We start from the raw sequence: 60,948 nt of genomic DNA, 5'->3' as shown, positions 1-60,948 counted from the left end.
AAGCAAGTCATATAGCCAAGCCCAGAGTCGACAGGGGAGGGAACACACAAGGGCCCGGATATTGGAGGCCTGGTTCGTTGAGCCTGGCAGTGTAACAGTTTAGCATACTCCTCTGGGACTGTAGTCTGAAGAAATGGGTGAACTTCAAAGGTAGAGGGGAGAGGGCAGGGTTTGCTGGAGGTTGTGGGAGGGTGGTTCTGTGTCCTACTCCAGGACCTTCCAAGTGAGACACTGAGGAAGACAGCGGGCTTGGGAGAGCCAGCAGCAGTAGAGACACAAAGTCCCTGGCAAGTTTGGTGAGGCAGGAGTGGGGAAAGGGACGGGGTAGGAATCATGGCAGAGAAACTGAAAAGTCTCCAGGCCATTCTCTCACTCACCTGGCATCACTGTGACTCTACTCTGTGCCTCATCCTGGTTTGAGCTGCAGACCCAGAGAGGAATAAGCCTTGGCATGTGACCTTGGGGAACTCACGGTGTGCACGGGAGACAGACCATACCCACAGGTACCAACACAGGGTGAGAGGTGACAGTGTAGTGCTGCAGTGGAAGGCTGTCCAGGGCCCTTTGGCATCCCAGGGGAGGGATTCCAGGAGTGGTCCCCAATGGAGGAGTACAGAAAAATAAATAGTTGGTCAGACAAGACGGAGGAGCTGGAGCAGGTAGCGGCCAGCCTGGGCCCCAGCCTGGGCCGGCTGCCTTCCCGCCCTAGCAGTGAAGGGGTAAAAGCAGACCCACAAGTGGCTCTGGGAAGACCATCTGCAGACATTATTCTTCCCATTTTATGGATGGTCAAACTGAAGCTCAGAGTGGGGAAGTCATTCTATCCAGATCTGGCTCCTCACATCCTGGGCTTCTTTCCACTCTGTTCAGTTCTTGCCAAAATCTAAGGGAAGGCAGGGGAGGGGAGGGCTCTCTCCTGGGCTCGCAGGGCTGCACCTAGAGCCTGGGGTGGGAGCTGCTGTGAGGTGCCCCTCCCTATGTCCTGGATTGGTGCCACCTCCCTTAAGGAAGGCAGAGCCCTGTGAAGAGACATAAAGGGAGGTGGTAACATGGACTGGGGATGGGCCATGACCCAGACTTGGAGCCCCAAGTCTGAGCACTGAACAGAGAACCCCAAACTTGCCCTCAGGCCCCCTCTATGGAGTCCAGCCCTCTTGACTGAGGGACCCCCCTACCTGAGGGAGTCAGGGGAACATAGGTGTGAGGGATGAAGGATGGAGGGGAACTGTGTAGAGGTCAGAGGTCAAGGCCAAGGGAGAACATGAGGTACCTCTGGCTAGATCTGGGCCAAGTTTCCTGTCAAGTGGGGAAGGGTGAGGGGTTGCCAGATTTAGCTCTGGGGGCTCAGGTGGGGGCATGGGAGGGAGGCTGGGAGCTTAGACCCTGGCCCAGTTCAGCCTCAGCCTATGTGACCTGGAGTTTGTCCCACTTTTCTAGGCCTGTGCTGAGGGTCCCCAGAACTCTGCCAAATGGAGCCACCAGCACAAGAGCTCAATAATCCATGAGCCAGCTGAGCTCTGGCCTCCCCTGGGAAGGAAGGGCAGCCCCACATCTGACCCAGCCAGAGCCCTCTGTTCCCTCCTCCCAGCTTGTCTGGGGGTGGGCTTGGGGACGGCTGCTGAGTCCAGGCCTCTAGGTCTCGGAGGGAGGGCGAAATGGAGGGAGGGGGAAGGGAGGTTCTGGCATCTGATGAACTCGCAGCAAAAGCCTCTTTTCCTTGGAACTACAGTGCTCTGTAGCAGGGCTGGAAGCCAGCTGGAGAGAGACTGGGGGCGGCGAGGGGGAGGGAGGTTGGGAGGAAGGGAAGGCAGAATCGGAGAAAGACTTGGAGAGGGAGGTGGAGTCAGACTTAGAGAGTCCGAAAGAGACAGAGGGGAGAAAAAAGCAGAAGCAGGTGTAGTGGGTATGAATATGGGTGCACACATTCAGGTAGGGAAGAAATAGGCTATTTTAAAAAATTCACTCAAGAGCCCTCATTCCATCTGTCTGGTGGGAAATCCAGTCTCCATTGTTATTTGGCTTTCTCAACCCATGACAGCCCTTAGAGTTGGGCCAAGGCCCAAAGGTGTTACAGAACCAGACACAGACAAGGTCCTTCAGTCTGGTCACCAAGCCTCCCTGGTCACCCCACCAGCATGATCCCATCAGGTCAGGAACCATGCCATTCAGTGCCAGCCATGCTTGGGGCATGGAATTTCTGATGACCTGGGAGCCACTCGATGTGGGGTCTAGTCTTCTGAATGCCACTTGTCCCCTTGAACCCAGGGCCTAGATCCATCCATTCTCTGGGATTGGGGAGTCTGAGCTACCACCCCTACCCTGCATCTAAGAGGTTGGGGAAGAGCCTCCCACTCTGGTCCTTAGAAGTCCCATGCAGTTGTCTGTCCCACAGCTATACCCCTGTGTCCCTCTGGCCCCAGGCTGGGGATCTATACCTTAGCAGATTCCCTGTTCCTCAGCATCTTACAGTCGAGTAGCTAGAACCAGCCCAGCAGTCCCCCTGGGATCTGGAGTCTTCAGACCCAGCTAGAGAGCCCCAGGGAGGATCTCCAGAACCCCTACCAGGCACCCCCGTGGTGGTGGGGGGATGGCAGACAGCCAGAGCATCCTGAGTGAGCAGGAGGGACTTGATCCAGAGCCAGACAGTCATTAAATTAGTCAATGAACATTTACGGTGTGCCTGCAGTGGGCCAGGCCCTACCCTGGTCTACATGACCGGTCCTTACACATTTTATTGTAAAAATCTTATTATGAAATATCTCATACATGTAGAAGAATATGCGTGTATACAAACATATAAAATATTTATACATATATCAAAGAGTAAAGATAAAATGAACACCCAGGCATCTAGTTTAATGGGACATTTCAGTCCCTTTGAAGCCCTCTGTATGGCTCTCCTCTGTTGCCTCCCCTTTCTTCATCCTCCCAGAGAAGAACACCATCCTGAAAATGGTGTTAATCCTTCCCTTAATGTTGTTAATCATTTAGGCTAATTTATCTGTTGGGCACAGAAAGCACAGCACCTAAAACCTACAATACTTTTAGGGGCCCACAAAAATGTTTTAATTTCTTTTTAAAATCAGAGATGATAGAATAAATAAACAGGAGAGAAGAGAGCAATTTTCCTTGCAGAATTCCAAATATATGTAGATACTCCCCCTTCCAGGAGGGGGCGCTTTATCAGGTTAATGGTGCTTTTTACCTAGTTTGCTAAGAATTTTTAACATAAAAGATTATTGAATTATCAAGATACATTTTCTGTCTAAATTGAAATGTCCACTTGGCTTTTCTCCTCTAGCATATTAATATGATTAATTATACTAGTAGATTTTCCCAATGTTGAATCAACCTTAAATCAACTCAAGTTGGTCCGTGAATTATTTTTTAAATACATTGCTAAATTTGCTTGCTAATATTTTGTTTAGGGCATTTACATCTATGTTCTTTTTTTTTTTTGGTGAGGAAAATTTGCCTGAGCTAATATCTGTGCCAATCTCCCTCTATTTTTTTTTTTTTTTTGTATGTGGGACGCTGCCACAACATGGCTCGATGAGCGGTATGTTTGTCCACACCTAGGCGTCAAACCTGCGAACCCAGGGCCACCAATGCAGAGTGTATGAACTTAACCACTCTGCCACCAGGCCAGCCCCTACATCTATGTTCTTAAGTAATATTGTTCTGTAATTTTTCTTTCTCATACAGTCCTTGAGTGTTTTTGATATAAATTTTTATCCTTCCAGAAATTTGTCTATTTTACCTTTAAGTTTTTTGTCATAAAATTGTTTATAATTTTCTCCTATTATCTTTTAAATCTCTGCTACAACTGTAGTTTGGTAGTGCAGTTCTCCAAACGTAACATTGTTTATTTGTGCCACCTCCCTTGTTTTTTTTCGTGGTCAGTCTTGCGAGGAGTTTCTCAATTTCGTTCCCGTGTCATTGAGGAATTAGATTCAGCTGGAAGTAAGAGACTCCACGCAGCAGCTCACTGCTCTGCCAACCCCAGAGTGAGGCCCTTGTCTTAAGGTCCTTGATGGCATCCACCACATCCACGTTTCTGACAGCAGCATAGAGAAAAGGAGAAAGAAAAGGGCAAAGGTTGTGGACCACTTCTCCCTGGCTGCTTAACATCGGAGTGCCCCAGCCTCACTTCTTGTTTCTCTCCTCTCCTCTGCCTTCTCTCATCCTATGGTCACCTCATCCACTTAAATACTGCATATGTGCTGAAAATTCCAAATTCACATCTGCAGCCTCGTCCTCTCTCCTGAGCTCCAGACACATAAATTCAACTGGCACTTAAAATTTCTGCTTGAATGTCTACTTAATAGGCATTTCAAAATCAACATGGCCAAAATTTAACTCCCTAGAAAAGATAAATCCAACAAAATGCTGGAGCCCCAAATAGTCCCTTTCTTCTGAATGCTCCATGATTGCAGCTTGCAATTTGATTGCAGCTTGGCTTCCCCTCCCCAAATAGAACAGTCTGCGACTCCTAGCACTCCATCCTTTAATGGATCTCAACCAGCATTTTAAAAAGAAGAAAATCAAATAGCATAGAATAGATTAGACCAGGAAATATCAATGTGCCACACCTGTAATTAGGATGAATATTGCTTGTGAAACTTTTATCTGTGTACTGGGTCCTGTTGTAAAATGTCTTATCATAGGTTGAAGTTAAAACATTTTGACTGGTCTATGTCTTGGTTTTCAACAGGTGCTTCAGGGCAAACACTGGCTCCAAGGCTCATTTCCTCCCAAGGAATTGCCCTTTCTTGTCATTTCTGGCCTCTCTTATTTCTCTTACTTTGTAGAAGCTCATTGATGCCTTACAAAAGATAATTTTTAAAATTTAACCATCTTTTTAGTTGTATATTTTATTTGTGGGTCCTTCTAGTTGTGGCATGTGGGATGCCGCCTCAACATGGCTTGATGAGTGGCGCCATGTCCGTGCCCAGGATCTGAACCAGTGAAACCCTGGGCCGCCAAAGCAGAGCGCAAGTGCCAAACCACTTGGCCACAGGGCGGCCCCCTAACCATCAGGGTTTCTTTCTTTTTTTTTTTTTTTTTGAGAAAGATTAGCCCTGAGCTAACATCTGCTGCCAATCCTCCTCTTTTTGCTGAGGAAGACTGGCCCTGAGCTAACATCCGTGCCCATGTTCCTCTACTTTATATGTGGGATGCCTACCACAGCATGGCTTGCCAAGTGGTGCCGTGTCCGCACTGGGATTCGAACAGGTAAACCCCGGGCTGCCGAAGTGGAACGTGCAAACTTAACCTCTGCGCCACAGGGCGGGCCCCCAAACCATCGGTTTTAAAATGCTATATATGGAGAAGTGTTTCTCTGCTCTCCTCTTCTGCCATTTTGCTGGAAATGGAACTCTCTTCCTGTGGTTCTGTCCCATCTCATTCCATCACCACAGACATTATATTCCAGCTTCACTTGCCTCCCTTGTGTTCCCCAAATGCGCCAAACTCTCTTCTGCAAAGAATCTTTGTGCTTCCTGTTCCTTCCTGGATTGCTTTTCTCTGGCATTTCTAAGCCTGGTTCCTTTGCATCCTTCACGCCTTTTTCCTCAATCAGGATTTGTTCAGTTATAAGTGAAAGAAAACCCAGCTCAAAATAGCTTAAGGTAGGGCCAGCCTGGTGGCTGAGTGGTCAAGTTCATGCGCTCCGCTTCAGTGGCCCAGGGTTTCATGACTTCCACTCCTGGGTGCGGACATGGCACGGCTCATTAAGCCATGCTGAGGCAGCATCCCACGTGCCACAACTAGAAGGACCCACAACTAAAAATACACAACTATGTACCGGGGGAGCTTTGGGAGAAAAAAGAAAGATAAAATCTTAAAAAAAAATAGCTTAAGGAAAAACAGGAGAATTTATTGGCTCACTTAACTGAAAAATCCAAGGGTAGCACTACCTTCAGATAGAGCAGGAGTCAGATGCTCAAGTGATTTCCTCACACATCAGGTCTCTGTTTCTGGGCTATCCTGCCAGGTAGCAGGCAGGCACTTCTTTTGTTTATAATCTACGTGGTCAACAATTCCTGGGCAAAGAAAGTTTCTCTTTCCTGCTAGTTCTAGCAAACGTCCTAGTATTGAGTTTCATTGGTCAGGCCAGGATCACAAGCCCAGTCCTGGAAATGGACTGGGGTCAGCCCCACAAAAACCATGCATTGAGCACGTAGGAGAAGTGGTTCCCCCTAAAATGTAAAGGCATTGTTATCAAAAGTAGGACAAATGGATGATGCCCATTCCGTCATCCTGGACTTCTCTAAAGTACATCCCCTCGGTTACTCCCTATCGCATCACCCTGTTCACTTCCTTCACAGCACGCACGTGACCCGATCTGAAACGATCCCGTTGTGTTGATTTTTTATGGCCTTCCTCTCTGCCTCTGGATGGAGAGTGCTTGGGGGCAGGGACCTTGCCTGTCTTGATCCCCACAAGTGCTGTGTCCCCAGCACTTAGAACAGCATCTGGCACACAGTAAGCACTTAATAAAGGCTTGTGGCAGGAAGGAGCTTGCTGGAGAGCCCGTCCTCTCTTGCCTTCTTGAGAATCTCCCATTTTAGGTGATGGCTCCGTGCCAGACAGCATAGTTCCCTCTCTGCTGGATCGCTCCCAGCAGCCTACAAAGGTGCTCCTCGGGGCTCCCATCTCACAGAGCCCCTGTCAATCCCACTTTCTTGCAAGATACCACCCCTTTATCTGCGTCTTTTCAAAACAAAACTTCACACAACAGTGGTCTACATTTGCCATGATTGCCTCCTTCCTCTCAATTTATGGTTCAGCCACTTCCTTGTTTTCCCCCTTTATCGCCAACCACCCATGTTCGGGTTCCTTGGCTGGTTCCTCCCCATCATCCTGACTTCTAAAAGTGGTGTCTCAGGCCTCTGTCCACTTCTCTTCTCTATTAACACTTTCTCCTGAGGCCATTCATCCTCAGGATAAAGTCCTGCGGCTTTAAGTACCATCTATACATTGATGACTCCCCAGATTTAAGTCTCCAGCCCTGACTCTCCAGTGCTGACTTCCAGAAGCATCTATATACCTGCCTACGTATCATGGATATCCAACTGGGGTGTTGTGAAATAATGGGAAATATGTGTATTAGTCTCTGCCCCCATCTCCTGTCTAATTTCCTAAATGATAGAAGCACTAGGAGCATCTTTTTTGGGGGGTGGGGTGAGGTGGAGATTAGCCCTGAGCTAACATCTGCTGCCAATCCTCCTCTTTTTGCTGAGGAAGACTGGCCCTGAGCTCACATCCATGCCCATCTTCCTCTACTTTATATGTGGGATGCCTGCCATAGAATCTAAGGAGGGGTCATGGGAACCTCTGATTTATAACCAAGCTGGACAGAAGTTGTGGGTAACCTGGAGACCTGCTACTTGCGATTGGGGTCTGAAGTGGGGAGCAGTCGTGTGGGAATGAACCCTTAACCTCTGTGGTCTGCGCTAGCTCCGGTTAGCGTCAGAATTGAACTGAATTGCAGGACACCCAGCTGGTGTCGGAGAATTGGTAGGTATGGGAAAAACACACACACATTTGGTGACCAGAAGTGTCAGAAGTGAAGTATTCTGTGAGTAGAGTATTCAAAATAGAGAAGAAAAACAGAAAATAGTTTCCAAAATCTGTCCAAACCAAAATTCTTTCCAAAAGTTTACCTATCCCCTATGCATGTAGACCTTTACTAGAAATATGTTTTTTCCTCTCTGTATCATATTTTTATTGAGTTTTGCCTTTCCATATAGACTGATACTCAATACACATGATTTTACGAGTTAGATATTCATTTTCCAGTGCACAGTAACTCCAACCATCTTATCTGAATGCTATGTAGATCCCAGTTATTTCAAATAATTTTTCCACCTTTAAAACTAAATGTACACCCTCTGTAAAGTATAATATTTCTTAGTTGGACTAAAAAATGGGGTGATATAATGGCCTATTACTGTAGATCCTTTTTGTTCTTATTTTTTTAATGAAGCGATTATCATTTAGGAAAAAAAACCTCCTGACCTTGATTTCTCCACTAAACCTGTGCCTCCCTTGGTCTTTCCCCTCTCAGTCAAGGGCACCCCAATCTGTCCTGCTGCTCCATCCGCAAACCCAGAGGGCATTCTCTCACCCCCACACTAATCCATCCACAAGTCCTCTCGGTTCACCACCAAATAAAAATCAAATCTATCCTCCCTCCCACCTCTTGCCATTACTCCTGGCCTAGCCACCGTCCTCTCTCAGCTGGATTACTGCAGTAATCTCCTAACTGCTCTCCCTCTTTCCCTCTTTCTCCCTTTCAGTTCATTCTCAACACAGCAAATAGCACGATCTTTTAAAAACAAATCAGATCACGTTGATCCCCTCTTAAACCTTTCAAATGCATCCCTTGCACTTAGAGTAAAATCCAAAATCCTCATCCTGGCCTCCAAGCCCAGCCTGCTCCTCTGACCTCAGGTCTCCCCATTTCCCTGCTGGCTTACCAGGCACCAAACACACTGATTTTTCTGTCTCGGGACCTTTGCACATACTATTTTTTCTGCTGGGAAATTTCTCTCTCCAATTCCACATGACTGACTCTTGCTCATCTTTCAGGTCTCAGCTTAAATGTCACCTCCTAAGGAGATGCCCTCCTCAGCTCCTCTTTCTATCATGTCACCAGTTTATTCCTTGCTCATGGTTTCTAAGAAAGCACTATGGCATTGTGGTTGAAAACTGGCTCTGGAGGCAGACTGCCTGAGTATTGAATCCCAGCTCAGTTACTCCTTGACTGTGTGACCTTGGCCACATTTACTTGACCACTCTGTCCTTCAGTGTCCTCATCTGTAAAATGGGTATGCTAATAATAGTACCTCATAGGATCAGTACCTGGTACAGAGTAAGCACTAAGTAAATAGTAGCAGGTATTTTATTATTCCTTCATGGCACATTTCTTAGGATTTAATTATTTTGATTTCTGAAATGTAAGCTTCGAGGGACAGGGCTTGTGCTGCTTTTATTTACTGCTGTGCCCCCTTGCTCCTGGCACAGTGGCTGGTACAGAGTAAGTGCTTAATTATGCTGTGGAATGAATGCATGAAAACAGACATGCTCTCACCCCTTTTGGAGCTTACAATCTAGAGATCACAGAGTCTTACCTTGTCCTACTTACCCTTTAACACCTGGCCACTTTAGACATGTCAAAACCGGGACCCATGAAGGTTGGGGTGATTTGAGCAAAGCTTCAAGGGGGAAGGGGCATTACTCTTTCCAACTTCCAGAGACAAGTAAAATTTCTACTTGTCAGAAATGTGATGAAGTGCTGAAAGCATGTGGAACCTGCTACATCCATTGTGAACACAAGTCACAGCCTTTTATTCCAGGAATGATAACCAGGGCAAAATTTTCATCACAAGAGAAATTAAAAACAAAGAAAACCTGTGGGCTCTCCAGATGGAGCAGCAGGATGGACTGCAGTGCTGCTGACTGAGATGACGCTGCCACTGCTGTTATGTCTTCCTAGGAAAGATATCTAGTCCCCTGGCCAAATAATTGCCACCCCCTAAACATTTTGTTCATGCCCATTTAGGAATCCAGAGACCTCGTTTTACAAATGTAGGAACAGAAGCTTAGAGAGAAGGAACTTGCTCAAGTCCACATAATGAATTAAACCCAAGTCTACTTGTAGCACAAGATTTCTTTAAGCTCTGATTAATATAAAAGCTTTTAATATGAGAATGGAGTTCTCATGGAGGTGAGGAGGAGAGGGGAGGAGGAGGAGAAAGACTAGAAGGAAGAGGAAGAGTGTTGAACCAGGTGCCCATTGGCAGCCAGGGGCACTGACAGGTGTATGGGGCGACCAGAGACCTTGGGGGAAGGGCAGGGCAGTCTGCTGGGGAAAGAGGAGATGGAGGCTGGGGCTTAGTTAGGTTATTTTCAGAGCTGCTATCTTTGTCTGCATCTGCTGAATTATTAAACAACATTGCATCCTAGAGGGTGCCAGGCCAGGGTGCCAGGAAGAGACTGAAAGGGAGGGGTTAGATCTCTTAGCAAGACCTTGAGCCTTCTAGGCTGGGATAGAAGTAGACCCCTCAGGCCTTGACCTCCTGTCCCACCCCACTCTCAGCTGATGGAGAGATCCTGCTTTGGGCCACAGCCACACACACCATTCCCTCTGTAAGGCTCTGTCTCCACTGGCTGCTGTCCTGGGAGGACAGGGCAGGTGATGGACAGGACTCTGGAACCACGGTCCCCCTGGGCTGCCTTTTCTTTTTCAGGGTCTCTGACTCAGACCACAGACAGATCTGACCAGTGTATGAGACGTTGGACAAATCCTTGCATCTTTCTGTGTCCTTGTGAATGCCACAGGTATTGGCAGTTCCATTTCTCAGACCCTGAAATTCACAGAGAAAAAGTGCGTTTCTCAGGGTTGCACAGCTAGGAAAGGACTGAGCTTCAATTCAGACTCATCTCTCTAATTCCAGATGTTTTCCTCTCTGTTTCCTTTTTTATATTTTAAATATTTCCTCTCTTTCCCATCTTTCCTACAAAAGGAATGTATAACTTTTATAAAGATCAGAGGGGCCGGCCCCATGGCCAAGTGGTTGAGTTCGTGCACTCTGCTTTGGCAGCCCAGGGTTTTGCTGGTTCAGATCCTGGGCGTGGACATGGCCACATCAGGCCATGCTGAGGCAGCATCCCACATGCCACAGCTCGAAGGACCCACAACTAAAATATACAACTATGTAATGGGGGGGTTTGGGGGAGAAAAAGCAGAAAAAAAAAGATTGGCAACAGTTGTTAGCTCAGGTTCCAATCTTAGGAAAAAAAAGTAAAGGTCAGAAAAAAACAATAATCATTATCATTTAAAAATGTATTCCCTAATTCCAAATGTTGTGCTTCATGGGTTGGCTGTGCCCTATGAGTTGTCCGTGGCCCCCGTCCACTCCCGGAGTGCGGAGCTCAGGCCAATTAAGGAAGCCTGGAAGGAAGCTGGCAGATGCTAAACTTCTCTCACCTCTGGTCCTGTGCACACGATGTTCCCATCCTGAATCCTTCTCCCTTCCTGTCCCCCGACCATCTGTGCACCCCTCACTTGGATTCATCCTTCAGGTCTCAGTTTAAATACCATCTCCTGCAAGGAAGTCTCCCCGATTGCCTCCCCACCCAGCTGGGCACAGTATCTGCTCTGTTCCCGTAGCCTCAGTGTTACCCCCATCCTTGGAGATACCTCACTGAACTGTCATTACTGTCTGTGTCCCCCTAGACTATGCGCTTCTCGAGGGCAGAGCCCCATCTGATCGTTGCTGTACCTCCAGCAGCCAGCCCAACAGAGGAGATAATGATCAAATTTGTTGAATGAGTGCAATAAAGAAAGAAGGAATAAATGAATGAATGGAGAAGGAGGCTTCTCCATTTGCATCAAGCTCTATCCTTGCATTATTTTTCCATTCAAACAAACGTTTATTGAGTGCCTCATGAGGCCAGGCACTCAACCACAGGAGATTCTAATGATAAGCAAAATCAATCAAGGGAGAGAGACTCTTAAATAACAATAAACAACTACATATATATCTGTAACTTGTGAGAAATGCCATCAAGGATAGAAACAGGGGACATACCAGAGAATAACAGGGAGCTGAGGGACGACTTTGGGATGGGTCAGATCTGTGTTTGAATTCTGCCTTGGCCACTTATCTGCTGTATGACCTTGGGCAAGCCTCTTCACTTCTGTGGGCTTTGGTTTCTCATCAGGAAAAGGCTGCTGATGCCCCTCTTTAGGTATTCTGTGAGGAAATAGAGAACATTCATCCATTCAGTGAAGATAGGTTGAGGGGCCGGTCCCGTGGATGAATGGTTAAGTTGGTGTACTCTGCTTCAGAGGCCCAGGGTTTCACGGGTTTGGATCCTGTGCGCGGACATGGTACCATTCATCAAGCTATGCTGAGGCGGGGTCCCAAATAGCAGAGCCAGAAGGACCCGCAACTAGAATATATAACTATGTACTGGGCGGCTTTGGGGAGAAGATGGAAAAAAAAAAAAAAAGATTGGCAACAGATGTTAGCTCAGGGCCAATCTTTAAAAACCTAAAAGAAAAAAGAAGATTGAGTATCTCCTCCTATTCACAGAAATGACTTGCCCAAGGTCATCCAGTGCGTGTAGGATTTGAACTCGGATCTGGCTGGTTCTCTGGAGCTGGCTGATTGGGGGCGGGGGGGGGGGGGGGGGGGGGGGGAAGTCCTGGTCTTGTTCCCCTTGATTCATCCCCCAGAAGCTGGGAGCAGTGATCTACCTGTTGCAGGCAAAACACCTGTCAGTCTCCCCACAGGAAAGGGAGGAGCTGGACTTCTGCACAGAGAAAGACACGAGGTTTGATGACACAAAGGAGACATTCAAAGGAATGACACCATTCAGCAGAGCTTCCTCCTTGTGGGGGGCAAGCTGGTAACTCCTGAGCCTCTGTCATCCCCATCGAGTCCCTCTGACTCCCTGAGTCCCCATCCCTCTCACTGAGCCTCCCTTCTCCCCCTGTGAGCCTCCTCTAGCACCAACGCGTCCACTAACCCCTCCCCCTCACTGAGCCCATCACGTTCCTTCAGTGAACCCCTCTTCTTGCCCTCACTGAGCCCGTCCTCTGACTGAGCCACTCCCCTTCCCCGCCACTGAGCCTCCACTACTGCTCACTGCTCACCCTCCCACTCACTCCCGCATTCTAATTCCTCCTCCCTTCCTCTGCGCTGAGGCTGGCGCCCCCTCATGGACCTCTCCCTCCTCTGAGTCTCTTCTGAGAGCTCCCTTCCAGGAGCCGAGCTGTCTCGCCCACGAGTCCCCATCACTCAATCTAAGGCACCTGAAAGCACTTAGAGCACCTGGGGGGAGGGACTCCATCGTCCTCCTCCTCCACATCAAGGGAGTGCAGCTCCTCCATCAGTCTCCTTTTCAGGCTAGTCGCACTGACCACACCTTTGGCAAGTCCCCCTGAGCCCAGGGTTTGCTGCAGTTCTTCCCAGTCGGTCTCAGAGCTGGTTTCTGACCCTCCAGCCCCTGCCCCCGCCCACCACAGAGACTTCCCAACTCTGATGGCACCTTCCGTGGGATGGAAACTGAGGCAGGGCCATGGCTGCTGGGCCAGTGTTTGGAGGGTATGGCAGCGTCACTTCTGCTTTGAAGAAAATGGGCAGGGCTCAGTCCTATCAGTTTGCCAGGATGACTAAAGTCCTGTTACGGAGGGCCTGTCAGTGACAGTGAGGAGACCCAGGTATCTGAGCTCCCAGGGGGCATGAATGGCTGAGTTGGTCCCACTCAATGGTCCAGATTCAGCAACCGACTGGCCATGTGACCTCGGGCAAGGCACCACTGCACCTTCTGGGTCTGCTTACCCCCCTGTGCAAAGGGTATGGGGACACCTACTGGGAGGAGAAAACAGGAGCAGGGGCGTGGAAAGAACTGCACACCGCCGGGTCCGGGGCCCCTTTTGGGGGCCACCAACGTTTGCGAAAGCCGCGCTAGGCTCAGCGGCAGCGCTGTGGTTTGTTCTGCAAGCGAAGGGCCTGCCTGGCGGGCAACCAACGCGGCCAGATCTCCGCCGGGACGCCAGTCGCCCTTCTGGGTTAACCCCTCCACTGAGTCAGGGAGGTTGGAGAAGAGGTCCTAGCGAGGCTTGTGGCCCAGGAGACTACGCAGAACCGATTCGGCCAAGGGGCAGCGTGCGGTACGGGAAGGAGCACCGCGCAAGGAGTCAAGTCTCCTGAGTTTCTAGTTCAGACTCTCAATGTCACATAGTTTGGCCTCAGGCAAAATCTTCCTCCACCGAGAGCCCATGATTTCTAAGTAGCAGCTACCAGAGCTTATGACTCAGCGATCAGACCAGAGAAGATGCAGTCGTCTTCCTACCCCAAATTTGGAGCAAGGGGGATGAGGACCTGATGGCCTAGCAGGGCAAAGTGGGACGAAAGACCAAGGACCTGAACGGTTTGGGCGAGTCCTGAACGGGCGGGGCAGGGGAGGCGGGTTCCAGCATACCAGTTTCTGATAGGCTGTGCTGTCCATCGCTCGGCCTCGTGTTCTATAAGACGCACCGGCGGAAGGCACCGCGCTGGCGTAGGGGCTGCGGTCGCATCTCTCTCCGGTGCGCGGCGTCCATCCTCCATCGTGCCCCGCGCGGGGGTAGCCGGCGAGACCCGCGGACTGACCGCTGCAGACCGCCGGGGGGCGGGGGATGCCGGGCTGCCGCATCAGCGCCTGCGGCCCGGGGGCCCAGGAAGGGACGGCAGAGCCGGGGTCCCCACCGCCGCCGCCCCGGGAGCCCTTGTCGTCCCCTCAGCCCCCGCCCCCAACTCTGACCTTGCCCCCGACCCTGGCTCAGGCCTCGCCGCTGCCGGAGGCGGCCCCGGCGTCGGCGGTCTCTGCCGAAGGGCAGGAGCTGCAGCGCTGGCGCCAGGGCGCTAGTGGGGGTGCGGGGGGCACCGGCGGCCCGGGCGCGGCGGCAGCCGGGGCTGCGGGGCGCGCCCTGGAGCTGGCCGAAGCGCGGCGGCGACTGCTGGAGGTGGAGGGCCGCCGGCGCCTGGTGTCGGAGCTGGAGAGCCGCGTGCTGCAGCTGCACCGCGTCTTCCTGGCGGCCGAGCTGCGCCTGGCGCACCGCGCCGAGAGCCTGGGCCGCCTGGGCGGCGGTGTGGCGCAGGCCGAGCTCTACCTGGCGGCGCACGGGTCGCGCCTCAAGAAGGGCCAGCGCCGCGGCCGCCGCGCCCGCCCGCCCGCGCTGCTCGCCTCGGCGCTCGGCCTGGGCGGCTGCGTGCCCTGGGGCGCCGGGCGCCTGCGGCGAGGCCACGGCCCCGAGCCCGACTCGCCCTTCCGCCGAAGCCCTCCCCGCGGCCCCGCTTCTCCCCAGCGCTGACCTAGCGCCGGGACTCCTGACCACCCCGACAGGCCATCGCCAAGGTGCTGACCGACGGATTGAGGACACTAGCTGGATGTCACCGACGCGGATGGACGGACTGACCGACCACAGGAAGAGACAGTCGGGGGGCCGGGGGCCCAGTAAAGGAGGTTGAGGTGCGGTCTTAGGGGCTGGTGCATCCGCGGGGCGGGGTGGTGCAGGGTCCGGGTCTCCCTTCGCTGGGGCTTCTGGAATCTGCTGGGTCCCTAATACAGCGGTCCACTTTCTGCTGCCGCCTCCCCTAGATCACCTGGGGAGTGAGGTGGTACCACCAAGCCCCCGTTATAGAGTTGGACAAATTGAGCGTGGATCACAGCGTGGGGTTGGCGGCGAACTTTTACGAGTCGGAGTCTGCTGTATTGACGCAGCACCCCTAGCTTCATCTCCACCTGCCATGCCTCTCCTGGACCCTTGGGGCTGTAAGAAGAATCTTGCCCTTGAGGCTGCTGCGTTCCGGCACCGCCCAGCTCCACACCTTGGGGAGGACAGAATAATGAGGCCCTGGCCTGGGATGGGGGCTGGCACAGCGATGTACCACTGAGTTTTCCTCTCCTAAGCCCCCGTGTCTCATTTCGGGAGATGGAGACCTAGAAAGATTGAGGATTTATTCCCATCACATTTATACTTAGGTCCTTCCGCTTCTAGGAGATGGATCTTTTCTCATACCCTCCTGTAGCTTGGCTAAGATAATCGGGGTGGGGTGTTTGGTAACTGCCTAAGGCCTCACCTGCTCTCCTAGGAGCCCCCCTCCCAGCCTGTGTCTAAGATGGCTCAGCAGGGATGGAGCCAGGTGACATTCTTTAACAGGCCCCAAGGGGGCAGGTATGTCGTGGGATGCTAGAAAGGGAGGCCTTAAAGGGCCAGACCTGTAATGAGATCAGCCTCTCTTCCGGCCACATGCCCTTCAGGCCCCCCATGCCCCTGCCCCCACTCAGCTGTGAGTGGCCTGGCTGCTGCTTTGCTGCTCACCAGCTGAGTTGACTGCAGCCTCACTTGTCAGTCTGTGAAGTGGGTGTCTTCACCTTCCGGAAGGGCTGTAGTGAGGTTAACACAGGGCAGAGCTCTGTCTTCTTCCCCTCTAAGTCATGGAATAATGTTTTACTCTCTTAAATCGCACCTCGAAACAGGCACTGCTTTTACTGGTGGAGCCGGGAGCTAATTTAAAGGCCTCACTTTATGGAGTGGCAAGGTCACATGTCAGCAAGGGGCAGAGCTAGGTCCAGGGCCTGTATGTGTCCTTCCCATTGTGTCTCTTCCTTGCCCAGAGGCAGGGGCTAGAGAGAGCTGGTGTGCCTGTCTGCTGTGTGACCTAGAACAACTCTGCCCCTTCTTTGCGCTGGTTTCCTCAGTCCCTCTCTGAACAGAGCTGTCCCTCCTCATGTCAGGGCTTGGGGATGGGGAGAAGAGCGTAGGATGAGAACGTCAGAGTTATGGGAATCTGGTTTAATCCTGGAGTCCTGAGGGTCAGGTGCTTTGCTCAAAGGCAGAGCCCCAGGGGCCCTCACCTGACCCTCTCCCACCAGCCCTTCCTCTCCCCAGGTAGGCCTTCGTGAACCCATTCTTCGCTGGGGAAGGGAGGTTCAAGAGGAGGTCTCAGGGGCTCTGAGAGAGCTTGGGGGCCAGGAGAGCAGTGAGGGGCCCTGGCATCCTCTGACCTGCCCAGAGAGGAGGTACTTCACTAAGCTACTTGGGTCATTTGGGGTCTAGAGGCCCAGAGAGGACAAAGACTTCCTGGAGGTGACACAGAGAGGAGCTCAGGCCACGGCGCTGGGCTGCAGCCAGGACTGTTTGCTTTCTGGATTACACGGGAGACGGCGCTTGGTCCAGAAAAGCTTTTAGCTAATGGTGTAAAGTGCTCTGTGCTGTCACAATTTTGTCTTTCCTTTCTCTGGGATTTATTGGTAATCAGCTTTGTCCTGATTTGGAGGGGGTGGGGGCGGTAGAGAATTAGAGATGGCTCTTGCTGGAGAAAGTGGCGATGTGTGTAGGAAATGGAGATTGGTCCCAGTGTCACAGGCAGCTCTGTCCCCTCCCTCCACTTCCATATGTCCCACTGCTTCTCACCAAGGGCCTTGGCCAGGGCACACAGCACTCAGTGACTTGAACTCCAGCTCTTGGTTCAGTGCTCTGCCCACTACCCCTCAGCCAACTAATAAAAGTCATCTTCTCACCTCTGCCTGGCCCACCCAGAGCCCCTTCTAGGAGGCTCCATTTTCTCAATGAATAAACTGATATCTACTCAGTGCAGGGCCTCCAGAAACGGCACTGAGTCAGAGGGTCTCTGCTTTTAAGACCTGGGCAGTTGATGTTGTTGGAGGGCTATTTTTAGGCCTTCACAAATAACTATAGCCCCTGGTCAGGAGACTGACCCCCCCCCCCCCCCCCCCCCATAACTTCCTGAACACTTTCTTGATGGCCCCCAGCCCTGGGGACTGGACAGAGTACAGGGGATCTTGAGGGACTTATGCACTGAGGACATTGATGGCCATCAGTGTGTGAATCTGGGATCTCAGCAAAGAGAAATGAAGAGAACAGGAGCCTTTCTCCAGGCCAGTGCCTGAGGCTGGGAGACCACTTTAGGCTTCTAATCTGGGACGTGCCCCTCCCCGGGAAAAACTCCTCTCTTTTGGCTGGCCCCAGCCAAGTGAGGGCGTCTCTGGGCGGCGCCACCAGAGGGCAGTGTGGGGCTGCATCCTGGGGTGTGGGGGCGTGGCCTGGAGCAGGCTTTGTCCCCGCCCCCAAACAGCTCCTTACCCGGGCCTTGAGCTTTGAGGGTCTGGCAGAGAGAGCGAGTAGTGGAGGTCACTTAGAGAGGGGACACAAAGGAAGCCCTGGGGTTGGGCCGGGCCCTGGACCTCAGGGGAAAAGTACATCAGGAAAGACCTTCCTGGAAAGAGAGGTGGCCCTGTTGGTGGTCACTGTCTCAGTAAAAGCCCGCAGTCATTTCGCCCCTTTGGGTGTATTATATCGATAATTGATCACAACACCCCGTCCCGCCGCCTCCTGGGGACCAAGGTGGCTTCCTAGAGATTAGACTGAAGCAACAGGTGGAGGCTAGGGCGTTCCAAGCCTGCAGTGGGCAGTCTCTAGGAGGCTCCCTTCCCCTGACAGCCATATCCCTCCAGAAGCATGCAGGGGTCCCAGGCTTCTCAGAGCTGAAGGAGAGGCTGCCTGTTTTACAGCCAGCGGGGAGGAGGTACCTAGGAAAGCAAGGAGATCCTCAGGCCTATTTCCTGCACCCTGGCCAGGAATGATGGGGGAAGGGAATATTTGGTTCAGGAATAATATATTAACTACCTCCTCTGCCAGGCATTGTGCTAAGCACTCAACCCATTATCTGTTTCAGCCTTTCCAGCTATGCAAAATCCTCATTTCTATGGTTGAGGAAACTAGGAGTCAGGAAGGGCAGGTGACTTGCCCAAGTACATAGAACCTTTAAGTGGAGGATCCCTTAAACATTAGGTTATATGGCTTTTCATTCATCAGGCTAATGAGGGCTCCATTTGGGGGGATTTCTGGGCTCTTTAAGTCTGGACACAGTGACCCCTGGTCCTTGGTTCTAGGGAAGGATGTGATGAGACACTGGAGGGATGGCAGAAGGTCCTCCCCACAAAGTCTGGGCACACCCCCAGAAGCTGGATCCCCATTCTGGTTGTCTGGGCTCCAGAGGGTGAGTGAGGCTGAGTCAGCACACTGGCTTCAGGCAAGGGCAGGCCAAGGATGCTCAGGGCCTGGACTTGCCTGGGAAGGCTCCCTCCTCTCCCTGCACACCTGGGCTGGAATGTTTGGTGCCAAGGAGAGCAAAGAGCATGGAATGGCAGAGGAGGAGGGTGACAGGCTCTGTGGTAGGGCAGAAAGTGCCCCTGACTTGGAATGAAACAGGCCTGGGATTCAGTCCTGGCCTGAAACTTCTCAGCTGGGTACCTTGGGCAAATGGCTTCCCTTCTCTGAGCCAGTTTCTTTTGTGTGTTTGTGTGTGTATGGGAGTTAGGGAAGAGATAACTTCTAAGTATTAAACGACAGGTCATACTAAGTGCCTAGCACATAGTGGAGATCTGTAAAGGTTTGATGGAGCCAATCTAGCTAGCCCAGGAGAGGCTGCCAGGACAGAGTCCACGGTAGTGTGGGCCTTTGCTTCTCCAGAGCATCGCCATATCAGGAATCCCTGGAACGGTCTCCCTTCTCCCCACTACGGTCCCTGGGGAACTCCATAAGGGGAGAGGTGGAGGAGGGGGCAGGCTTTTCATCCCAGGAACATTCCATTCCAGCTGCTCAGACCAGTGGGGATCCCAGCCAAGGACAAAGGCCCAAGGGAACCTCTGCTTGCCCCAGGAGCCCACACCCCTTCCAGGGCAGGAGTCAGTGGAGCCCTGTTCCGTAATACCGCCCTACACCTTCTCTCCACAATAGGCCTCTTAAGGAGGTAGATGTTGAAGGGTTTGGGTGGGACTGGGTGGCTGTGGGAAAGAGGTAATTAAAGCTCTTGAAATTATTCTTTCCAGCTCCTCCCAGCTCCTCTGAGCCTTCACTCTGTGGATCTGGACTCCTGGATTCTGCTCCTTCCCTGAGCACCCGCTGCCGGGAGACTTCTCCAGTCTACCGGATACAACCTCGGAGCCCTCCTCACTCCCAGGAGCCCTTCACGTTACAGTGGCAAGGGGCTGGATTCTGGGGAAGTGGCCTGTACCGTGAATTTCTTTATATATGCCACATTTGACTTTGGCTGACGCTGTACAACTGGAAAGGTTATGACAGGACCCTGGGATGCCATCAGATGATTTAAGAGTGGCACAAACATTCCCAATGTGAAAGTGAAAAGAATTTCTTTTGAAAATGTAGTCATCATTCTTAAACAAGTCACAGGGCAGCTGGGGTCTCCACCCTGGTGGATGCAACTCCTTCTCAGTCTAACAGCGCTGGGAGGCCTGTGTGTGGCAAGACATTGGTCTGAGAAATCCCTTAGTTTCCCGACGCCTCTCCATGTGGGAGTGTGCCTGTGGAGTGTGCCTGTGGAGTGGGAGTGTGCCTCACAAAGATGATCAGCTGCTGGTTCCTGGGGGGACACACGTTTCTCAGGAAGAGGTAGCGGCAACATAAAAATTCTAAGCAAAGTTTATATGAAAAAAGGAAGCATATTTATTCACATACCCTGATAGTAGAGGGAAGGGGGCCACATTTACTCACACACAACCCAGAACTTGTAGAATTATGCCAAATGAATGCACTCTGAATCAGTCCCCTGATTTACACATTCAGGAAGAATAAATTTCAATGTGAGACCAATGCATGTGGTTTTGAGGTTTACTTTGCAATGTCCCTGCCGCCTTTCCTTCGTGTGTCTGTCATGGCTCTTTAAGTTGGCAGTTGCTTGTTGTGTTTGGCAACCTGGGCCTGTTGCCTGATTTGCAGACTGCTCTCTCCCTGCATCTGGCTCAAAGCTGACCCTCTCCAGGAAGTCTTCTCCGATTAAGGATGTGATAAGGAAGCTGGGGGATGGGATTGCACGTGTGTGACTGTGTGACATGGAGAGAAGTTCTGTATGTTTGTGATAACATGGCAGCAGATGATCCATGGAGGATTGTGTGTGACTGTGCTGGTGACTGTATGGACCTGTTTTACAGTCAGGATCCCAGCAGGAGACAGGGAACACTCAAACTGGGAAGAGGTTTAAAAGGGGACTATTTCCAAAGATGGGGGCTGGGTTTAAGAAACTAACAAGGGGGCCTGTGCAGTGGCATATCGGTTACATTCACATGCTCCGCTTTGGTGGCCCGCGGTTTGCCGGTTCAGATCCCGGGCACAGACATATGCACCACTTATCAAGCCATGATGTGGCAGGCATCCCACATATTAAAAAATAGAGGAGAATGGGCACTGATGTTAGTTCAGGGCCACTGTTCCTCAGCAAAAAGAGGAGGATTGGAGGCAGATGTTAGCTCAGGGCTAATCTTCCTTGGAAAAAAAAAAGAAAGAAAGAAAAGAGACTAACAAGGGACCGTGCAGCTTTCTGGGGCTAGCAATAGTGGGAAGCCTTTACAACCACTGGGCCTGAAGGGAGGAGGGGAGGGGAGGTCACAGGGACCTAGAGAGTGCAGCTGTGTGGAGAGGACCCTTGACAGGTTGAGAAATATAGCCAACCATGGCAACTTGGTGTGGAGGGAGGAGGGGGAATAAATACCCCATTCTCTTCCTCCACTCCAGTCTCTGCTAGGGCCTCTCATTGGCTGAACCCAAAGGGAAGGCAGGGAACAAGGGAGCCATTGATGCATGGTCCATAGAGGTCAGCCTCCCCAGGGCACAGAGCATGGAGAAGGGCAGAGAGTGGGACTGAAGGAGCCACCACATCATGTAAATGTCTGGCGGTGTCTTCTGTTCCCCAAAGTTCACAACAATGTTTCTTCTCCCTCTGGAGCTCCCCCCACCCACTCTGGGTCCTAAGGGGTGGGTGGACTGCTGCTTGGAGAGCACTGTGGGGTTGGGGCCGAGGGGCCGGGGCTTTCCTCCCTCAGCCTTCCTCTCTCTGGCTCTGACTCCCACTTCTTGATTCCTGCCTGTCCTGGCGTCTTTGATGGCTGCAGGAATTGTCCATGAGAGAACAATGCCAGCCACTGAGTCAGTGTTTTTCTCACACCCGGAAACACTGCACCACTCCCAAACACACCCACAGACACACCTGCTGCCACCACAGGCCTCTGACATAGTCACCACAAGCCACGGCTGGTGTCAGATGTACATCAATAAAATGCACATCTTGGCACGCTGCTACACTCTGCCATGGTCATACCTAAAATGGCACATGTCACAGTAATACACACTCTTTCACTCTGTCACATACCAAACATGCCCTGTCACATATATGTACAGCAGACATACTGTCATACTCACCCATGTGAAATCAGAGTGTAGAGGTGGGCTGGTGCAGGGGTTACAGCAATGGCTGTGGAGTCAAACTGACTTCTTTGACTTCTCTGGCGTCAGTTTTCTTGTCCATAAAATGGAAATAATACTTGCTCTTCTCTCCGGGAGTTGTTGTGAGGATGAAATGAGAGGTAATGATCAGGAGGACCTTAGCAGAGTGCCTGGTCTGGAATAAAGCGCTCCAGAACTGGTAGCTGTCTTTGGGAGCTCCTGTCTCACACTCTCCCACTTCTCACACTCAGCACATGCGCCTGCACAAGGCCAGACACCCTCAGGCGCACGTGCCCTCCCGCAAACATGCCTGCCAGGAGCACGTGTACGCTAAAAGACAAGTTCCTTCTGCCCAGAAAGCTCTTTCCCCAGACGTCTGCATGGCTTGCTTCCCACTGCCTTTGTCTTTGTTTAATCAAAATTACCCTTTCAATGAGGTCCACCCTGATTTCTTCTTAAAGTTGCAAATCCCAGCACTTCCAATCTCTTAGCCTGTTCATATATTTTTAAGTATTGCTGACCTTCTAAGACAATATAATTTTCTGTCTGACCCATTAGGACATAATCTTCACGAGGATGGGCATCTTGGTCTTTTGTTTGCTGATGTGTTCCCAACCCCTAAAGGGATAGCTGGCACACGGAAGGCTGAATGCAGTGTATGCACACACATACCATGAGTTTCTGGCTTTCTCATCCTCTGAAACAAGCACATCCAGGTGAACCCGCTCCCCACCCCAAGCCTGTGTGCTTACACTGTGAGCATCTCCTTCATGCCCGAATCAGCAGCTGGGACAAACTGAGTTCCTCCTAGGACCCTAGTCGGGTGGGCATGGCCAGGGTGGGGATGGGGGACTATTTTCAGTCACCAAGCAAAGAATGCCTTTCCACTTGCCCTTCCAGCCATTTTGAGCCCAGCAAGGACCCAGTGAGCAGGCAAGGTGGCTGGACTCACCCAGGTGACTTGGGGCTTCCTCTGAGGCCTTGTTTTTTCCACCCTGGCTAGAACCATCAAAGCCAACACTTCAGAGGCCACTAATGAAGCTGCATATGTTAAGAGCTTTGCAATTCCTGGATCAAAGAGGCTGGGTAAACAGTGGGCAGCGTCCAGGCCTGTGACTGGCTGATGCCCGGAGGGAACAGCTCCCTGAGGGCTTACAGCTGACATTCACTCCCAGACAGCCTGGTGTGGCCCCAGCTGGGTTTGGAAAGAGGAGACCCTGCCCCTCTGGGGGAGCTGCTTACAGCAAGCTGGTGTGTGCCCGTCAGCACTTGGGGGTAGGAGAGGGGGCAGAGGATTGAAGGAGCCTCTCCCAGCCAGGGAGGCCAAACCTGGGCTCTGGCGGACCCTAGAAGTCCCCCAGTCTCAGCTGCCACTACTGGAGGGATCTCCAGTCTGGATTCACGCCGCTTGTTCTCCACCTGCTTCCTGGGAAGGGATGGGGTGGGGTGGGCAGAGCTGGGGTCCAGCAGACCTCACCAGAATGTGAGGCCAGGTCCAGGGGCATTAGGACTCTAGGCAGGAAACATTGAAATATTTACTCTTTAGCAAGAGACTTGCTGAGGCAATGTGCAGGTGCAAGTCACACGTGTAGACATGAGCTCCTAGCACAGCTGTTGAGCTGGGGCTGGTGTTGAGGGAAGGCGGGGCATTACCCCAGCCCCAGCGCAGGACTCAGACACTAACCCCCCTTCCACAATCTAAGCCAGACTCAGGCTGGCAGAGGCAGCCACAGCCCCCACAGCCATGGAAGTTTCTTCTCCCAGGAGAAAGCATGGTGCTAGTCTCAGTGTAGACGATCTTTATTGGTAGGTGTTAAGAGTGCAAAATAGTAACAAATCCAGAAGGATGGGAAACGAGGCGGGGCATGGCTCCCCTCCCCCAAGTGAGGACTTTGTAACCAGGCTAGTGGGGTGGGAGCACTTGACTGTGGCCACTTTGAACCCAGCACCCCCCAAAGAACAAGCTCCCAGGCAAGGGAGGTCCTTACAACACAGGGGAAGGGAGCAACACCCCAGAAGGGGCATGAGCTGTGTCCCACCCCAGGCCACTTTGCCCTTCACTGCACACCTTGACAGCTTGGGACAGGGGTATTATGGGCCTGGGCTAAACCTACCCCTCTCCAAAGCCAGGTATCTGCCTCATGCCTCAGATTCCCTCCTCCCAGTGATTAACCAGGTTGGACCACCAGGCCCTGTTACTGGCCCAGCCCGACCCAAAGTGAGTAGTTCCCATAACATACCACATTTTAGCCATTGTGTGGGCTGCAGGCTCTCGGAGTCTGCTGGGATCACTGCAGGCTGGCCCTAGCCAAGAAGACCCTTTCTAGGCCACAGAAATCAACCCAAGATGATGGGCATTGAGGCTACCACCCCAAACATGCTTTATCTCCTAAAGGCAATTGACCCTCAAGACAAACAGCCCTTGCACCATACAATCATGCTGGTCCAAAAGTGTGGTGCAATAACCGAAGGGTCCGTCTGCAAGAACTCCAGCTTGGCCTTATGCCCACAAGGGCCTCACTTAGGGGAGTCTGGTCTGTTCAGTTGAGGGCTCAACCCTGCAGCAGTGCTGGGCCACCTGGCACAGGATGCCTGTCTCTGGTCATGTCTTCCACCCACTCCTGAAGGCCCCACTCCATCCGGGGAGGCCCCATCCCTTCTGGCCAGGGTCTGAGTCAGTTACATGGCAGCCAGGTGGGATAGGAGTGGGCCCGGGCCAGCAGAGGCTGCACAGGGGTCACGTAGTAATTGACAGTGGCAGGCACAACCCCTTCGGTGCCTGGAGGGCGCCAGGCCAGAGCAGCTGCAGCAGCTGGGCCCTGCTCGGCCAACGCCTGGAGTGCCAGCATGGCGATGAGGTCCAGGGTCTGACGGCGCTCGTGGCTCATGAGACACACGGTGCTCTCGTTGACCACCCGGTGCAGTGTCACCAGGCAGGCATAGCGACGAGCTGAGTCGGCCCCGCTAAAGTGGGCCTCCAGGTAGCGCTCCAGTGTGCGCTGCTGCTCCACCAGGTCTGGGAAGTCGATGAAGAAGCGAGAGCACATGTAACGTTGCAGGGCACGCACGTCAGTGCAGGGCTGCGGCCGGAAGCCCCGCACCAGGAGGTGGCAGTACTTGAGGAGGCCACCACCGCGGATCTCCTCAGGGCTGCGTGTGGCGATGACACGGTGCCGCAGGTGGGCCAGGGCCTCCGCGAAGTCCCCGTACAGGCTCTCACCTGTCACGGTTGGGTGGAAGGCCTCAGACATGGGTGTGGATGAGCACTGGCCAAAGAGCAGCAAGGAGTCCAGGATGATCTGGAAGGAGTCTACACTGAACTCGAACTGGCGCCTGACTGAGTCCACAAACTTGAGCTCCACGTTCTTGCCACTCTTATTGGACAACGAGATGAGGCTCCAGCGGTCCGTGTCCGTGCACACCTTCACCAGCTTTTGCACATACGCCTCCTTGAGTGTCAGTGGTGTGATCTTGGCCCGGCTCACGCCGGCTGGCAGGAAGTCCAGCAGGCAGGCCAGCACCACCTCCTTGGTCAGCTGGAAGGATGCCTCGCTGCGCAGGTCCACGCGGAACACCAGGTCCAGGTCCTTGTAGCCCAGGCCACTCTCCGGATGCAACACATGGCTGGCAGCTGAGCCGTGCAGTCGCACACCATGCACACGCAGTCCCTGTTCCTCCAGGCGGCTGCGGACAACCTATGGAGGGGACAACAGGAGGGAGAGGAGTCAGGAGCCTGGGCCCCCAGTGTCCACTGTGGGCTTCTATGTAACAATCACAGTAACATCAACTCCTGTTAACCACTTACCAGCTGTCGTACTTTTGGAAACTCATTTAACTCTCTAAGCCTTGATTTCCTAAACTGGGGAGTGGCCCAGTTGGAGGAATGACTCAGAGAGACCAGCAATAGTGATAGCAAATAGACACATAGAATTTACTAAATGCCAAGTCCTGATCTAAGCATTTTATATATTAGGATATAAACTCACATAATTCTCACAATAACTCTATGAGATAGGTACTATCATTCCCATTTTACAGATGGCGAAATGAAAGCACAGAGGGGCCCAAGATCACACAGCTGGGAATGCAGAAACCATGTCTTAACTGCTGTGTTCTATTACCTGTCCAAAACTGCAAGTAAAATATGTAGTTTCATGCCAGGCATGATCCTAGCTGCTCAAATGTCTCAGGAATGTAACTGGCAGTTCACATTACTTTACTGCATTAACCCTCAACAACAAGCCTATCGCTGAGTATTATTATCCCAATTTACAGATGAGAGACATGAGGCACAGAGAGGTTAAGAAACACATCCAAGGTCAGAGAGCAGCCAGGTGGAGACTAGAGTTCAGGTCAGTTGGATTTTCAAGTCCGTGCGTGCTCTTTTGATTATGACACACTCATCTTAATTCATCTTTACAAGGACCCAGTGAGGCAAATATTATACTCATTTTACAGATGAAGAAACTGAGGCTTACCATGGTGAAACACCTAAGGCTCAGAGGGGAAGCCATTCAGAAATGGCAGGACTGGAAGTTAAAACCCAAACTGTTTCTGCTTTTGGGAGAGGAGATGGGTCAAGACCTCAGGAAGCCTCCCAGGCCACGTGGGCAGAGGTGTACAGGCCCCATCCGCCAGCACATGAGCATGATGGGAACCCACAAGTCATCTTGAACCCTTTTCTCTAGCCAGAGGTGTCTCCCTGGACCTAGGACCAGGTGGGGAGAAGAGAGGAGCTGCGCCCTGACATTCAGTTTTCTCAGCAACACAGAGAACTGCACACACCAACCCCGAAAGTGACCAGGCGGCATTCCTTGAGTGATTCCGCAGCCCCACCTTGCTGCAAAGTCAGCACCAGGCCGGGCTGCCCTCCTCGCCTCGCAGGGAATTACTGCAAAGAATGCACCGAAGTGCTGAGGAGGCAAGCTGTAGTGGGGCAATCCGAGGCGGGCGGCTCCTCCAGGAAGGCTTCCGGGAGGAGAACCCTGACTAGGAGAAGGTATTATCATGGCTATGGGGGGGGGGGTAAACTATTGGCCCTCAGGAACGTGGGGGGGCAACAGGGGAGGGGGATATTCATTAGGCAACTATTGGGTGCCAGGCAGTGGACCTTCTCACCAGAATCTATGGGGGATAGATCTTTATGATCCCAAGTTACAGATGGGGAAACTGAGGCTCACAGGAGTGAAGTCACCTGTCCAAGATCACATAGAGGTGCCTTCAAATCCTGATGTGGCTGACTCCAAAGTCTATCCTCTTTCTACCGCACTGCTGTCCCAGGGTTCAGAAGAAGCAGAGGCCCGAAGCCGGGATTCCAATCCTCCTTCCCTTTCAAAATTTCAAAGTGAGGGTAACCCTCCAGTCACTGAAGCCAAGAGCCAGAGTAGTTGGGGAGCAGGAAGGTGAGTGCTGGGGATGCCTTGGTCAGACAGACAGGGGAGGCTGGAGTAAGGGGCCTGTTGCTGCCGTCCAGCCTGTGGGATTTCTAACCCACACCCTGGCAGCTGGCAGCTGTGCCTATGCAGGCCAAGGAGAGAAGTGGGCTTTGTCTCAAGGACCCTGCCAGACCCGCAGAGCAGTCTAGCCCCCTCCCCAAGGCCCATTACTGCTGACTGAGCCTTACTCAGTGCCAGCTCCTGCTCCCAGGCTAATGCCCACCCCAGGGCATGGCATCTGGCCTGGTGAGTCGGTAGCAGTACCCTTGTTAAACCACCTGCGTCAGGTTGTGGGGCCGGCTGCGTCAGCCAGCCAGAGGCTGTTGTCTCTTTCCCAGGTGTGAATACAGCCAGCTTGGCAGGCGGTCCCCAGATACCGCCACACCCAAGGACTGCAGGGCAGTGTGGAGCCTCCCGAATCAGACTTTCCAGCAACAGAGGGGATTGTGGCTACACCCTCCTTTCTCCTGTGCCAAGGCCCTCCTCAGAACCACTCTGTTCCCAGGCCACTGCTGAAACCAGCAGGGAGATCGTAGGTGCTGTCAGCCAGCAGGCTTACAAAACTTGAATCCAGAGCTGCCTAATGCAGGCCCTCTGGCTGCAACTGGAGAGATCAGATTGTCTAATTCAATCCTCTGGGCCCAGAGAGGGCAAAGGATTTATCCAAGTTCACAGAGCTAATAAGCATTTCAGTTTAATTAGAATCAGGCCTTCCAGAACTATGGGCAGGGGGGCCTCCTACAGGAGAGTGGGTCCCTCTAGCCCAGGTACAAGAAAGAACCGCATCTCTAGCTGTTCAGAGTGTTGCTGTAGGCGAAGTCTTGTGAGGGTAGAGAGGGAGAAAGACTGCAATTCTTGAACTGTGGAACAACTCAGCACTAGTGAGCAGCCCAAAGTCAACAACCAGCATCCTAAACACACACACACACACAGCAGCCCCCGCCCCCCGCACACACACACACACACACACACACACACACACAGCAGCAGCCCCCGACCCCCGCACACACACACACATATCCAACAGTTTGTGAAGCTGCCAGCTGCAGATTCCTGCCAGGTTATTGACTTTCTTCCCTGTGGAGGCCACCGTGCAGACCAGGTGAAGGGAGCTGTGCCTTTGGATTCTGGAACCAGAAAGTGTGTTGGAGAGCACTTCAACCCATCCCCATTGAACAGACGAGGACACTGGGCCCGGCAAGGGGAACTGACAACAGTCCAGGCCCTGAAGCCAGATGTCCTACCTCCCAGCCCAGATCTGAAGCCTCCGCTGCCCCTCCGCACCACAGCCGACAGCTCCCTGTTCTGTCACAGCTCCGAGCCTGGTCTAGGAGGATGTTGTACTATTAGCTGCATTGTAGAGTCAGCTCCTATTGACCTGCAACCTCCCTCACCTGGCTGGGAGCACCTGCAAGGCAGGGAGGCTGAGTCCAAGTGACGTCTATGCCCCTGGTGTCCTGAACGGGGCTTGTCACAGAGCAAGCACCAGTAAAGGTCCCTGGCCCTGTCAGGGACTTCCCCTCTGGGGCACCCCTTGTCCCTACAGAGGGGAACTGCCACACTAGGCTCCACCTCCTCCTCCTCCCATGCCTGAGACAGCAGTCCTGGAGGTACAGCAGTTGAGTCCCCAAGGTTGACCTGACTGCCCTGGAGAGAAAAGCATCAACTGGTTTCCTAATTACCCCATGACAACCAGCAGCCAGCAGCCGAGGAATGCCTCAGTGAGCACCACTGGGGCTGCGGGTGAGTCAGCCCTGGGGAATCTGCCCCCACTTCCTCCCATTCCTTGGGAGGGAGGGCGAGGTAATCCCCCAGCAAGCACCCCTCCCCCTCTGTGGAAGCTAAGGCAGCAGGAGGCAGGGGAACAGCCGGCTTCACCTAGCTTGTATGGCTACCTCCCCAGAAAGAAAGTCCATCTGCTGGCGGAAATATGTGGGAATTGTGGCTGGATTTTTCTGGTTTCTTCTATCAGAAGACTCCCCTAAGGCCTAGAAGTTGAGTCTGGGGAACTGGGGAAGGGGTGGGAAAACCTTGGGCTTGCAGCAGCTGGCTCCTGGGAAGACCCAAGATCCTCTGGGTTTGATTTTTACCTTTTTAGGTAATCTTAGGCAGCTCACTGCCCTCAGCGAGGCAGCTCTTGGGGCCTCAGCTTCCCCAGCTATAAAATGGGTACAATAATTACCAATAATCTCTAGTATTTCAGAGCATGACAGTGCCTGGGATATACAGGTGGAAGAGCAATTTTAGGGTTGCTGAGGGTCAGGTAAAGGGAAGTGGGAGTCTAAGGAAGAGGAGAGGGGTTGCCAGAATTCTCTTCTCCTGCTCCTCAGGCTTGGGGCCTGAGACGTGGGCCAGCCTTTGTTTCCAATCTTGGAGATGGGGAGAAACACCTAAACTGGACACCTGATGTTGCTTTTTGGCGTATGGGCATCAGGTCTGTCCTGGTGCTTAGTTAACCTCTGCCTGCCACAACCCTCAGGGGCTGAGAGTGGGGGAATCCTTGCTGGGATTTCTCGGCTTTTTCGCCCAGCCAGGCGGCTCTTGAGCCTAGGGCTGTGGGAACAAAAGACAGAGTCTGCCCCTAGAACCTCGAGAGAGGGAAGGGGTCCGGGGCGAGGCCCAGGGATGATGATTTGGGGCTGAAAAGAACTATTTTGGACTCTAGCATGAACACCAACCCACCCAGGGCTGCCTGGCATCTTTTCTCCTTACAGGTGGGGCTGTTCTCCCCCCTGCTACTGGATCCCTCCCCATTTTCCTCCCCTCTCCCAGCCAGGACCTGTGTGCACGGTCAAGGGGAATCAGGTCTCCCCAAGGGCGGGGACGGGAAAGTCAAGTCGGGAGAGATTATGAGGTGCAGGGAGAAGGGGTATGGTCTACCATCAATACTGTGCGACTTCGTTACAGTCCCTATCCCTCTCTGAGCCTCATTTCCCTAGCTGTCCAGCTGAACAGACTCCGGGCGCTTCTCAGCCACTAGAGCCTCAGAACAGAGGCCCCCGATCCCCGCCCAGCACCCTCTCACCTGCACGATCTGCCGGGGCTGGACGCTCAGCGTGGGGAAGTTGCCGCGCCCGTGAATGGGAATCGGCTCGCTCAGGAGCGCATCCAGCCGCTTCACCTGTGGCCAGCCCAGCCTATTCAGGTGCCGTCCGAGGGAGGCCGAGGAGGCCTCCGGGTCGGGGCCGCCGCCTGCCGGGGCGGCCGTGGCCACCGCCGAGGCCGCAGCTGTCCCCACCTGCGCAGCCGCCCGGTCCGCGTTCTCAGCTCCGCTCTCCGTCGGCATCGTTAGCCCGGCCCCTGGGCCCCGACGGCAGAAACCGTGGGGGTGGTGAAGGGGAGCAGTGCAGGGAGAGCGGCTGGGCCGGGGCCGGGGCCGGGGCCAAGGCGGGGGCGCAGGTACCGGACGGCAGCGACGGCGAGGCGAACCCAGGGAACACCTCCGGCGGCAACGACCAACCGACCCTAAAGCCTGTCGCCCCGGGCCCAGCCGACTCTTATAGGCCGCGGGCGACATGCCCATTGGTCCGGGCAGCTGTCACACAACGGGAACTCCCCGCCTCTCGACGCCCCTGCCATTGGCCAGCAGAGCTTTGCACGTGAGTTATTGGTCGCCAGGGAGATTCCGATTGGCTGGAAGGCACGCCCCTGCCCTGCCCTCCGTCTGAATTCCCTCCTTTGGTCCTTAAAGAACTTCTGCTCACAGTGATTGGCCTGGACGGAGGCAGGGCCTGGAATTAAGGGGACTGCGCCCTCCAGGGGCGAGCGAGAGGGAAGTGACCTGTGGAGTTTGTAGTGCAATCGAACTAAGAACTTCCAGAGTTTGATTTTTGGCTCTGGAAGGAATTTAAAAATCACCTGGCCTGGTCCTGATTATCTTCTATTTTCAGAAACTCAGAGAGATCGCGCCGCTTGTTCAGCTCCACAGAGCGTCCCCCCCCTACTCTGCGCAATCTTCCAGGGTCGAGAAAAGGTGACAAACTGTCTACCGAGGTAGACACTTTTAAATGCACTTTCTCGATTGGCCCTTGCTAACCGCAGCCTGGCTAACATTAATGTTCCAGTTTAGGGGAGGGGAAAACGGCTCAGAGAGGAGGGGTGACTCCCTCAAGGTCGTACAGCAAATGAGTCCAGGCCTTGGGGCTGAATCTGGGCTATTGAATCTGTAGGCGCATGCTCTTTCCATTACACCTGCACAGACCCAGGGCCTTTACCGGGCTGGAGGCTGGAGGCTGGAGGGAAGCTGGAACTGGGGGGTTGGTATTCCTGACCCAGTGTCTCGGGCCATTCTGCAGCCCCTTCTGGAAGCAGCTTCCCGGGTGACCGGCGAAAGTCTTACCTGAAAGCCTCTTCCCAGCTTTCTCAGGTCCTGTGTGCCCTTAGACAAGTCGCTAAAACTCTCTGAGCCAGTTTCCTCATCTGCCCCAGAGAAGGTCAATAAATATTTTTAAAAATTCGATTTGATTATTCATATTTGTCAAAACATGTTCTATTGAAAGAATGTGTTTACATGTTTTTCTCTCCTGCTTTACAGAGTCTAGAGGGATGAGGCTTATTGTTACTTTCAATCTTTTTTTCTGATTTTAAATATGTGCTTGTAGCAAAATTTTATAAATTGAGTCTGTGTGATTCATCACTGTGAATATTCTCTCGTAAATTAAATATCATTTTCCTAACGCTCCCATTCTGTAAGATAGCTGGGCAAGGAGTTATATGCCCAATGTATGGAAAGAGAAACCAAGACCTAGAAATGGTAAATTACATTCCTAGGTCACCAGCTTACCTCTGACAGACCTCGGACTAGAACCCAGGAGCCTGACTCCCAGACTAGAGCAGCTGCTTCCTCTTTCTGGAGGCCAGCCCAAGCAAGATCCTGCCCTTGTCCCCTCCTTCCATCTTGTCTGGGATCAGGGGCTTCCAGGGAGGGGACCTGCTGCTTACTCCACTGCTTGGCTGTGTGACTTTGGGCAAGTCCCTTGCACTGTCCTCAGTGCACTTGCTTGCTGTTTTGTTTTACCTTCTCTTTAAAGACAGGAAATAGATAAGAAACCTTCTTTGGCTGGGTTCAGAGTCTCCAAACCCTTGACCTACCACCTCCACATCCCAGCAGGGAAGGAAAAGAAAGGAAACTAACATTACCTGGATACCTACTATGTACCAGAACACTTTACATACGTGACCTCTAATTCCTAAAAATACACCTCAAGATGTGGGATCATTATCCTCAATTTACAATGAAGAAACCAAGGGTGGTCAAGTGACATGCCTAAGGTCATACAACCACTAATGGGCAGTGTGGGACTTGAATCCAGGTCTGCTGACTCCAGAGCTCTGTTTTTCAACTGCTCCTCTTGGAAGAGTTGGCACAGATCAGAGTTACCTGGTACCACCCATAAGATCCATCCATTCATTCATTCATCAACCAACACATCAACACTAAGCGCCTGCTGTGTACCAAGTGCTGGGCTAAACCCTGAGATATTACAGGTGAAGTCCCTGATCTTCTAGAACTCACATTCTACCATAGAAAGACAATAGTTGAGTAAACAAATAAATAAGACATTTCAGATAGTGCTAAGAAGAAAATAAAACAGGATAATGGGAGAGAGAACAACTCCATGTGCATTCGAGTGTGAAAAAGAGAGAACTACAGAGATCAATGTACATCATTAGATAGTGTGATCATGGAAGGCCTCCCTAAGGAGGTGATATTTCCATTGCATCTGCTGGATCCACTTCTGCCCTATCTCCCCGTGCTTTTCCCTGGACAGCCAGGGCAGCAAAGAAGGTGCCAGGCCACACATTTCTAGACCCCTGCAGGCCCGAGCTGGGAGGGCCTTTGACGATCATTTTGTTCACTCTCTTCCCACTTTAAGATGGGGAAACCGGGGTCCAGAAAGCAGGAGGGATTCACCCCAGGAAGACTGGCTCGGGCTGGAACTCCGCAGGGGCAGGCCTCGTGGGTGCGGCCTGGTGCTGTGCTCCACCCCTCCCCACTTGAATTAAGTTCTTTAAGGAAGGAAACTTAGACACCTCTTTTCCTCTCTCCTTCCTTCTGTCTGGGCCAGGAAGAGCAATCAGTGAATTCACGTGCTGTGAATCACCCTCTACTCCCAAAGATAATGGGTCCAATGTTTGCCCAATCATAGGACCTGAACGTCACTGTAATGGGGGTGGAGGTGACTTGGGGATGTACGAAGAGGAGAGAGAGCAGGGGTGTACCCAGCAGGATTTTTCATTTTCACCAACACCAACTTTTAATTGTCCCAGTGAATGGAGGGGAACAATGGCTGGGGTGCATCCTGAAGAGTCTGCCTGGCTGTCAAATGTTATATATAAACCTTTCCTGCCCTGTATAAGTTTCCCATCTTAATTTTGACTCCAGTTGATGTTAAAAAGGGAGCTTATCCTCTGTGATAACTGAGTTGCAGAGTCATGGGTAAGTCACTATCCCCATCTGGACTTGAGTTTCCTATTCTGTAAAATGGGAGTTAGGCCCTTCCGTTCATACCTTCTATGATTTGAGGTGGTGGGAAGGGAGAAGTGGCCCTGGGGTGAGTCTTGGTCCCTACATCAGCCCCTCCTCAGCCCTGGGACTCCAGATAAGAGCATTCTGGGATCAACCCACATCATTGAGCACCCTGTGCCGGGAACCACACTAGGCACTTTCCACACAGTTTCTATTCAATTTTCAGAACATAATCTTTTGGCACAGGAGTGATCTCTCACTTTGAAAGAGAGGAAACTGAGACTCAGAGAAGCTAAGTAATTCGTGCAGGGCCCTACAGTTGGAGAGAGGGGCTTCACACCCAGGTCTGGCTGAATCGGAGGCCCACGCCCTACCCAGGGCCCTGCCTCCAAAGATGATGTGGTTTGTTCAGTTACACGCAGCTGATCCTCCCCTATAGAGAATCACCCACTCCCTCCTAGCCCCTCACGGCCAAGGTAATTTCCTGGACCTTGTCATTACCAATAATTGTGCTCCTACCCTTCCTAATTTCAACATCAAGTATCCCATCCTCTTCATATCACTTTCTGTCTTTTCTGCTCACTCCCGCTAGAACCCTGACTCCAATGGTTCCCTGACCCACGCGGACCTTCAACCCACTGCTCCTCCCCGCTTTTCCCCCACTGTTCCTCACCTCTCTCCTGTCCTGACTTTCCTCCTTAACCAGCTTAGATTCCATGGACTATCATTATAATTACTTCCTTGCATATACCCTCAACCCCCTTGCTCCTCTCTCATTAAATTGCATTCACCTGGCAACACCACACCCTGGTTAATCCAACTCTGTGCTTGCACCCACACAGTTGACTGAAGCCAGAGAAAGACACAGCCCTGCTGACTGGTCTCACTTCAATGTCACACCCACCGTCCTCCAGGGGGCCCTTAGCGCTGTCTCCTACCATAGGACCCAGTCCTTACACTCTCCCACGGTCCTGTAGACAATTTCTCACCTTCTCCTCCTTCTTCAATCCCTGACAGCTCCTCCCCCAACCCCCTCTCAGCTGATGGCCTTGCTTCCTACTTCATTGAGAGAATAGAAGCAATCAAAGGAGAATTTCCGCAGACTCTCCAGACCTCCCCGGGGCTGTGCCTCATTTTGATCCTCCCTCCCGCTACCTTGGAGGAACCCTGCTTGCCCCTCTCTGCGGCTACCCCTCCACTTATACAACAGAGCCCCTGCCTCTGGCCTGCTCACGGACCTCACTCTGGTCATTTTCCCCTCTCTACTGGACCATTGCAATCAGCATTAAAACATAATTCCTTGAGCCAGCCCTGATGGCCTAGTGGTTAAAGTGCAGGGGACTCCATTTTGGCAGCCCAGGTTCGGTTCCTGGGTGCAGACCCACATCATTTGTCTGTCAGTAGCCATGCTGCGGCAGCTGCAGCTCACAGAGAAGAGCTAGGAAAATTCCCAACACAACTATGTATTGGGGTTTTGGGGCAGGCGGGAAGAAGGAAAAAGGAGGAAGATTGGCAACAGATGTTAGCTTAGGGTGACTCTTCCCCTGCATAAAACAAAACAAAACAAAACACCCCATAATTTCTTGCATCTCAGAAAAACCCACAACAAAACCAAAAACCCTCTCTTGACCTCACATCTCCCTCCCCTCTGCCCCATTTCTCTACACAGCAAAACTCTTTGAAAAGGTCTGCACTTGCTGCCTTCACTTGTCCTCTTCTCTCTTGAACACACTTCAGTCAGGATTTGTCCCCACCACTCGACCAAAACGGCTTTTGTCAGGGTCACCTGTGACTTTCGCATTGCTAAATCCAATCATCAGTTTTTCTGGTAATAGCCTCATTGAGATATAATTTACATAACATACACTTCTCCCATATAAAGTGTACAATTCGATGATGTTTCGTACACTCACAGAGTTGTTCAACCAGCAGCATAACCACTTTTAGAACATTTTCATCACCCCCAAAAGAAACCCTGTACCCTTCAGCAGTCACTCCGCATTTTACCCCAACCCCTCAGCTCACAGCCCTAGGCCACTGCTAATCTACTTTCTGTCTCTATATAGATTGGCCTATTCTGGACGTTTCATAAAAACAGAATCATACAATATGTGGTCTTTTGTGCCTGGCTTCTTTTACTTAGTATAATGTTTTCAAGGTTCATCTATATTGTAGCATGTATTAGTATTTCATTTTTCCTTTTCTTTCTTTTTTTTTTTTGCTAGGAAAGATTCACCCTGAGCTAACATCTGTTGCCAATCTTCCTTTTTTTTCCTCCCTAAAGCCCCAGTACATAGTTGTATATTCTAGTTGTAAGTCCTTCTAGCTCTTCTGTGTGAGCTGCCACCACAACATGGCTACTGACAGACGAGTGTTGAGATTCTGTGCCCGGGAACTGAACCCGGGCTGCCAAAGTGGAGCCTGCTGAACTTTAACCACTAGGCCATCAGGGCTGGCTCTCATTTTTTTCTTTATTGACAAATAATATTCCACAGATATATGGATATACCAGATTTTATTTGTCCATTCATAAGTTGATGGACATTTGGGTCGTTTCCACTTTTTTCACTATTATGAATGCTGCTATGAATACTCATGTACAAGTATTTTTTTTCTTTTTTGTCAGAGCAGTTTTAGATTCACAGCAAAACTGATATGACGGTTCAGAGATTTCCCATATGGCCTCTGCTCTCACTTATGCATAGTCTCCCCCATTATCAATAAAATCGCACCACACTGGCACATTTGTTACAATTGATGAACCTGCACTCACACATCACAGTCACCCAAAGTCCGTAGTTCACATTACAGTTTACTCTTGGTGTTGTGTGTCTACAAGTTTTTGTGTGGATCGATGTTTTCATTTCTCTTGCACATATACCTAGGAGTGGAATTACTGCTCATAAGGTAACTTTACATCTAACCATTTGAGGAACTGCCAGACTGTTTTCCAAAGCAGCTGCACCATTTTACATTCTCACCAGCAGTGTATAAGGGTTCCAATTTCTCCACATCTTCACCAACACTTGTTCTTATCTGTCTTTTTGATTATACCCATCTTAGTGGGTGTGAAGTGGTATCTCACTGTGGTTTTGCTTTGTTTTGTTTTTGTTTTTCGTTTGGTGAGGAAGATTAGCCCTGAGCTAACATTTGTGCCAATCTTCCTCTACTTAGTGTGTGGGATGCCGCTACAGTAAGTATGGCTTGATGAGCCAGTCCGTGCCTGGGATCCAAACCTGCGAACCCTAGGCCACTGAATTGGAGCATGTGAACTTAACCACTATGCCACCAGGCCGGCTCCTGTGGTTTTGATTTGGATGTCTCTGGTGGCTAATGATGTTGAACATCTCTTCACGTGCTTATTGGCCATCTGTATCTTGGTGAAATGTCTATTCAAATCCTTTGCCCATTTTTTTTTTTTTTGAGGAAGATTAGCCCTGAGCTAACTACTGCCAGTCCTCCTCTTTTTGCTGAGGAAGCCTGGCCCTGAGCTAACATCGTGCCCATCTTCCTCTACTTTATATGTGGGACGCCTACCACAGCATGGCGTGCCAAGCGGTGCCGTGTCCACACCTGGGATCTGAACCGGCGAACCCTGGGCCACTGAGAAGCGGAACGTGTGAACTTAACCGCTGCGCCACCGGGCCGGTCCCAACTTTGCCATTTTTAATTGCATTATTTTTTAAATTATTGTTGAGTTCTGAGAGTTCTTTATATATTCTAGACACAAGTCCCTTATCAGATATACGATCTGCAAAATTTTCTTCCATTCTAATTGTCAATTCTCAATCCCTCTATTTTACTAGACTGATAAATTGCCTGCGACACAGCTGATCATCCCCTCCTCTTGGAAATGCTTTCTTCTCTTGTCTTCTAAGACATCTTGATGTTCTCATTTTTCTCCTATTTCACTGACTGCTATTTTGGGGTTTCCTTCTCATCCCCTGAACCTCTAAGCAGTGAAATGCCCAGGACTCACTCCCTGGTCTCTTCTCTCTTCCATCTACACTCACTCCCTTGGTGATTTCATCAGGCTTTAAATTCCACCTGTGTGCTGGCAAATCTCAAATGTCGATTTTCCAGTCCAGAGCTCTCTCTCGAACTCCAGGCTCATTGATCTAATTTCACTCAACAGCTCTACTTGCATGCTTATAATCTTCTCAAACTTTGCATGTCCACAGCTGAATTCTTGAAGTGAATTGCTCCTCCCACAGCAAAAGGAAACTTCCAGTTCTTGGGCTGAAAGCTGATCATGTTTCACTCCTTTTTCTCTCACATCCCACATCCAATTTGTCAGCAAAGCAAGTCCTGTTGGCCCTACCTTCAGAATTCAGACAGAATCCGACCCCATCTCACCCACACTCCAGCTTACTGCCACCGCCATGGCCATCGCCCGTCTCTCCCGGATTATTGGACCCTCCCCACTGGCCCTCCTGCTATCGCATTTGTCTCCTACAGTCTGTTTTCAATTCAGCAGCCAGAGTGATCCTTCTAAGACACAAGTCAGGTCATGTCATTTTAATGCCTCCACTGCACTTGGAGTAAAAGCCAATCCTTCGAGTCCCCACAAGGCTCCACCCAATCCCCACCTCCATCTCCTCCCGCTCTCCTCTCGCGCACTTGTTGCAGGCACACCGGCCTCCTTCATGTTCCTCTCCCACCTCAGGGCCTTTGCTGTTCTTCTTTCATCTGCCCACACAGTCTTCCCCTCGACAGCCACAGGGCTTCTCCTCCAGTTCCTCCAGCTCTTTTTCTGTAGGTCCTTTTCTCAGTGAGACCCCCTAACTATCAATTAGAATGGCTACCTCCCTCCCCACCCCGGCTCTCCTCTTCTCTGCTTTGTTGTTTCCATAGCACCCAACACCGTCTACACGTCATGTGTTCATTGCCTGGTTTCCTGTTGGAACGGAAGCTCCAGGAGGGCAGGGATTTTGTCTGTTTTGTTTTCTGTGTGCCTTGGCTTCTGGAACTGTGTTGACAATTACTCAGTGCTCAATAACTATTCATGGGATGAGCGAAGGGATACTTGGGGAACGGAGGAAGGAGCACTGTTCTAGAAGCAGAACTTGCAGGGAGTGGCGCAATGTGGCCACAGCCAGATCCCTGAGGTGGGACTTTGAACTGAGTCCTCCCCAAGGTCATTAAAAGTTGCTTCCTGTTTTCCAGCTAAGGAAGCCCCGTGGAGTGGGAGCCAAAAGCTTGAGTTCCTGTTCCATCTCGGCCTCTTATTGGCTGTGTGCCCTGGGTGCAAATCACTCCTCTTCGCGAGCCTTGGTTCCTCATCTGTTCAGTGGGGTGTCATCATCTTCTTGCAGGGCTGGCATAAAAGAGCCAGTGTGTGAGCGGCGCCCCCCCATGTAATCAGCACCCAGTGCACACTTGCTCCCCCCAGAAACAGTGCTAATTCAGAGCAAGTTTCAGACAGATGTGTTTTGGGGGGGAGGTGGGGAGGAAGGAGGAAGAGAGAGTGAGACCATAGAGGAAGACGAGGCCCTGGGAGAGAAGCAGGAGGGCTGAGGGCTGGACCCTGAAGGACCAGGAGAAGCGCCAGAGGCAGAGGGGTGAGCAGGAGACCCTCCGCGACCTCACTTCCCTCGCAAAGCCCATCCCTGTCCCTGAGCTCTTTGGAGCCTGGCCAACCCCATGTGGAGGCAGGTGGAGATTGATGATTAAGCTCATTTCATGGGTGAGGAAACTGAGGTGAAGAAGGCGGCGATAGGTGTCTGTCTCTTCTTCCCCTGCCAGACTGGAAGCTCCTAGGGTTTAAAGTCTGCTCATTCAGACCCACCATTTCTGTCTCCTCAGGGCCAATGTCGCTGACTGAAAACAGGAGTGGGTGCTCATCGGTGGGCTCCCAGCCTCAGCACGCCCCACCCCTGCTTTTATAACAAATGTCTTGCAATACCGTCTTCCCTGTAATGGAATGCAAGTCGTAGGTAATATATCCTATCTATGCGCTCCTGATTTTGAAAAAGAAAATCAAGAGAATGCCCTAACTGAAACATAAAGAAGAAATAAAAGGAAAGTAGGAAAGTAATCTCTCTTTTCTTTCAGTCTGTAAATACGCAGGCAGATTCTCGTAGAACAGGGCTTCTCAACGGGAACGAGCATAGGAGTCACCTGAGATTTTGTTAAAATGCAGATTCTGAATCGGCGGGTCTGGGGAAGGACCGAGGGGCTGCATCTCTAACCGGCCCAGGTGTTGCCTAGCTGCTGCTCCGCAGGCGGAGGAGGGACGCATTCCGTTCCCTCGGCCCACGCACCGGCCCGCCCTGCAGGACTCTCCACCCAGAGCCGCCCCCTCCCCAGGTCCGAGCAAGGGGAAGCCCCGCTCGGGCCCCACCCTGAGCGCTGCCCACGAAAGCGCCCGCCCTGCTGCCCAGCCTCATTCCTAGCACCCATGTGGCTGGGCTCCCGCTGCCGAGACAGCACTTCCCACGGGAGGAGCCCGCCGAGGGGAATGGGCCGCGGGGGATGGAGAGTCCCCTCCCCGCCCCGGGAATTGACGTCCGAGGGGGCGGAGCCTCTGTGCCCCGGTCCTGCCAGCCCCACCCTCTTCCCTGTCGCAGCTTGTGTCAGCGCGCAGATCGCTTGCCCCGCCCGCCCTTGCATCCCCTTCTCCCATTCCTCTCTCATTCTCTTTGCCCTCAGTCTGGGCTAGGCCCCTATAGAGGGCAGTCCAGATCAATCCAGCTGTTCCCTGTCGTGAAGAAACTCTCAGTCTAGGGTCCAGCAGACAAGCAAACAGACAGCTTTTATCTTTAAGCCGGTTTTCTGTCAAGGGAGGGGTGTGGGAAGGAACTCACTCCAGCCTTTTGGGTGCTAGTCAGGGAAGGCTTCCTGGAGGAGGCAGGAGCCCAGCAGGGCATGAAAGCTTTGGAGGGATGCCCTTGACAGCCCCTCTCTCCCAGAGTCCTGGGCCCAGCCAGGGCCTGCTAACTTGGGGCACCAGCTGGGGCATTGCTGCCATGAAGATTCCAGGGGACCCCGTTTTAGAGGCCAGGATAGAGGAAGGAGTCTTGTAGGAAAGAGAGGCCTGGATTTGGAGCCCAGCTTTGCCACTAACCTGTTGTGTGCCTCCCAGGGCAAGCCCTTTTCCTGTCTGGACCGCCACAAAGGGATGGCATCTGAGGATCCCTTAGGCCATTCCAGCTCAAAAGCCCGAGATTCCATGGTGGTCAATGAGGAAGATTTGTCCAACTCTGAGGTGGGGAGGCTCTGAGGAGGCCTCCCACCTGACAGGTAGGCCAGACCAGACTCTCTGGTCTCTGCTGGAAGGTAAATTCATAACAATGGCAGTAACAACTGCCCCTCCCTCCTATGAGGCCTGAACTCTACAGTTTACAAAGCACTCTTCTTGCCACCATCTCATTTGATCCTCACAAATTTGGCGTTATTGCCATTTGACAGATGAGAAAACTGAGGCCCAGAGAGGTGAGTCACCAGTACAAGGTCCCAGAACTAAGAGGACATCCCAGGACTGGAACCTGGTATCCCATACATGTTTTAGGAAAAGATTCCTGGGTCTCCTGGGTCTGAATTATCCAGAAAGTACAACCCGTCCAACCCTTGAACATGGGACCCTCAATTTCCATCGAGATCCTTAACTTTGGATATTAGAGCTAGAAGGTAAAATCTCTCACAACTGGGGAAACTGAGGCCCAGAGAGGGGAAGGGTCTTTCCCCAGCCCATAAGGTCCTGGCCTCCACCCCCTAGGCTCTCTGTTGAAGTTCTTGGGGCTTTCGCAGTTCCCTCTCCCCTTGGGGGCCTAGAGGCCTGTGTTTGGGGGACAGTGTGGAGGGAAGGTTTAGGGCAAGCATCCTTCAAATCAAAGAGGGAGCCCAGCAGGGGCGAGGAAGGGCCAGGGGCTTAGAAAGCATACTTTGTTTTAGGCCTTATTTCCTAAGATGAGGATGTGTCACTAAAGGAAGGAAGAGACTGGGTGGGGGGGGGCACTTAATTTGGTTTCATTTTTCTCTGATTTCTTCCCAGGTGGGAGCTTAAGCCCCAAATGCGGAGGTGAATGGTGCTGAGCCAACCCCACTCCAGGCCTGCTCCCCTTTTGGCTCAAGAGCCAGGCTTGTCATGACTCTGGGGCTGAGCCGGGGCCTGTGTCAGTGTACACCGAGATTGTGTTTTCTGTGGCCCCATCAGTGCCCAACCCAGAACCAAGGTGGGGCTCTGTCTGGGCCTGGGTGGAGATCCTTGTCACTGGGCTCAGGCCTCGTTTATAGCCAAGGTCAGGGCTCATCCTTGGGACCAGGAACAGGGAAAAGCAGCCCTTTGTCCCTCCCAGGACAGACTCAGCCTAGGATTCCAACTCCAGGAGGGTGAGTCAGGCAGCCTGGCTGTGGGCCCACAGGCCTTGGGCTCCTGGGCTGGAACAGAGGTTCTGGTGAAGGTGATGTCCCTGAGCTGATGCCCAGGGTCTCTCGTCCACCACTGGGTGTGTCTTGAGGGAAGATGACCTCCCAACTCCACTTATATCCCCCAACCAGACAACCTGCCCACCAGGACTCTAAGGACACAGTCAGCCGTCTCCTTCCATTGGCCCTGCTCCAGGCTCTGGAGCTTACAAAGGCAAGTGGTGGGAGTCAGGTTCTCTAACTGTCCTCAGGGCTCTGTCCAGAGATATGCTTGTGAACTGGCTAGCTGGGAAAAATAACCAAAAGCCCTCTGCTGTAGTTGATTTCAAGCTACCCATGTGATGTCACTGGTGTGAAGTTGAGAAGAGATTCACGGAATCAGCTCTCACAAGGAAGTAGGCGCCAGCTCCAGCACACCACCGGCTCTGTCCCAGGACAGTCCCATTGCCTTCCACTGGGCCCATGTAGGGGCTGGGGTCCTGCTAGCTCAAGAGGTCAGGGTGCCCTCGAGGATTTCCTATCCTGTCCTTGTGCCTGTGTATTGGTGAAGGTGATGGTGATTATGACTGTGGCCGTAGTTGACATTGTGATTGTGATGGCTGAGGCTTCAGCTGCTACCATTGGCCTCTTCTCAGTGACAGGGGAGGGGCCAGTCAAGGAAGTACCTCTGTCCCCCTAGGGAAACTGCCTGGAGGTGCCCAGGAGCATGAGAGTTGATTAGGGCCTGGCTTCCTCAGGGCTGTGTCCTGGCTCTATCCAGGACACTGAAAACCTGATGTGGCCTAACAGACACATGTCCTGCCACTCTCCCCCTGTGCAGTGATGACCTAGCCTCACACCTCATTGAGGAAGCCCTCACCTTACCACCGCTGTGCACCTATCTGTGCTGTGCCCATCTTCCTCTTCCTGATTCATACCTGAGGACGAGTCCCTTCTCCTCTCAAAGCACAGCCCTCAGTGATTTTATTCCATTGCCTGGAATAAAATGCCAGTTCTTTACTCGGCTGACTTTAACCTCATCTCCTCCTCCCACCCCCAGCTCCTTATGCTCCAGCCTCACTGGCCATGTTTTTGTCCCATAAGCACAACAAGCTTGTTCCAGTCTCAGGATCTTGGAGCCCACAAACGCCCCAGATCTCTGCACACCTTGGTGCTCATCCTCCCAGCTTCAGCTCAAAGAGTCCTTCCCTGACCTTCCCCTCTTACTGGGCTCCCCAGTTCCTCTCCATCTCATCCTCCTGGTGTTTCCTGCCCCACAGTTACCTTGTCTACCCACATGTTACTGGTTTGAACATCTTTCCACTAGATTGTAAGCTCCGTGGGGCAGGGACCTCATTCTCTGCTCTATCTGGTACCTAGTTGGAGCCAAATAAATGGATATGGAAAAATGAATAGATGCCTGTGCTTCTTTCCTCTTTGTTCTCCCTGGGCCATTGATAACATCTTGTTTGAATGTCCAGGCTTGGCTTCTGCTCTACATCAGGCCATAAAGGGAAGGGGCAGTGTCCCATCTACTTTTGGCCAAAGGGTGAAAAATGGACCAGTGTCCTCCAGGGGCCCTGTGGTGGTGGCAGCAGAAGTAGGTGAGTGATTGCAAGGGGCTTTGGGTCTGGCTGGTGTTGAAAGTTCCAGCCGCCTGCCAACTTTAATAAAGAAGGCAGCATCTCCTCTCAGCTTCTTTATTCCATTGTCACCACCAGGCTTCCTTACTGAGTGGGCTTTTGTTTTTTGGGACCCTTGCATCCAAACTCCCTTTCTCTTTAGGGGGAAGCCCCCACTGTGAGTCTTGATGGACATCATGGCCCCATCACCTCCTACTGAAGATGAAAGGGACCATAGACCCCTCCTTCCACTCCTGGCACACAGGACAGGGGCACACAACCTGGGCTTGGCCAAGAGGATGCTTCAGCCCAGGACTTTGAATCCTGAGTGAGTGAGGCAAAGATAGAAGGGTTTAGAATTCACTCAGAAAGGTGCCCCTTGGTAGCTTTGGTCAACGTGGTGCCTGATGGTGAAAGTTGTGTTCGGGTGTCTTGCGGTGGAGCTTGGTCTGTCCAGTGCTTTCGCTTCCTTGGTTCCTACCCTTTATCTGAGCTTGGATCTCCAAGCTTTATGTCCATTCTGGGAGCTCCCCATATCTTCCTTCTCTTCATAAGTCAGCCAGAATCAGATTCTATTGCTTGCACCTCAGAAATCTTGTTACCATCTACCTCCATCACCAGACATTGTCATTATCACCATTTCCATCAATCCCAAGCTCAAACGCCCATCAAACCAGCCCCATAGTCCTCACCAGACACCATCACCATCCCTGTCACCATATTTGTTACCTCAAGCACCAACTGCTTTAACCATCTTCAGGCTATCGAACTGTATTGTCAGAGTTCAGTGCAGGAAATGGAAGCCCCCTTGGTGTTTTTAGCAGGAAGGTATTTAATATAGGACAATCATTAGAGAGGCTGAATGAGGTAAGCCTCCAGGAATGACTCCCAGAACTAATATACAGAACTGAGTCACCAAGAGAGCCTCTACCTCTGGAGCTGTGAATTCAAGAACACAACCCCAGAGCTTCAATCCAGGGATCAGGAAGCTGCATTTAAGAAGCCCCTACCACCACTTTCACCACTGCCACTGCCTCTGGGCAAGCGAGAAGCCGGAGACCTAGTTCTGGAATAGTGGCGACCCAATACTAGAATGATGCTGCCGCAAAACCTTGTGTTCCCACGACCTTGCTGGCTGGCAGAAACAGCCAAAAGGGGGCTAGAAATAATAATAGTGAACAGTAATAATAGCAGCAACAACCAATACTTCTATAATGCTTTTTATGTGCTAGGCACTGTTCTATGCTTATCCCTATTTCATAAATGAGAAAATGAAGCTGAGAAAGGATTGTGCCTCACTTTTCCTTCCTCAGCTTGCTCAAGTGGGTCTGAACTGGTGGAGCCTTTTCCACATGTGAATGCTGCCAGGGAGGGAAATGTAGTTGTTAGCTTTCCAACTTCTCCATCTAGGAAGGTAGATGGAGGCTGAGAGCGCCCAGCTGCAGGGTCTACCCCATAAATCATCACTACCACTGTTGCCTCTCCATCAGCACTATGATCTGCCACCATCGTTAACCATCAGCTTAACCACCATCAAGTCAATTACCAGCCTCGTCACCTCTTCCACCAACATCAAGATCTGACAGAGCCATCACCTTTTCCGTCACTTGACAACGTCACCATCAATGTCATTACCACCACTGCCATGATTATCCCCATTACCTCCATCCCCAGCGGCAGGGCGGTGTCCAGCGGCCAGTGAGGTCACTTCTTCGCCTTGGCACTCCCAGAGGTAATTGCTTAATGAGATGGTTGTGGCGCTGAGCTATTAGTTACCCTGCACAACTAGGAAATCTTCCCAGGCTCTGACGAGGTCTGACGAGGTGGGTGTGAGGGTCCAAGACAGACCTCTGGGAGGCCATTTTGTCCATCCCCCTGCCTCTGTGGTGGAGAAAAGCAAGACAGTATAGTGGTTAAGAGTACTGGTAGTCGGCTTAGGTCAGTTTAGGTGAGGGACTTCACCTTTCTGGGTCTCAGTTTCCTCCTCTGTAAAATGGGAACTATGAGAGCTCTCTTATCGAAGACTCTGGGGATTAGAGGTAATATAAATAAAGAACCTGGCACAGTGCCCACTGCCCAGGAGGCTGTCGAATGGAAGTCACTAATATCTTTTATTTCTTTTATCAAACACTTGGTGGACAGATTTTTGGGACGCCTCTCCCTGGTCTAACAGGCACATCTAGCAAGCAAGCTGCACGGGCTTGAAGTCAGAACAATGACATCTGTGCTGTACTGTGGAGCAGCCGTGCAGGCCACATTCAGCCTGTGGAAGTGACCTTGCAGCCCCACACCTCGTGACTGAAGACGCCAGCTGGACAGATCCACCGCAGAAAAGGAAAGGGGGACCTCGCTCGCACATTCCCAGCTGCATTTCTTAGCGATTGAGGGAATAATTAACGACCTTGGTCCATGCCTCCCTCCACATGTAGATAACGTCAGCATCTCTGAACTTGTTTGATGTACAATCAAAATATTCTTGTTTATGTTACCTTCAATGTATAATCTAGAGGAAAACCCCAGATGTACTCTATCCCTTTTTTAGAAGATCTAGTTGTAAGGTTTTTTTCTTTTCCTCTTCACTCCACGTGCACTGTTTGTGGAAGAGACCTAAGCTGCACCTAGACTCACTCCCTCGGAGCGCGTCCATCGGAGCACTCTGCTGAACTGTTACCCGGGGTTCGAGCTCCTCGCGCTGATTATTGAACAAACTCCTTCACTAACGTCACCCAGACTCTATTTCAGTTGACAACTTAGATGGAGCTCACTTGGTGCCAGGCACTCTTCTGAGCACTTTACATGTTTCAATTCATTAACTGAAACCTCCTTAGAGCCCTAAGAGATAGATACTACTATTGCTCCCATTCGAGATGAGGAAACTGAGGCACAGAGAGGTTAAGTAGCTTACCCACAGCTACACAGCCAGTTAGTGATGGAGCTGGCATGTTAACACAGGGAGTCCAGCTCAAGTCTCAGTACTTGACCTTGATGCTCTTTGGCAGCAATGTTCCCCCCTGTTCTACAAAGCTCCCCTTCCTGCCCTTCCAGGTTGGAAAAGACTCTGCTCTTTTTGTCCAGCAATGGGAAAGGGGCCTGTGGAAGTCACTGTGTCTGGTCTCTGGTCTTGGGACAGAAATGCCCCCATTCACCTTGTCCAGGGCCTCCCATCCCCCACAGCCAGGAAGTCTTTCCTGTTGTCTGACTTGAATCTGGGCCAAGGCAGCAGTTCCCAGGGAGGAGACTCCACGGCTGGGATACCTTGTGAGGGGGACCTCGGGAGATGTGGTGGAGGAGGAAGGGATCTTGACCCTGGGCTCTGAGAGAGTGGAAGCGCAGGGGTTCTGGGCACTTCAGTTGGGGCAGAGCTCTGGGGCCGGCCTCCCTATTAGCTGCTCTCCCCAGGATCTTGTTTTCCCCACCCGTCCCTCCACGACTGCACCAGGGGCCTCTCACGCCCTCACCGAGCCTCCAGGCCCCTCACCAAGCCCCCCTCCCAGCCTTCTGCGTGCCTCACCCAGACCCGGCCACGTTCTCTTTGTCCCCTTTCTCGATCCCCATCTCCTTTGCCCTCTCAGTGTCTGACATCATTGCCGGCTCCCTGGATACTGCGACTCCGTTCCCTTCCGTCCAGGCTCCCCTCCCCCTCTGCAGCCCTCTTGGGCTCTTCTCCCTCTTACTCCATCATGGGGGTGCTCCTCGTGGAGCTGGCACCAGACCCTAGGGCCTGGGTGTCTCAGTCACACTACAACCTTGGCATGTCCCCAATCCACCACATCTTCTCTCCCCAATTTGACCTCTGTCTTAGCCAGGGGCCCAAACCAGAAAGAAAGCTGGGAGTCTCCCTAGATTTGCCCCTTTCTCCTCCCCCTACACTCTATCCTGGCCATCGAACAATTAGTGAGCGCTTACTGCATACCAGGCTGAGGAGCGCTCAGAGTCGAGGCTGACCAAGGTGGGTTCCTGGACTTATGAAAACAGCTCTGAAGTTCCCACAAATATGGAGGATGGAGAAGAGCTTTGTAATAAGTCTAGATTTTCCACAGTTAAGAGGGGTGAGGAGCGCCTCTTTGGAGGTTGTATGAAGGGGCTGCTCATGCACCACCCAGACCCCCTTCAGGACTGAGGAGCTCATTCCTGCAGTAGCTACCTACAAGATTATGTCCCTCCCACGGGGTAGCCCATATTCAGTGACAAGTCACCAGAGAGTTGGCCTCAGTTTGGGTCAATTCCAAAGGGCTGTCCCAGTTCCCAAGCTCCCCGAGGGATAGGCTGAGGCCTCTGCTGCAGCTGCACCTCAGGCCACTTGGGTTTCCTCACTCCCTTCCAGGGGTCAGGCCTGAGAGCAGCTCCAACAAGCCTCCTGCACAAAAATATCGAAAATCTCATCTCAGCGTCTGTCTGCTTCAGGGAACCCAAGCCCAGACTGGACACTACCGCCCCCTAGACACCCACCCAGCCATGCTCAGACTCCTGCTTGGCACCCACGGGGGATTCCTGAGGGTCAGACTTCTCCTTCTACAGCCGTCCTGAGGCCAAGCATCATTTCACACCTGTATGTTTGTTGAATGACTGAATGAAAGAAACGTAGCACTTGCTAGGGCTCCAGCCCTCATCTGCTGGCTCCATGCCCAGCGCCTTTTCTCTCCTGCCAGGTTTTTGGTGAGGATGAAAGGAGATAGGGGTTATGCAGGGGTTTTGCAAGTGGCAAAATAGAGTTCAGAGGCTGGTGGTTCTGGGGTCAGTACCAAACAATAGCTCAACAGACTGAACTCAGAACCAGCACAGCCTCCAGCCTGCTCTGCCCACAAGGTGGGCATGCTGCCAAGCCAGCCTGGCATAGCCTCCCCTAGGGAGCAACCCTCCCCCACTCACAGCCCGGCCCCCTGGAGCCCAAGCTTGGAACAGCTCTGTCCAGAGGGTAGGCCCAGGCTGGTGCCCACAGGGAAGGAATGGTATACCCTGCCCTTCAGACCCTGGGGGGTGAGCCAGCCCCCACCCTTCAGGAGATGCAAAGCAGCTGTGTCAAGGGAACATAGGAGTCCACACAGGCCCACTCCCTTCCCTGGCAGCCCCACAGGCCTCACTCCAGGGGGGGACCCTTTGGCAGAGCTCTCCTTCTCCCAGGCCAGCTTGGGTGGAGAAGGAATCAGCTGGACATGCTGGCCTCCTGGTTCCTGCACCCCACCTCATCGGTGCCCTTGGCCCCATGCCTATGCTGTCCTGAGACTCAGGGTCTCCATCCAAGGCAATGGGGTGAGAGTTTTCCTTGGCCGCTGCTGTGCGGGTCTGTTGAGATTAAATTAGGGCCCCTTGTGATTCTCTCTCCTAGTCCCCCTGTATTTTTCTCTTCTAGCCCATAATCCAGTTTCTAACTATATATTTATTTGTGCGGCAACGACGTGATGTCTGAAGCTCTCTGGGTGCAGGGACGGTGCCTGCCTCATTCCAGGAGATTCCCAGGACCCAGCACTGTGCTGGTTTACACACGAGGCACTCAGGAAATGTTGAAGAGCGAATGAATGAATGAATGAAAGCACTTCAGAAACTATAAAGCAGGAGTGACGGGAAAGGTTGGACTGTAGTCATTGTAGAATACCCACTGTCTACACAGGCAGAGGAAGCAACACAGCCGGAGTCGAGCCAGCACTTGGCTGTGGCTGGGTGGGGTGTCTTCTGAACAGCCTCCTCCTCACCCCGCTCCACCTCTCACCCAGGACTCGGTAAGACCAAAAATAACAATAATAACAACAGCCGTTTCATCGATGTGACCTCATTTAATCTGCACAAGAAAATCACGAGGTGAGTACTATCATTATTGCCACAATGATTTGGATGTAAATATAAAGATTTGGAAGCAGAGGCTCAGAGAGTTTAAGGAATTTATCCAAAGTAAGTAAGTGGTGGGGCTGGGATTCAAACCCAGGTCTGTCTGAGGTCATGGTCCACCAGAGTCAGCAAAGACAGTCTCCCGCCCCTCTCCTCACCTTTGAACTTCTAAATCTTCCCCATCCCCATTTTGCCTTCTCTAGTCTCCCTGTTCCATCCTCAGCCGCTTTGAGCAGGCACCACTCAGAGCCTCAGTTTACCTGTCTGTAAAATGGACACATTAACCCCTGCCCATTTTGTAGTGAAGGTCCATGAGGACAAGGACGCTGTCTATAAACTGTTAAGGGCTGGGCAAGGTGAGGTGGAGGGAGTGGAAGACACTGCAGGGATCTGCCCGAGGCCACCCCGAGTGGCAGGTGAACAGGTCTCTGCCTCCCAGCCCGGGGTTCTGGCTGGGCACTGTGGGTGAGTGGGTGAGTCAGTGTGGTGTATGTGAGGGTGTGGATGAGTGTGAGTGTAGACCTGCCTCCAGGGAACTCTTGGAAGAAAAGGCCCTTCTGCTTCCAATTTTAAGGCTTCCAGTTTATTAAATAAAAGTGTGAAAAGGGCTGCATAATATATGGTATATTTCAAATGTTTACATTTAACAAATGAGCGCTTTTAACACATACAAATACAATGCAATATAATTGTGCTATTCACAAGATAATTACAGGATTTATAGAAAATATTAATTCATAGAGCACTGCAGGAGGTGTGGTTGGGTAATGAGACACAAGTTTAGAGTTGCCTAATGAGCGGCTCTGGGCCTCACTCCTATTGTGTACCTTTGTCACTATGTATTATATCCACTTTGGGGCATCCTGGTGACCTGGAAGGCCTTACTCCATCTGGCCCCCTGCCTCAGCCCCCTCTCTGCCTTCTTCACTGCTCCTTGAACCATGACAAGCACAATCTTGCCCCAGGGCATTTGCACTTGCTGTCCCCTCTGCCTGGGACCCTCTTCCCTCAGATGTCTTCATGGCTTATTCCCACCATATCTTCTGATCTCTATTCAAAGGTCCCTTCCCAGAAGGCCTTCCTGCACCATCCTATTTCAAATTGCAAACCATTTCCACATTCCTTGTTCCCCTTCCCATCTTAATTTTTCTCCCTAGGAGAACTTTTCAACATCTCACACACACACACACACACACACACACACTCACACAGACTATATTGGTTTATTGTCTGTTGCAACCCCACGGCTTCTAACAGCTGGAACATAGTGGATGCTTAATAAACATTTGCTGGAGGAAAGAATGAATTTCTGGTTACACTAAACGTCTCTATCCAGCGCCCTCCGTGTGACGGGGCTCACCCAGTTCTTTGACTTGGTGCCGTGCCTTGCAGGATGAAGCTCCGCTGTCTCATGGGGGTTGGATGCTTGGAGCCCAAGGGGTCTCCTGGTGCTACCATCTCAGAGGCGCTGATTTAAACCAACTGGGCACGGTGGTCCCTCCATGGCGTAGTGGTTAAGTTCACGCTTTCTGCTTTGGCGGTCCAGGGTTCACAGATTCCAATCCCTGGTTCGGACCGTTGCACTACTCATCAAGCCATGCTGTGGCAGCGTCCCATATACAAAGTAGAGGAAGACTGGCACAGATGTTAGCTTAGGGTCAATCTTCCTCACAAAAAGAAAAAAAAATTATAAATAAATCAATAAATAAACCAATCCAGCACAGTGGTCCCTCCAGCTCTGTCTCAGGCCATCATTCTCAGGCCACTTCTGGAGCCCCGCTACTGGGCCCTGGTGGCCATCCCCCTAAAGTGTGTCTGGGTGGAGAAGTAAACAATTAGGGAGACCTGAAGGTCTCATAAAGGCCACAGTAGTGTGCCAGGCCCTGCGTCTCATTTCATCCTCATCTTTCCCCCATTTTGTGGATGAGGTATCTGAGGGACAATCAAGGGAAGGATTTGTTTTTAATGACTCACTTGAATTCCCTGCAGACCTCTTTTCCTCCCTCTAGGTTCCTCCTCGAGGCTTAGAATTCGCAGTGCGCACCATGCAGGTTCCCCTCGCCAGGCACTTGCTCAAGCCGTGACCTCTATCTGGAGCACCTTTCCCCTTCCTTCCTTTATAGGTCTCGCGGCGTGTTGTCCTTCCCCAGGAAGCCTGCCCTGAGGCCCTGGGCCAGGTTGGGTACCTCTCTGGGCTCCTGAAGCTCCTGTGCCTCCCTCTGGCAAAGCACTGAGGGAAGGGGCGGTGTGGGGGGGGTGGGCAGGATCCATGTCTAGCTTTTACAGTCTGCCTTCCTCATTAAGCTGTCAGCGCCTTGAGGACACGGACGTTTTTGGCTTTTAAAAAATCTTATATTCATTCACTGATGTATTAGTTCGTTCACAAATGTTTATTGAGCACCTATTCTGTGTTCTGAGATCAATTTTGGACTCTGGAGATGCAAGAGTGAAGAAAACAGACTAGGTCTCTGCTCTCAGGAAGCCCACAGTCTTGGTGGGAGATAAATGCTTAACAAGTAAGTCAGGCCATACAAACGGTGATCAGTGCTGGGGAGGGGATTAGCGGGGACTGAGACAGAGGACTGCAGGAGATCCCAGTGCCCAGTGTAAGGTCTGGCACAGAATCGGCGCCAAAAACATATTTGAATTTGAGCTGGAAGGCCCCAAGGCCAAATGGCTGTTAAGGGGCAAGACGAACTGCCTCACCGACCCTCTCCTGTACAGAGATAAGCTCTTCTGGTCCACTCCCTTGCCGTGTGACCTTGGAAAAACAACTTCACTTCTCCATGCCTCAGTTTCGTCATTTGTAAAATGGTATCACCTGCCTTTTAAGGCTGTTGCAAAATTAAATGTGCTAAAGCCCTGAAAACAGCTGAGCACAGAGCCTGGCCTACATTCAGTATTCAATGAATGGAAGGGGGAAGATGAGGACGAAGAGGACGGAGGCCAGGAAATTTGGGCGACTGTTGGCCTGGTTCCCTCCGCCCTTGGAATCTGGGTTCCACTCAGCCTGGGTAAGCAATTTCAGAAATGGCCACAAGGTGGCGCCCGAATCCCAGTTATTCGGGAGTCAGCAACTCGGCAGATGAAGCTGTTTAGGGAGGCAGGGGCCAGACAAGCAGCTGGGCTCCTGGTGGCTTGGGATGGGTTGGGGCTGGGGCCCGAATCTGCAGCTATTTGAAATCCAGCCTCTTCCAACCTCTGTCTCCCTTCGGTTTTTCTCATGGGGTTTCCCTGTCAGTCTTCAGGCACCTAGCACCCCCCTGCCCCCCCCCCCCCCCGCACTGGAGCTCAAGGCTTCTGCTAAGTAGGCCCCGCTCCTCGCCCTCCCAATGATGGGCACCCCGGCCCCTCAAGCCATCTCCCCTTCCTCTTCTCATTCATGAGCCAGGCAGGGGGAAGTAACTGAACACTTCCCGTGGGCCTTGCAGGATGGGGAGCCAGTCTCCTGGGGGTGGGGTAGGAGACGGGACTAGAAACTAAAAGAGGGAAATAGAAAACATGCAGGAGTTCCTTAAGACTTCCTTCCCATCTGTATGTTCAGTATATAGGGAATACTATCCTCATTTCCCAGATGCAGAAACTGAGGCTCAGAGTGTTGGGCCAGTGCATGAATGGCCCTTTCTGTATATCGGGCTCCCTCACCAACAATGAGGTGTGGTCCCAACTAAGTACATTTGTAAATTCATTCAACAGCATCTACCGAGCTCTGTAGATCCAGCGAGAATCAGACCTGGCCCCTGCCCTCGGAAGCTGGCAGTCTAGAGGGAGAGGCTAGCGAGGAGCAGACAGGGCAGCTTGTCCTTGAAGTCTGTGCTGTGCACAGTGGGGACCCAGAGGGTGCAGCTGCTGGTGCTGCCTGAACAAGTTGGGGGGCAGGAAGGGAAGGAAGGTGTGAGAGGCTTTGTACATTCCTTGGGGACCAAGGACCAAGGAGCTGCTCAAATATAATTTTCAAGAAAGTGAAGTCATGACCCTCATAGAAATTTAAAAAATGTGAACACATGGCAAAGATTTTCCTTAACTCTTTAACTGCCAAGGAACCAGCAAAATGTTAAAACTAGTGCAAATGAGAATTTGGACAAAATCCCTTTGTGGGGTTATGAACAGGAATCATTTGCACTATGATCTGTTTCACACACATTACCTCTATCCCTACAGAGTTATAAAGTCAAAGACAATCAATAGCACATACCCCTAAAGAATCAGATCATCATCAGAGGACACCTCGCTGATACCCAGCCTTCCTCTGAAAGGACACCCAGGAATCTCTTTTGCCTTTTCCAAGCCTTTGATATGTTTTCTTGATTGACCTTCAGAAGGATCAGGATAAACCAGGTAGCAGCTGTTCCTGAGGGAGCAGGTCATCTGTAGAGAGGCTGGTCCCCGTCCTTCCATCATCCCCTTCCGCATCCAGGTGACAAACTTCCAACTCTAGCAGGAGCTGGCCAAAGTCAGTGCCCGCCAGCAGGTGGCGTGGAGGCAAATTCTCAGCAGCACCACAGGGAATTCTGGGGCCGGAGCTGAGTGAGCTCACCCGGAATCGTGCATTCAGTCATTCACTGACTCAGTCATATTTTGATTCAACAAACATGTAGCCAGGCCCACAAATCATGTTCCTGAGGTTCTCCAGACAGAGACTGATGTGTGTCAAAGAATTAGTCCTTGCCTTTGCTTGTCTGGCTTTGCTGCCAGGACTCAGAGCCACCTGAAATTCTGAAGTCTCAGGGCCTCACTCCGCTTCACCATTGCCCTGCCTACCAGTGTGCCCACTCCTCCGGGAAAATTCACCTTTCAAAGGCTGAATAAAAGGCTTTACCTCCTTTTATGCTCTTATTATTCCCATTTCCCAGGGGAGAAAGCAGACTCCTCTTCTGGGGCCGTTCTGGCTGTGCGGGAAGGCCGTGCCTCCATCCCTCGAGGCCCAAGAATGGCTGAGATGCCACCCCAGGCCTGACCATTTCTCTGGCCTTCCTAGAAGCTCACAGAGCCTGGAGCGTAAAAGGCACCTCCCCAGCCCTTCCCAGGGGTCTTAAAAGTTCTCCGGAATGGGGGCTGGCCCCGTGGCCAAGTGGTTAAGTTCGCGCGCTCCGCTGCAGGCGGCCCAGTGTTTCGTTGGTTCGAATCCTGGGCGCGGACATGGCACTGCTCATCAAACCACGCTGAGGCAGCGTCCCACATACCACAACTAGAAGGACCCACAACGAAGAATATACAACTATGTACCAGAGGGGCTTTGGGGAGGAAAAGGAAAAAAATAAAATCTTTAAAAAAAAAAAAAAAAGTTCTCCGGAATGTAGTGGGAATGACTACAAACTCAGTGCAAGAGACAAAGAGCTCCCAAGTGACCTCGCTTCCCTCCTCAGCTGTAACCTACGCTCAAGGGTAGAGGCAGCCAGCCCGGGGATGGAGGTGGGCAGGCAGGGTCCTGAGGGCCATTGTGGCAGTGAGGTCTGCACTGGGGCATGAGAGTGGTGATGCGGTTGTGGCGTGGGGCCACTGGAGGGCACATCAGTCCCACTGGGGTCCTGCCCTGGCTCCTAGGCCCGTCCTTGAATGCTGGGTCCAGGACAGTGGAAGCAAACCTTCCTCCTGTCATGGGAGGTGGGAAGTGAGTTAGGGTGAGGGTCCCTGCCCTCACCCCCACACCATCTCTGAAACAGAGGTCCCCACGGTGCTATAGTCAAGCCCCTCAGGAATTTCCTGAAAGAGGAATTGTTGAGAGAAAAGAGTGGGACTATATGGAAGGGGATCCTGGGGGAAAAGGCCTTGGTTTCTGAGCACCTTGGGCAGCGAGGTATGGTGGAAAGAAGCTGAGATGATGGAGGGAAGAGCACGTGGAGACTTAGAAGGCAGAAGAGGGAGGAAGAATCACGAAAGCCTCAGAGGCGGGGGGGAATGGCAAGCCCAGACGGGCCAGGAGAAGTCCCCACACTATCGGCACAACCTGAATCTCCCTTTCTTTCCCAGGAAGCATGCGACCTGACTCAGCATCCCAGGAGGACAGCCTATACCAACAGCCTGGACTTCTTTGTTCTAACAAGTTGGGACATCCTTCGGTTGTTCCTTCAGGATGGGTCCCTGGGTGTTTTGCGAAGACAATATTTCATTTCCTCAGATATTCTCTGAGAAACTGCTGGAATTTCTGGTGTGGGGAAGCCTGTGCGGTTGAGAACTGGGCACCCTTCAGTGGCTAAACCAGTTTTTCTGGTTTCCTCTTTCACGAGGAACAACTAACCAGGATGGCCTCCTTTGGACTGGTAGACACTCTGGGATCCCTGGACTTACCTTAGGAAGCGAAAAGACGGCCCTCTCACTGTCACTAGGATGGGCACTCAGAAATCCTGGTATTGTGACTAACAGAGGAATTGTGAATTTATTTTGGTTCTCACGATCATGAAGCAGGACATATCCTAAAAGGACATGGAAATTAGCAGCTGTTTCCAATGGTTTGGGCTCCTTCCCTCAGTTCCCAAAGGAGCTTCCCTTCGTCTTCTCTCTGATATAGGATAAGTCAGCGGAGTCTGCACGGCGGCCTTTGGTGCCTGAGGTTCCACTGAAGCAAGTCTGGGCCACACAGTCTTATCCTGTCATCTGCTTTCTGCAGATGTTCCATGCCAGCACATTCTCATCCTCAGCTATATTTTTAATCTATTTCTAGGTCACAGACTACCCCTAAACTTAGCAGCTGAAAACCATAAACACTTATTCTCTCACACAGCTCCTGTGGCTCAGGAATCCAGGGGCAGCTTAGCTGCTGGTTCTGACTCAGGGTCTCATGAAGTTATGGGAAGATGTCAGTTGGGACTGCAGTCACTTGAAGGTTTGATTGGGGCTGGAGGACCCTTTCCCACAGTGGCTCACTCACATAGTTAGCAAGCTGGTGCTGATGGTTGGCAGGCGGACTCGGCTCCTCACCTTGCAGGCTTCTCCAAGGGCTGCTTGGGTCTCCTCACAACATGGCGGCTGGCTTCCCCCAGAGTAAGTGAGCCATCTGGGAGAGTGAGGCTGAAGCTGTGATGTCTTTAATGACACAGCCTAGAAAATCACATGCCATCTCTCCTGCTGTATCCTACCAGTCTCCCAGGCCAGCTCTATTTAATGTGGGAGGGGACTACACAAGGGCATGACTACCAGGAGGTGGGGATTGCTGGGGCCATCTTGGAAGCTGGCTACCACACCAACCTTCAGGTAAATCTTCAGAAATGTGAACCTCATACTTTAAGGTTTCCTTGCCTCCCAGAACCACTTAAGTGATCTTAAGCATCTTTTCCCTCCCACAGTGGACTCTGTCTGAAGAGCGATGAAGATGACACCCAGTGCAGGCCCCACCAACTTCCCATCAGCTCGCTTCCTCCTGTGCCCCTCACTAATCTCCCCCCTCCTGCATCTCAGCAGCGAGTTCCAGCTACAGCACAAATTGTCTTTCCCAGGCTGCCACAGCTCTGCCAACAATAGCTTCAGCTTTGGCATATCATGCTTTCCTCAGGAAACAGACGAGATGCGCCTATTTCTTAGGGACAGCCCAGTTTGGGACCATAGGGACAACCTCAGACCCGCTGACTCTGTTCCTATCTCACTCTACCAGCCCTCCGCAGTTAAGGTGCTTCTGGAGGCCAGGAACAGAAGCCACCTCAGCCCCAAAATGGAATTTAGTGGAAGGATGCCAGAGTGTGTCACAAGATGGAGGGAAGCTGAAGAACCAAGATCCAGGAAGCTCGGGACCAGGTAGTCTCGTAACCTGAACAACAGGGGGCCATGGGGTGTCACTGTGGAACACAGCCATCATCAGACACAGTACCAAAGACCCCTGCTTCTGCTTCAATTTCCTGGCAGAGAGAATCTGATTGGTCCAGCTGGAGTCAGGTTCCCACCTCTGATCCAATCAGCAAGGGCCAGGGAAGGGGTGGAATCCCAGCCATGGAGGCGTACGATGGAGCAGGTCCTAGGGTGGGTATTACTGTGAGGGCCAAGACTCACTAAGAGACATCTATTCAGGGAAGAGGTTTGTTCTGTGCAGAAATAAAGTATTAGGGAGCTCCAAGATTACATTACATCCCCTTCCCCTTTCTAGAATCTTCCTGGAACTCTGAAAGCCACTCACTTATTCGAGAAGCTTTCCTCTCACCTATTCTTTCCCTCTGAATATCCTCCCCAGAAACTGGCACCCACTTATGGGCTTCAAATTCACTTCAAAATGTGGTTCAAAGACCACTTACTTCAGAATTATCTGGAAAGCTTGTGAAAAATCCAGGTTCTAGGGATTGGGCCCAGGAATCTGTATTTAAACCCACTCCACAGCTGATCCTAACACACAGCAAAGGGTGAGTAACACCACCTTCAAGAGCTTTGTGTGCAGCCTCATTCCAGCCCTAACCATCTCCTGGATCTTGTCCCAGCACTCTCCAGGGACCCTCTTGTCCCTCTCCTAGCAGGAGCACAGCCCCCTGGGACACACATCTTTTGTTCTGACCTGGTAGGGTCTTTTCTTTTCTTTTTTTCCCTTCGTTTTCCTTCTGTTCTGATTCTCTCCAATACTTGTTTTAAATTTAATTTTATCATTTAAAAATCATCTGTATTTATATAAACAACCTAAAACACTTTTTTAGAGCTAGCTAATGAATAACAAAATAAGAGAATGAATTTCAATCGTCCCTAATCCTAGGGGGTTATTAGCCCCTGTGCAGATGGGCCTAATGAGCACTGCACTCAAATTTTTAATTACCCCTAATGAGCTTTCAAAATTCACAGGGCATAATAGGGTGAGGTTGATTGTTACCCAAATGGCCCAATGAATCAAGCCTCCTGCTATCTACACTCTCCCACGTTGACTCTGGGCTTCACCGTGTGACTTGATTTGGCCAGTGGAGTATGAGTGATCATGACACAAACAGAGACCTTAGAAGCGCTGGTGCTTTGGGGCTTTCTCTTGGAACCACCATGTAAGGAAAGTAGCGTGGACTATCTTCCTTGAGGATGAAAGACCACATGGAGAGGGAGGCCATCTCTGGATCCAAGGTGACTGCTCTAGCTTTTTCTATCTTCCCGCCAGCAAGAAGAAAAGAGGGAGGGGAGGGCATGCCCAATCTTTTTAAGGGCAAACCTCCAAAGAGGCACACACCACTTCTCCTCACATTCCTTTGGATAGAACTTGGGCACATGGCTTCAGCCAGTTGCAAAGGAGACTGGGAAATGTAATTTCTAGCTACGTAGCATGTGCCCAGCTAAAACATGACTGTTCTTTCTATTAAAGAAAGGAGAAACTGAATATTTGAGAATAACTAGCAGTCAATGCCATAGTCTGCCTCCAGGGTGAATATTCTCATCAATAAATGAATATCCCAGAAACTAGGTGTTTTTATTTCTCATTGTAAATCAATAATGGGCATCAAGCTTTTATGTATAAATTGGTCAGGATGCTCTACGTTGCAAGCTACAAAACATGCAACTAAAAGTTGTCTGAAGAGTTGGGAGTTTTATTATCTTAAGAGGTCTTGAGGTTGACCGTTTTTGAATCAACACTTCTTTCTGTCCTCCCATCTTCCGTGTCTTCACGGTTGAAAGACGGCTACAGTGGATCCAAGCATCACATCCACACATAAAAACAGTAACAGCCATCACGTAGCGAGTGCTCACCATGCGCCAGAACTGTCTAAGCCTTTTAGATGCATTCACGCACCTGATCTTCACAGCCACCCTAAGAGGAGGGTACCACTATTATTTTCATTTTGCAGAGGAGGAACGTGAGGTGGAAAGATGAAGTAACTCCCTCAAGACCACAGCTAATCAGACGCACGGCAGTGCTTTTAACCCCAACTCTGGAACCCCCACTTTTAAGGACTCAGCTGCTCTGGCTCAGACAACAAAGCGTGAAAAGAAGTGTGTGGCAGGACTTACCCTAAAATGGCTGCTTTGTCTTTTTATTCGAGAGGGAAATCCTTCCCAGAAGCCCCTAGGAGACTTCCCTTCTGTCTCATTGGCCAGAACAGGGTCACATGTCTACCCCAACCCAATCACAGCGAGGGGAGTGGGAATATATAATTATTTCTGACCAATCACCATCCCCTTGGGGTGGGCCCACTGCCCATTCGCCTGACGAACACAGGCTTCTTTTAGCGAGGCAGCGGGGGATGAAGTCTCCCGTGGTGGTGGAGCCTGGGCTTAGCTGGGGGCTCCCAGCTCACGGGGCTTGAAGTAAGCTTGGCTCAGACCCCGTCCCTCACCCGTCGCAAGACTCCCGCAGTTTCTCAGGCTTGTAATTGTGTGGCCCTGGTTTCCTGCTTCTGCTGAATTCTTGCAGCTGTTCCCTTTCTTTCTGCCCTGGAATTGAGTCAAATGTAGAATGCAGCCCATTCCTCCTCCCAAGAAACCATGAATACCAGCCTGCCCTGTGAGCAGAATTTCACTCAGGATGTGTGGTCTCTGGAAGTTACAGCGCTGCTCAGCACACAGCTGAAAGTGGCACTGGGACATTCCTGTCCTTAAAAGCTGTGCCCACCAGGGGTTCCTCCCTCATCCTTCACCCCAACTCCCACCCCCTCCCAGCGGCCCATGCGGGCTGCCTGCTCCCATCTGCTGGCTCTCTTCCACCTCCCCTCCTTCCCCCACAGCCCCGGGGGCTTCCTGTTCTCATTCCTGACACCAAGCAGTTTGAGCAGTTCAGCCCTCCGCTGCCCCTCCTTCTTCTCCCAAACTGGCTGCCAGGCTGCGTCTGCCAGGCCAAACCCAAGAAGGGGCCTCAGAACAAAAGGGCCTTTTATTTAACGAAGCAGGATCTACTCTCCTGAGAAGGAAACTTGGTTTTAAGTAACAACAGACCCCCTCTGGACTCCTGTAGGTGCACTGGAATTCAACTATCAGAATAAATTGACAGCCAAGATGGCCCCCCCCCCCCCCCCCCCCCCCCCCCCCCAATCAGGGCCTATCTGAGCGCCCTCAAAGTTCATGGTGCTGGACACCATCAGTTTTCCAGAAACAGAGGAGGTAAAATCAAACTGTGTTAGAAAGATACTGTCCTCCTAGAGTTTTCTAAGCCCCTGTCCCCAAAACTGGTGGCTCTGGATGCCTCTAGGTGTTACCCCACCTGGCCAGCAGGGTCTCTGCCTCTGAGGCTGGAAAGGCTCAATGATGCCTTTTTCCTAAGGAGTCACTGTTGTAAGCAACTTTGAGAACTGAAGAAGAGGGAGGGATCCCCTGCCCTGCTTTTGCAGAAGGTCCAGCACCCCCACCAATGTCCCTAGGCTCATCTCAGGACCAGGATAGCTCAGAATGGAAGCCCAGGGGCCGGCCCGTGGCCGAGTGGTTAAGGTCGCGCACTCCGCCTGGGGGCCCAGGGATTTGCTGGTTCGGATCCTGGGTGCAGACGTGGCACCGCTCATCAAGCCATGCTGAGGCGGTGTCCCACATGCCACAGCTAGAAGGACCCACAAC

General features: G+C 51.8%; 2 protein-coding genes across 3 annotated transcripts; one reads left to right on the top strand and one right to left on the bottom strand.

Annotated features, from left to right (window-relative positions):
• The first annotated feature begins 14,014 nt into the window (after window positions 1-14,014).
• Window positions 14,015-20,199, top strand: TRNP1 (TMF1 regulated nuclear protein 1). 2 transcript variants are annotated; one of them, XM_046660051.1, is made up of 2 exons: window positions 14,015-15,030; window positions 19,427-20,199. In XM_046660051.1, the coding sequence occupies exon 1, from the start codon at window positions 14,198-14,200 to the stop codon at window positions 14,870-14,872; it is 675 nt and encodes a 224-aa protein (XP_046516007.1). In that variant the 5' UTR covers window positions 14,015-14,197; the 3' UTR covers window positions 14,873-15,030; window positions 19,427-20,199. The 2 variants fall into 2 exon arrangements, with proteins under 2 accessions (XP_046516007.1, XP_046516006.1); XM_046660050.1 differs by having other exon boundaries at window positions 19,417-20,199.
• A 3,406-nt stretch (window positions 20,200-23,605) lies between these two features.
• TENT5B (terminal nucleotidyltransferase 5B) lies at window positions 23,606-30,741 on the bottom strand. The gene is made up of 2 exons (XM_046662681.1): window positions 30,284-30,741; window positions 23,606-25,518 (listed from the first exon to the last, which is right to left on the bottom strand). Exons 1-2 carry the CDS (start codon window positions 30,542-30,544, stop codon window positions 24,499-24,501), a joined length of 1,281 nt encoding a protein of 426 aa, XP_046518637.1. The 5' UTR covers window positions 30,545-30,741; the 3' UTR covers window positions 23,606-24,498.
• Window positions 30,742-60,948: the final 30,207 nt, after the last annotated feature.

Source organism: Equus quagga, chromosome 5 (assembly GCF_021613505.1).
Source record: "Equus quagga isolate Etosha38 chromosome 5, UCLA_HA_Equagga_1.0, whole genome shotgun sequence".
NCBI classification, from domain to species: Eukaryota; Metazoa; Chordata; class Mammalia; order Perissodactyla; family Equidae; genus Equus; species Equus quagga.
The sequence above is the reverse complement of the archived record's forward strand: the minus strand, read 5'-3'. Positions and strand labels throughout refer to the sequence as shown.

Bases quoted from the DNA above. Each gene is read 5' to 3' on its own strand.
- TRNP1 (XM_046660051.1), top strand. From the start codon at position 14,198: ATGCCGGGCTGCCGCATCAGCGCCTGCGGCCCGGGGGCCCAGGAAGGG.
- TENT5B (XM_046662681.1), bottom strand. From the start codon at position 30,544: ATGCCGACGGAGAGCGGAGCTGAGAACGCGGACCGGGCGGCTGCGCAG. The intron at 25,519-30,283 runs GTGAGAGGGTGC...TCCCCTCCATAG, and splicing joins AGCCCCGGCAGATCGTGCAG to GTTGTCCGCAGCCGCCTGGA.